General features: G+C 35.1%; 2 protein-coding genes across 4 annotated transcripts; both read right to left on the bottom strand.

The window, feature by feature from the left end:
- Positions 1-41,588: 41,588 nt before the first annotated feature.
- LOC143635383 (cyclin-J18-like) lies at positions 41,589-45,839 on the bottom strand. Of its 2 annotated transcripts, XM_077103233.1 has the most exons (9): positions 45,727-45,839; positions 45,603-45,667; positions 44,962-45,058; positions 44,559-44,657; positions 44,447-44,464; positions 44,289-44,359; positions 44,070-44,196; positions 43,918-43,978; positions 41,589-41,829 (listed from the first exon to the last, which is right to left on the bottom strand). In XM_077103233.1, the coding sequence occupies exons 1-6, from the start codon at positions 45,832-45,834 to the stop codon at positions 44,345-44,347; spliced, it is 402 nt and encodes a 133-aa protein (XP_076959348.1). In that variant the 5' UTR covers positions 45,835-45,839; the 3' UTR covers positions 41,589-41,829; positions 43,918-43,978; positions 44,070-44,196; positions 44,289-44,344. The 2 variants fall into 2 exon arrangements, with proteins under 2 accessions (XP_076959348.1, XP_076959347.1); XM_077103232.1 differs by having other exon boundaries at positions 44,447-44,657.
- Positions 45,840-56,337: 10,498 nt separating this feature from the next.
- LOC143635385 (uncharacterized) lies at positions 56,338-63,180 on the bottom strand. 2 transcript variants are annotated; one of them, XM_077103236.1, is made up of 22 exons: positions 62,963-63,180; positions 62,620-62,682; positions 61,247-61,431; positions 61,032-61,137; positions 60,875-60,949; positions 60,736-60,795; positions 60,541-60,645; positions 60,357-60,467; positions 60,062-60,103; positions 59,748-59,840; positions 59,502-59,650; positions 59,137-59,429; positions 58,923-59,044; positions 58,781-58,823; positions 58,614-58,705; positions 58,372-58,420; positions 58,156-58,226; positions 57,885-57,995; positions 57,142-57,242; positions 56,964-57,009; positions 56,814-56,890; positions 56,338-56,681 (listed from the first exon to the last, which is right to left on the bottom strand). In XM_077103236.1, exons 1-21 carry the CDS (start codon positions 63,104-63,106, stop codon positions 56,846-56,848), a joined length of 2,106 nt encoding a protein of 701 aa, XP_076959351.1. In that variant the 5' UTR covers positions 63,107-63,180; the 3' UTR covers positions 56,338-56,681; positions 56,814-56,845. The 2 variants fall into 2 exon arrangements, with proteins under 2 accessions (XP_076959351.1, XP_076959352.1); XM_077103237.1 differs by having other exon boundaries at positions 59,523-59,650.
- Between the last annotated feature and the right edge of the window lie 8,909 nt (positions 63,181-72,089).

Genomic DNA, 72,089 nt, shown 5'->3' with positions numbered 1-72,089 from the left:
CTCTATTCAAGCATGCTCGGACAATTGTTTATTTAGTAACTCTTGCTAGATTTTCCAAAATTCTTGGCTTTTTTAGCTTGGTTTAGCCAAGATCTTGCTAGGAAACAAACCTTGCTTGGCTTGAAGAACAACCTTGCTAGACAAAGTAAACCCTGCTCGGATTGAAACTTAAGAGAACTTCAAGAAGATAACCTTGCTAGGATAAGTAAAACCATGCTCGGAGGACTAAGTGTGCTCGGTATCCATACTTAGCCAATTTCAGAGAGGTTGAGAAGTTTCCAATCTTCACTTAGCACTTTTCTCATCCCAACAGTATGGGACAACCATCCTCGGTCTTATTCCGAGTCAAGGACCGAACCAAGACCAAACTAAACCGAGTTCACTCGTTTAAGACACACTAGTGTGTTTTGAGCCACCGAATCTCATGTTTTCTCTAAAACTATTTTCTAAACTAATTTTAAATTATTTTCTCAAAACACTTGGTATGTTGAATCTAACTTAATCTTATAACAAATTTGGACCGACAAAACCAAACACTCGTTTGACGGATGTCGAGGTTCTTTTTAATAGAACTACCCACTTGGTTAAGCTTCTTTCGATTTCATTGATTTATCACATAACATCTTGGAATCTCAGCTTCAAGCTTGATCAGTTATCAAGACTCGAACCGACAAAACCGAACACTCGTAAAATCTTGTTTTGGTATCTATTTAACTTTGCAATATTGCAATTATACCCAAATATTTACTTAACAAAGGTAAAGTAAAAACTAATAAATAGAATACCGACACCCAACTTCGAGTAAACTTACTTTTCAAAAGTCATTACTTTAATTCCTTATGTGTTTACATTTTTAGCCTTCAGACTTTAATTATTTATGTTACTTGTTAAGTTGTTTTATTTTAAAGCTTTTAATACCATCTACTAACTCAAGACCTTTCTAATCTAAGTCTTGCCCGTTGAACTTACCCATCCCCTATTTTATCGCAAACTATCCTTCAAGTTACTTATTTCACGTGAGTACATTTCATCCCCCGTTTTCACTTTTATACTTTGGGGGTAACATGCATACTTATCCAAAACAAGAACGATTTCTAATACTCTATATTCAAACCACAAACTTTAGGGTGTACTATACTTAGAATACTAGCGCTATTGTGTGTTATATGTTTCATATGCTTTACGTGCACGAGTGTTTATTTTATGTTGTTGTGGAACGCTATAAGTATGATCATACGCATCCCTAACTACTTAACTTTGTGCAAGTGGCATAGGGCATCATTATCCGAGTATGTCATTTGCTACCGATTAGAAAGGATCCTCATTTACATATGTTTTATATACCATGATTGATGCTTTTATTTATAGTCTCATATTCGTCTGTGGATTTTGCTTATATTATTTATACTCAAAACTATGAAATTTCTCACCAACATTCATGTTGACAAATATTATGTTATGCATTGTTACAGGAATGATTATTGGTAGATTTGGAGTTTGAAGACGCCATTCTATTTGATACCGCTAGGTTATTAGAAGAAAGAACAATATTTATTTCTTGTATTTGATGTTTATTTGTAAGAACGAGATGTGCTTCTTTTGTGATTGAATGAAATTAATAAGTTGTTTAAATATTTTCAGTTTAATAGTGTCTTGTGTTGATGGGCAATCCGTCGCACCCCGGCATGTTCCACCACCTTAGGTCGGGGTGTGACAATATTCAAAAATATCACCTAAGCACACAGATTCATAATTTCAAATCATAGGCAAACACACTTATCAAGATATTGTAATCATTTATTTAAATCAAACCTAAGTATCATAGATACTTAAGTCACACAGATTGTCATTCAAAGAACATAACAGTTAACATTCATATAATCAAGCACATAAACACAACTTTCACTCATAAGACTATAAGAATAATCAGTTAGCACAATGAGCATACATCATTAATCAGACTTAATCAGACTTGATCATCCCCAAAGCTTTCTATAGAAAGTGAAATCGAGTTTTATCTAGTGGCTTGGTGAACAAATCTGCCAAATTGTTACTAGTATCAACTCTTTTCATTTCAATAAGACCTTTCTCACTGCAATCTCTAATGAAATGATGTCTAATTTCAATGTGCTTGGTCTTAGAGTGTTGGATTGGGTTCTTAACTATGAACAAAGCAGCAGTATCGTCAATAAGAATAAGAGTGTTCAAGTAATTCAAACCATAGTCCAGAAGTTGATATTGAATCCAAAGGACTTGTGCACATCAGATGCAACAATATACTCAACTACAGCAGTAGAGATTGACACAGTAGTTTGCTTCTTGCATTGCCATGACACCAGCCTGTCTCCCAGAAATTGGCATCCACCAGATGTAGACTTCCTACTCATGTTGCAGCCATCATAGTCACTATCAGTGTATGCAAGTAGATCATAGGCATGGTTCTTGCACATACACAAACAACAAATCAGGCTTCCCTTTCAAATATCTAAAGATCCTCTTGACAGCAGTCATGTGAGACACTTTTGGACTTGATTGGAATTTTGCACACACACAAACAACAAACATAATGTCCGGCCTAGAAGTAGTCTGGTACATTAGTGATCCAATCTTTGCTATGTATTCATGTTCATCAACAGGCTCCCCTTTTTCATCAGCTATCATCTTCTCATTGGTGTCCATAGCAGTAGAAGCAGTCGTCAAATCTTGACATTTGAACTTGTTCAAGATGTCTTGCACATACTTTGATTGACAAATGAATATACCATCCTTATTTTGTTGAACTTGCAATCCCAGAAGGAAATTCATTTCTCCCATTGAGCTCATGTGGTACTTAGACTTCATTACTTTTTCAAACTCCGAACACATCTGTTCATTTGTAGAAACAAAGATGATATCAACAACATGCACTTGTATAAGGAGAAAATCTCTTTCTCTTTTCTTGTAGAAGAGGGTCTTATAAATGGCTCCTCTTTGAAAACCATTCACAAGCAAGTAGTTTGATAACTCATCATACCAAGCTCCTGGATCTTGATGTAATCCATATAGAGCTTTATTCAACTTATAGACTCTATTTGGAAACTCAGGATCCTCAAAACCTGGAGGTAGAGTCACATACACTTCCTCTTCAATTTTTTTCATTTAAGAAAGCAGATTTGACATCTAGTTTAAATACTCTGATGTTCTTGGAAGCAACATAAGCTAAGAAGATTCTGATTGCTTCTAGCCTTTCCACTGGTGCAAATACTTCCTCAAAATCAATTCCTTGTTCTTGTGAGCATCCTAGTGCAATTAGTCTTGAATTTTCTTCAATACAATCCCTCTTTCAACCCTTTTGTTTCTGAAAACCCATTTGGTTCTAATAGCATACTTAGCTCTTGGCTTCTCTACAAGTTCCCACACTTGCAAATTTCTGAATTGAGCCAACTCCTCTTGCATTGCTTCCGTCCAACTATTGTCTTTTAAAGCTTGAACTATGTTCTTGGGTTCAATTTGGGATAGGAAGCACGAGTACAAACAAATGTTTGCAAATTGTTACATTCGTGACAAAACAAGGTATACCTTATTCACTACGTAGCGAGTAAACGATAAATCAGTTAATTCGTAGCGATTAAACGACTAACCGACTGATACTGACTAAGACCCATATATATATACAGAGGGGTCGCTAACATATTGATATTTAGGCCCCAATACGTTTAAAACCATTTAAACGAAAAAGGTTTCGTTTATTGTTACGCTATAAATTTAAACGCAATCGTTAACATCAAAACGAGCATTGTAGCATCCGTTAAGCCGAAAAAGATTTATAAAACAATTATATGACATGTTCTAAGCAATTCGTGAAAATATTTTGGATTTCTACAACGAGTCAGTACGTTTTTCTTATTTTGTAAAAATAAGTCAAAAAACGACCGTTTTCGCGCTGTTTATCGCACCCAGACTATTTTTTTTAGCCAAAAACTGAAACCGTAATTAAAATGGATTTGAGACTAGAAAATTCACACATAAAATTAGAAAAGAAGAAAAAAAGGGGTCTATAACCCCATTTCAATTTCCGATCAGATGGAGGGTCCACCCCCCACCTCTTGTTTCACAAATAAAAACACTCCCAATTTCAAGTTTTTATCATTCCTATCCAGCCAAAACCTTATCAAACTCTTTCTCCATATTTTCCACTAAAAAAGCATCCAAAATCCAAAGTAAAATCTTGATCTTTAAGTGTTTTGAATCATGTTTTTAAGCAAAAATTAGAGTTTGATTAAGAAAAATTATGTTTAAGTATGAGAAACCCTTCAAACTATTAAAAACCATATTTTGATGCTAAACATGTTCACAAGTCAGAACCATATGGATTTTTGACCAAAAATACGGATTAGAACATGAATACAACGTTTTTACGGCTCAAAAGTTCGGTTTGAAACCAAAACCAAAACCCTAATTAACAAGGTTGTTCTATGGATGATTTAAGCTTGGTTTGATGTTATATGATATGTAGATACACTGAGTTTGTGACCCAAGACATGGAGAGTCGTTAAAACCATCAAAATCTACCGAAAACCGACAAGGTATTACCGGTTAACTCGTTTAGGGGCTGTTTGTGCTTTGATTGTGACATGCTTGATTTTAGGTTATGAAACCTTTCAGGGACATTAGGGATCAAATAAATGAGTTCCTTTTTAAATTTGGTAATTTTTCGATAAACGGAGAATATATGGCGAAATTATTAGCGTTTATTAATGTTTATTTGGGAAAAATAGTTAACCTTCATGAAATATTATGAAATTTGGTTTGGGACTCATAAATATTATTTCAAGATCACTGGAAGAATTTGGGGAAATTTGGAGATGTCTAAGTATTTTTTGTGCAATTGTTTTTTAATCAGCCGAAAAACACGCAAAAAGGAATTTTGGCCAAAGAGTTGGATTCTGAAGATTTTTTCAGGGGCTATTTCATGTTATTGTGACCACTTGGAAAAATTATTGGATTTTTCGGATGTCGTTTGGTATAAACAGGCTATTTATTACTTAATTATAACACATTAAATGAATTTTTATAAATAGGTAGTTAATCATAAAATTTCTGAAAATATTTATATAAAACTCTCCATATTTTAATTTATTTGTATCAAAATTTTAATAATTTATATATAAGTGCATAATTAGTTATGATTATTCAAAGATTTAAATTATATTTGTTTTAACGAAAACGACAGTTTTGTGTTGAACGAACTGACTGGTATGTCAAAATATCAAAAGTGGTCAAATATCATAGTTTTGTGTTTAACGAGATTTCCGGACAATTCAGGTGTATTGTACGCCTTTTGTACAATCAAACCCGTATGAAAACGGAAACGAACCCTACGATCAATCCAGATATCGAAACCTTAAAATTCTTTCATAAATCAAATCATTTATTCAATCAATATATTTACTTAAGTTTGTGTGAACTTACCTAATCCCGAAACGCATAAACGATCAACTTGGTCAGGATCGGAAAACGGTGAAACTGAGCCAAGGCTGATTTTGAACATTTCTTAGTATACAACGTCACAATCTAAGGCAATGGTCATGTTCTGGGCCTAACAGCTATAACCAGATTAGTTATACAGCCCAATTTGGTTTAAACACTGTACTAGTATTAACAGTACGATACCGGTTATAGGATTCAAGCTATAATCAAGGAACATTACTACTGACGTGTATTAACCGCTCAAACTACGATAAGGTGAGTTTCACGACCCCACTTTCTAAACTGTTTTACGAACTTTTGGGGTGGAAAGCATGTTTACATATACTCATATACTTGAAAACGTGTGATGATGTGAATTATCTAAGTACTAACACTTGAAAGTCCCCACAAACACAAGTGATTAACTTTGTGCCGGTGACGTGTGGATAGTACTATCGGTTTGACAAACCCAACTGACAGCGCCGGAGGGGTATGCTGGAACATGTTAACCCAGTTGCACATTGTCATTAAACTTGTTACATTCTGCTATGTGGTGTTAGACATAGTACATACTTTGGGGCAAAGTGACTGTTAAATGCCAACAGGAGTGCATGGGCAGGAGAGGCCATGTGTTATAGCTCGTTTCGGTTTCACTTGTGGCTTAGTATAAAAACATCATACACATACATATATACATACATACTGTGAACTTTACGAACTCGTATACTAATTTTGTTCGTACTCGTGAAACTTGAAACTCACTAACTAGACGTAGTTGACTCGTTTTAACAAGCTTTTCAGGTAAGCCGAAGTTGGAATGAATTGCTTGCGTGCTTGTGTTAGAAGCAAAGTTGAATAGCCGTGAATAGATGCAAATACATAGTAATGAATAAGAAGCCCGTGAACTGGTTATGTGATTTTCATCTAGTTTGTAAACTTAGTACCAACCCATGTAATATGATGTAAATTAGTTTGTTGAACTTCTTTATAAACAATGTGGTTGATACCAGTGTTATCTGTTACATTCCCGTATTACGCTTCCGCAACTACCTAGTCGGGGTGTGACACAAATTCAGATGAACTACTTGTAACTCTTTCATGAATGTCCCCAATGATGTTTTCAGGTGGATGATTTCTTTCAACAAAGGAAGTTTGTACAATTTGATCTGAAGACACTTTAGAATCAAGATTTGTGTCATTGAGATTAGGTTCCTTGATGACCAATTCTGAAGATGTATTGTTCATTTATGTCATCTCTTCTACATTATGTTGGGAAGTTGAAACAATGTCATTTCCAATGTTCAAACTTTGAAACAAGGTTTCAAAATTTGGTTGTCTTTCATCTTGTCTTGATCATTCTGGTCATCATGTTGCATTTCATTATTGACAAATTGCTCTTGATCATTTTGGTTGTCAGTTTGCACATCATTCATGACAGGACTTTCTTGAATATGTGGTTGCTCAAGATTATCATTTTGCTCATCTTCTAATTCAATGTCAGAAGCATTTTTATCAAAGGAGTATTTAGCATTTCTGTCAGCAACTTTTGACCACAATTTTTCAAATCAATCTTCTTTTCTGATTCTTCTTCATGGGCACTTGTTCTGTACAAAGGTTTTCATTAAATATCACATCAGAAGATTCAATCACACTCAAGTGACCTTTCAAATATACTATATAAGCTTTTGAGTGTGTGGAGAATCCAACAAAGAAACATTCTACAAATTTTGATTGAAACTTGTTCAGTCTTTGGTATTCAACAATGAGCACTTGCATCCAAAAGGCTTGAGAAACTTGATGTAGGGTTTTCTTTTGAACAAAATCTCAAATGGAGTTTTGTCTTTACTTTTGTTGAGAAGAACCTTGTTCTGAACATAACAAGCTATGTTGATAGGTCATGCCCAAAAAGTAACATGCGGATACGGATCTGCTAACATGGTTCTTGCAGCTTCAATGAGTGTTCTGTTTCTTTTTTCTGCTACCCCATTTTGTTCAGGAGTTCTAGGTGCACTGAATTGTTGAAGAATTCCTTTTGTTTGACAGAATTTAGCCATAATCCCATTCTTGAACTCAGTCACATTGTCACTTCTCATTAACTTCACCCTCACATCTAGTTGATTCTCAATCCTTGTCACACATCCTTTAATTAACTCAGCAGCCTCATCCTTGGAATTCAAAAAGTAAACCCAAGTATATCTTGAAAAATCATCAATGATCACTAAACAATATCTCTTTTTACCAATACTAGGAACACTCACAGGACCAAAGAGATCCATATGAAGCATTTCCAACACTTGCTCAATTGAATTAATGAGATTTGTTTTTGTATGATGATTTGTGCTGCTATCCTTTCTGAAATAAAATACACTTGTCATCCAAATTGAACTCTCTTGTGTGTAAACCATTGACATGTTCACCTTTGACAAAGTTTGTTCATATTCTTTAGATTAACATGACAAAGTTTTCTGTGCCACAATTTTGTTTCATTTTCAGTGGCCTTAGATACAAACAAGTACCACCTCCTGAAATGGCATCTTTCATTCTAAGTTCATTTAAGTTACCAAATGGGTTAATCTTCATAGTATCAGAAGGAATTTCAAATTCAGGTTTGAGTATGAAATAGTGAGAATCATCAAATCCAACCTTATAACCTTTTTCACACATTTGTGATATGCTCAAACGGTTATATTGTAATCCTTCCACATAAAACACATTGTCAAACACTTTTCCATTTGTGAAAATGCCTTTCCCTACAATTCCCCCTCCATTATCATCACTCCCAAATACAACTGGTCCTTCAAACTATTCTTCATAATTCATTAGTGACCTATTGTCACATGTCATGTTCCTGGAACATCCACTATCTATATAGGATACACAATTCATTGGTGTGGACTGTTCCTACACAAATCAAAGAAAAGGAAATACTTAAGTGATGAAATACAAGCTGAATCAGCTTGCACATCATCAGCAACATGACAAACTATTGCATCAAGTTTGGGATCCTCATAAACAATTTCACATGAATCATCAGATTCATAACCAAATTCAATCAAGTTTCCAACATAGGGAACTATGCTTGTGCATTCTTCAATGACAAACTCACTTTTCTCAACTATTACTTGTGCTTGAACCCTTGGTTTCCACAAAAAACCTTGTGGATAAAACCCATGTTTCAACATAAATTTTTCATCACCATTTCGTTCTTTTGACTTATTTTTCTTGAACACATTTTTCTTAATTTTCTCTTCACATTTTGGTGAATTTTCAGAATTTCCAGATTTCACAAACATGGAATTCACATCATGTTTGATCCTGATAGGTTGCCTATTCATTGAAGCTTTCTTCTTCTCAATCAAATCTTTCATCTTCTCTTTCTTGTCAACTTTTTCATTTCTATTCTTGCTTCCCTCTCTAACACTTTTCACTGGATCATCAATAGTCTTCTTTCCTTTTCCAAAATATTCATTGTACCTTTTCTTGTAAAACCGAAAGTCTTGTCCAAACTTTGATGTGTCAGGAACATCAATTGGTTTGATTGTAAGTGTGACATTCATGATAAAACGAGGTACACTATATTTATTACGTAACAAGTAAACGATAAATCGGTTAATTCGTAGTGCTTAAACGAGTAACCGACCGATACTAATTATGACCCGTATACATACTGAGGGGTCATATACGAGTTATATATATGTTATAGAGGCTAACATATTGATATTTAGGCCCCAGTACGTTTAAAACTCTTTAAACGAAAAAGGTTTCGTTTATCGATACGCTATAAGCTTAAACGCAATCGTTAATATCAAAACAAGCATTGTAGCATCCGTTAAGCCGAAAAAGATTTATAAAACACTTATATGACATGTTCTAAGCAATCCGTGAAAATATTTTGGAAGTTTACAACGAGTCAGTACGTTTTTCTTATTTTACAAAAATAAGCCGAAAAACACTCGTTTTTGCGCTATTTCTCATACCCGGATTAATTTTCTTGCGAAAAACCGAACCCGAACTAAACTTGAAGTGAGCTTTTCATGCTTGGGCTTGTGTGATTGGAGTAATGGGCCAAAACAACCCATTAAGGGGCTTCCAAGGATTTCCGATCGGAACATTTACCAAACATCACATTATTGTTATAAACATAACTTCATCCTTAAGTTTTTTTTTCATTCATTCTAATTGACAAAACATTTGAAGTCCAGCAGCTCCAACTCTGTTCTACCAACCTTCCTTCAAAAAAACTCAAGGTATTTTGATTAGTTCATCATTTTTAACTTGATTTCATTAACTATAATTAACATATAAACATGTTTTAGTTAGTTTTAAACATGTTTAACCATCCAAAAACCCTAAAAATCAAGTAAAATTATGTTTTGATGTTAAACATGTTTACAAACCAGGAACATATACTTTTTTGGTCAAAAACGCGGATTAGAACATGAATACAACGTTTTTACGGTTAGAAAGTTCGGTTTGAACCCAAAACCGAAACCCTAATTATCAAGGCTGTTACATGGATGATTTATGCTTGGTTTGATTTTATATGATATGTAGATATACTGAGTTTGCAACCCGAGACCCGGAAAGTCGTTTAAGCTAGCAAAATTCATCGAAAACCGACAAGGTAAACCCGTAACACTCGTTTAGGGGCTGTTAAGTATTAGGTTGTGACGTGCTTGTTGTTAGCTTGTGAAAATTTGCAGGGACATTAGGGATCATATAAATGAGTCCCTGCTCAAATTTGGTAATTTTTCGATAAACGGAGAATATTTTGTGAATTTATTCCCGTTTATGAGCGTTTATTTGGGAAAAATAGCTAAACATATTGAAAAATTATGAAACTTGGTTTTGGAGTTTAATATGTGATGGTAAGATCATTGGTAAAGTTTGGGAATCATTGGAAATGTCTATGTATGGTTTGTGCGATCATGGCTTAACCGAATTTTAACAGCCGAAAAACGCACAAAAAGGCATTTTGTCAAAAGAGTTAGGTTCTGGAAATTTTGCAGGGGCTATGTATTGACATTGAGGCCATTGGTAAAAATTATCGGATTTTTCGGAGGTCGTTTGATATAAACGGGCCATTTATTACATGATTATAACCTATTAAATGAATTTTTATAAATAAATAAATAATCATAAAATTTCTGAAAACCTTTTTATAAAATTCTCCATGTCTTAATGTATTTTTACAAAAATTTACATAATTTATATATAATTACATATTTAATTATGATTTATCAAAGATTTAAATTATAATTGTTTTAACGAAACCGGCAGTTTTGTGTTTAACGGACTGACTGGTATGTCAAAATCTCAAAAGTGGCCAAATATCATATTTTTGAATGATATTAATAAAAACGAACTTTTTACGAAAATTCCGGACAATTCGGGTGAATTGTGCGCGTTTTGTATAATCAAAACCGTGTAAAAACGAAAACGAACCCTGCAATCAAACCAGACACCGAAACTTTAAAATTATTTCATAAATCAAATCATTTTATCAATCAATATATTTACTTAAGTTTTATGTGATCTTACCTAATCCCGAAACGTATAAACGATCAACTGAGCTAGGCTCGGAAAACGGTGAAACTGAGCCAAATCCAGTTTTAAACATTTCATAGTATACAACGTCACAATCTAAGACTATGGTCATGTTCTGGGCCTAACAGCTATACCCAGAGTATCTATACAGCCCGACTTAGCTTGAACACTGTACTAGTATTAACGATACGATACCGTTTATAGGAATCAGGCTATAAACGAGACATCTGACTTATTGATACGTGATTTCTGTGCGAACTACGATAAGGTGAGTTTCACGACCCCCACTTTCTAAACTGTTTTACGAACTTTTGGGGTGAAAAGCATGTATACATAAACTGTTATACTTGAAAACGTGTGATGATGTGGATTATCTAAGTACTAACACTTGACAAGTCCCCACAAACACAAGTGATTAACTTCGTGCCGGTGGCGTGTGGATAGTACTATCGGTTTGACAAACCCAACTGTGACAGAGCCGGTGGGGTAAGCCGGAACATATGTAAAAACCAGTTGCACATTGTCATTATATATTTACATACTGCTATGTGGTGTTAGACATAGTACATACATGGGGCAAATTGGCTGTTAAATGCCAACAGGAGTGCATGGGCAGGAGAGGCCATGCAGTATAGCTCGTTTCGGTTTCACTTGTGGCTTAGTATAATGCATCATACACAGACATTTATACATACACACTGTAAACTTTACAAACTCGTGAACTGATTTCATTGATACTCGTGAAACTTGAAACTCACCAACTAGACGTAGTTGACCCGTTTTAACATGCTTTTCAGGTAAAGCAAAAATGGAATGATTTGCTTACATGCTTGGTGTTAGAAAGACAAGTTGAATAGCTGTGAATAGACACTGATATAATACTGTTTAAGAAGCTCGTAAACCGGTTATGTGTTTTTCACCTAGTTTATAAACATAGTACCTACCAATGTAATATGATGTAAATTAGCTGTTGAATTTTCTTTATAAACAATGTTGTTGATACCAGTGTTATCTGTTACATTCCCGTATTACGCTTCCACAACTACCTAGTCGGGGTGTGACAGAAGTTGGTATCAGAGCCATTGGTTATAAAGAATTAGGATGTCCCTTAGGATACCCTAAGATAACCGTAGGCTCGATTAACTCTGGGAATAAAATAATATTAATTAATATACACGAATGATTCTCGTGATGAACGCGAATGGACAAGTGGGTTATTATGGTCCGGAACGTAATAACGGACTTGTTTGTACGAGGAAATTCGAGAAGAAGTCGATAAACAATCGAATAGGTAAAAACAGCAACATACATGTATAAAATATAATAATAAATAAATATTTGTGTATATAAACGATTATTTGTGCTTATGTGTATAAATACCTGCACGTATCTTACTATGATTAATATAGAAGGATATTATTCTTATTACTAACCATTGTGCAGGAATATGTCAAGATCTACTGATCGTTTACCTACTACCTTACCAACAAGGCCTGAGGAGGAGGAGGAGGATCCGGAAGAAGAAACTGAGAAGGAACCAGAGGAAATAGGAGAAGGTGCAGATGCGGTAATTCCACGTGAGGTACCCGCAGATCAACCCGACTTATCGGGTTACCGTTGTGACACCTACCCCCCTAGGGAATCCCCTAGGAATGTTGCAGGACAGGGAGCTATTAGTGCTTATCATCCACCTGTTAGAGCACCCAGATCCCCTACTCCACCTGTACAGCATACACCAGTACCCCCACCCACTATTAGAAACCGTCAGACCGCTCGCATTTCAGTGCGTCCACCTGAGCACACTTCTCTCCCACCTCGATCTACGTACCATAGGGGAGAAACATCACGTGTCCAGGTCACTGAGATACCTATTTCTACTTGGGGTTTACCCGCCCCGGTACCCGAGCCACCTCGTTATTCTGATTCAGCATGGTTTGGTTTAGCGACTGATCAGCTTTTAGACCACTCACATTCTATAAATAACTTAAACCTGCATAGACATGATATGCAAGATCACATGCGGTACATGCAGCAAGAAATCAGAATTGTGCAAAGATCCAGTGCTCACAGCCACGGGCGTCAGGATCGAGCGATGATATTACTGGGGGTATGTTTGGCGGTTAATGCGGCCCTAGTGGCTGCTGTTGTTTGGTTGTGGCTCCATGTTGCAAAGAACGGATAGGACATAGTAGTTTAGCCGTATGTATATAGTCTTTTGATATCCCAGGCAACATTTTGTTACAGCGTGTTGGGCTGACTTGGGAGTTGTTTGTGGTTTAGTACTATTTCAAGCACTGGCCCTTATCGGGTTAAGTCTACATGTCACTTAGTGACAAATTTTGATACGCATATACAAGCGCTGGCCTATACCAGGTTAAGCCTATGCGCTAATTTTGGATGCATATGTACAGTAATGATTATAATTAATACAAACGTGTTTTCTTTGGCATAGTTATGTGTTGTGAAGGTGTAATATCGTAAAGTTGTGTTGATCATAGTGAAACGATATTGATTATTATATAATTGATTATTCTATAGAATGGCCCCGAGGAAAACAAACCCTTTGTCTGAGGCGGTAGTGGCCGCAATGATTGCTCGTCAACTACAAGCAGTGATACCAACAATTGTAACACAAGTCACTGCAGGCATACGTGCTAACAATACTGTTAATCAACCTACGAGCACCACCACGGCCACTGTTAATACACCTCCGCCGGACACTAATGTAGCCCCGGGTGTTACTACCCCGGTGAATACTGATAATGTCATAAATAATAATAACGCTCTCCCAACTATGAATGTCACTGGGAACCCAGAACCTGTTGTGCACCCTGATAATATCCCGAACCCTGTACCGGTTGCTAACACAACTAACAATGATAATACTCAGACCAATACCGATAATAACAATAATAATAACCGAGAACCCCCGCGTCAGGAGTACTCATACAAACAATTTACATCATGTAAACCGATTGAGTTTAAGGGTATTGAAGGACCTAGTGGACTGGTCAAATGGATAGAAAAGACCGAATCAGTAATTAATATCAGTGAGTGTCCACCGAACCGCGTGGTCAAATATGCTACCAGTATGTTTCTAGACCAAGCGCTGAGGTGGTGGAACACGGTAGTCCAAATAAGGGGACAAGATGCTATTAATCGTATGTCATGGACTGAATTAAAAACCCTCATGTTAGAGCATTTTTGTCCTAAAAGTGAGATTCAAAGGTTGGAACACGAGTTATGGAATCTGGAAATGAAAGGAGCGGATCACGTGGGATACACGAATCATTTTAACGAACTGTCCCGCTTAGTTCCGTGGTTGGTTACACCGGAAGCAAAGCGAATTGAACGTTATATCGGGGGACTGACCCCTGCTGTGAGAAGTATAGTGAATTCAGTTGCCCACCCGACATTAGAAAGTGCTGTATCTCAAACGGGTGTCGTTACTTTTGATCTGATGAGAAGTGGAGTAATAAGGATGCCAGGTGAAACAACAAGTATAAAACGAACTGATTATGGGACAAGAATGCAAGGAAACCTTCAAAACAAGCGGGCTCGTCCGAATACTCGAAGTTATGCCATGACCAGTTCTAATGTAAAACAAGAAACCTATAAAGGGACGTTACCGAAATGCAGAAGATGTAACTTTCATCATGTGGGTGATTGCAAACCGATAATCTGTCAAAAGTGTGGAAGAACGGGACACTATGCCCCCAACTGTAGAACCCCCACCAACACTGTTAACCGTCCACCGCAATCAACTCAACTCCCTCGACCTCAACCAAACCACCCACAACTCAACCAACAAACCCCACCTACCACGAACCTCCGTGCCTGCTATGAATGTGGCAGTACGGAACACTTTCGGAGATACTGCCCCAATTTGAACCCGGGTGCAGTGAGAAGGCAGAACCAAGCACAAGCATCAACCTCCAATGCAGCTAAGGGACGCGCGTTTGTATTAGGACCGGGTGAAGCGCGTCATGATCCGAATGTGGTGACAGGTACATTCTTAGTTTCGGGTCAGTATGCTTCAGTTTTGTTTGATACGGGCGCCGATAGAAGTTTCGTATCTGTTAATTTCTTACCTTTAGAAAATATGCCGGTTAGTGAACTAACAAAACCATATATTATAGAACTCGCTAACGGTAAGTCTATACTTGTTAACCGAATAGCCCGAAACTGTTCCCTTATCCTAAACGACCACCCATTCCTTATTGATTTACTTCCAGTGGAACTGGGAAGTTTCGATGTTATAGTCGGTATGGACTGCCTATCTAAGTATAAAGCTGAAATTGTCTGTAAGGATAAGACCGTTAGGATACCTCTTTCGAATGATGAAGTTATGATTGTTCAAGGTGAGAAATCTGGTACAGTACTGCCTCTCATATCTCAACTTAAGGCATTGAGATATTTACGCCAAGGTTGTACATTATACTTGGCGAGCGTAACGGTTAAGGAACCCGAGGAAAAACGAATGGAAGACATCCCAGTGGTACACGAGTATTTAGATGTATTCCCCGATGAGTTGCCTGGTTTACCACCGACCCGACAAGTAGAATTCCGTATTGACTTGATACCAGGAGCAGCACCCATTGCTAAGGCACCTTATAGACTTGCGCCTTCTGAAATGCAAGAACTGTCCAACCAGTTACAAGAATTACTGGACAGGGGTTTTATTCGCCCTAGTTACTCACCGTGGGGAGCACCAGTGTTGTTTGTAAAGAAGAAAGACGGGAGTTTTCGAATGTGTATTGATTATCGGGAATTGAATAAAGTGACTATAAAGAATAGATACCCCTTACCTCGAATTGATGACTTGTTTGATCAACTCCAAGGTGCGAAGTATTTTTCAAAAATTGATCTTAGATCTGGTTATCATCAAGTGAGAATTCAGGAAGAAGACGTACCAAAAACAGCTTTCCGAACTCGGTATGGTCACTATGAATTTTTGGTTATGCCGTTTGGGTTGACAAATGCACCCGCAGTGTTTATGGACCTCATGAACAGAGTTTGCAAACCTTACCTTGACAAGTTTGTGATAGTGTTTATCGATGACATTTTGATATATTCAAGAAGTAAGGAGGAACACGAACAACATTTGCGGGAAATCTTAAAATTATTGAGGCAAGAGAAGTTATACGCAAAGTTGTCCAAATGTGAGTTTTGGCTACAAGAAGTACAGTTTTTGGGACACATTGTGAACCATCAAGGAATCCAAGTAGACCCAAGTAAAATTGAGGCCATTAAGAATTGGCAAGTGCCTAAGTCACCAAGAGAAATTCGTCAATTCTTAGGGCTAGCCGGGTATTATAGAAGATTCATTGAAAACTTTTCAAGTATTGCACAACCTCTAACCCTCCTAACTCAAAAAGATCGAGCATATGAATGGGGAGAAGAACAAGAAATGGCCTTTCAAACGTTAAAACAGAAGTTATGTGAGGCTCCAATATTAAGCCTTCCAGATGGAACTGATGAATTGGTGGTATATTGTGACGCATCTCGTAAAGGTTTAGGATGCGTACTGATGCAAAGAAAGAAAGTAATAGCATATGCTTCCCGACAATTAAAAGTACATGAAAAGAATTATACGACCCATGATTTGGAATTGGGAGCAGTTATCTTTGCATTGAATATTTGGAGACATTACTTGTATGGCACTAAATGTACCATCTATACTGATCACAAAAGCTTACAACACATATTCGATCAGAATGAGCTAAACATGAGACAAAGAAGATGGGTAGAACTGTTAAATGATTATGATTGTGAGATTAAATACCATCCGGGTAAGGCTAACGTAGTAGCCGATGCTTTAAGCCGAAAAGACAGAATCAGACCATTAAGGGTACGAGCACTCGGAATGATTGTTCAAAGTAGCCTAACCGAACAAGTTCGCATTGCACAAGATGAGGCCTTGAAGACAGATCAGCTAGAAAGAGAAGAACTACATGGAAATGAAAAGAACTTTGAGAAGAAAATCGATGAAGTATATTATTACAAAAACCGGGTCTGGATTCCAACACTTCAAAAACTCCGAAAGCTGATACTTGATGAAGCACACAAATCCAAATATTCTATTCATCCAGGTGCTGAAAAGATGTATAAGGACGTCAAAGAATTTTACTGGTGGCCTGGTATGAAAAAGGATATAGCCGTGTATGTAAGTAAATGTGCAACATGTGCAAGGGTAAAGGCGGAATATCAAAAACCTTCGGGAATGTTACAACAACCCGAAATCCCACAATGGAAATGGGAACAAATTACCATGGACTTTGTGACACACCTCCCTAAAACTTCTCGAGGACACAACGCAATTTGGGTAATTGTGGACCGATTAACCAAATCCGCACACTTTATTCCCATCCGTAACAACTACACCACCGAAAAACTCGCTCAAATTTACATCGATAAAATAGTATCTCGACACGGAGTACCTCTTTCGATTATTTCCGATCGAGATAGTCATTTTACTTCACATTTCTGGCAAGCAGTACAAGAAGCCTTGGGAACCCGAATCGACCTAAGTACGGCTTACCATCCCCAAACTGATGGTCAATCCGAACGAACCATCCAAACCTTAGAAGATTTACTACGTGCTTGTGTACTGGACTTCAAAGGGAATTGGGATCAACACCTCTCGCTCATTGAATTCTCTTACAATAACAGTTATCACAGTAGTATACAAGCAGCACCTTATGAAGCTCTATACGGGCGAAAATGTAGATCACCACTATGTTGGACAGAAGTGGGTGATACTCAAATTTCAAGATCCGATTTAATTCAGGAAACCACTAATAAAATTCACCAGATTAAGCAAAAATTGAAAGTTGCCCGTGACCGACAAAAGAGTTATGCCGATGTTCGCAGAAAACCGTTATCTTTTGAAATAGGTGATAAGGTATTTTTAAAAGTATCGCCTTGGAAAGGTGTTATAAGATTTGGAAAGACTGGTAAACTAGCCCCGAGATACATCGGACCTTTTGAGATTGTCGCAAAAATTGGTCTCGTAGCTTACCGATTAAAACTACCCTTAGAACTGAGCACTATTCACGACGTGTTTCATGTATCGAATCTGAAAAAGTGTTTGACTGCTGAAACGACAATAGTACCACTGGAAGATGTTCAGATCAACGAAAAACTCAACTTCGTAGAGGAACCGGTAGAAATTGTAGACGGGAAAACCAAACAGTTACGACATAACAAAATTTCATTGGTAAATGTTCGGTGGAATTCAAAACAAGGACCCGAATATACTTGGGAACGAAAGGACGAATTCCGAAAGAAATACCCACACCTGTTCCCTAGAAAACCGATGACACATTAAATTTCGGGGACGAAATTTCTTAACGGGGGGAGAATGTGACATTCATGATAAAACGAGGTACACTATATTTATTACGTAACAAGTAAACGATAAATCGGTTAATTCGTAGTGCTTAAACGAGTAACCGACCGATACTAATTATGACCCGTATACATACTGAGGGGTCATATACGAGTTATATATATGTTATAGAGGCTAACATATTGATATTTAGGCCCCAGTACGTTTAAAACTCTTTAAACGAAAAAGGTTTCGTTTATCGATACGCTATAAGCTTAAACGCAATCGTTAATATCAAAACAAGCATTGTAGCATCCGTTAAGCCGAAAAAGATTTATAAAACACTTATATGACATGTTCTAAGCAATCCGTGAAAATATTTTGGAAGTTTACAACGAGTCAGTACGTTTTTCTTATTTTACAAAAATAAGCCGAAAAACACTCGTTTTTGCGCTATTTCTCATACCCGAATTAATTTTCTTGCGAAAAACCGAACCCGAACTAAACTTGAAGTGGGCTTTTCATGCTTGGGCTTGTGTGATTGGAGTAATGGGCCAAAACAGCCCATTAAGGGGCTTCCAAGGATTTCCAATCGGAACATTTACCAAACATCACATTATTGTTATAAACATAACTTCATCCTTAAGTTTTTTTTTCATTCATTCTAATTTACAAAACATTTGAAGTCCAGCAGCTCCAACTCTGTTCTACCAACCTTCCTTCAAAAAAACTCAAGGTATTTTGATTAGTTCATCATTTTTAACTTGATTTCATTAACTATAATTAACATATAAACATGTTTTAGTTAGTTTTAAACATGTTTAACCATCCAAAAACCCTAAAAATCAAGTAAAATTATGTTTTGATGTTAAACATGTTTACAAACCAGGAACATATACTTTTTTGGTCAAAAACGCGGATTAGAACATAAATACAACGTTTTTACGGTTAGAAAGTTCGGTTTGAACCCAAAACCGAAACCCTAATTATCAAGGCTGTTACATGGATGATTTATGCTTGGTTTGATTTTATATGATATGTAGATATACTGAGTTTGCAACCCGAGACCCGGAAAGTCGTTTAAGCTAGCAAAATTCATCGAAAACCGACAAGGTAAACCCGTAACACTCGTTTAGGGGCTGTTAAGTATTAGGTTGTGACGTGCTTGTTGTTAGCTTGTCAAAATTTTCAGGGACATTAGGGATCATATAAATGAGTCCCTGTTCAAATTTGGTAATTTTTCGATAAACGGAGAATATTTGGTGAATTTATTCCCGTTTATGAGCGTTTATTTGGGAAAAATAGCTAAACATATTGAAAAATTATGAAACTTGGTTTTGGAGTTTAATATGTGATGGTAAGATCACTGGTAAAGTTTTGGAATCATTGGAAATGTCTAAGTATGGTTTGTGCGATCATGGCTTAACCGAATTTTAACAGCCGAAAAAAGCACAAAAAAGAATTTTGTCAAAAGAGTTAGGTTCTGGAAATTTTGCAGGGGCTATGTAATGACATTGAGGCCATTGGTAAAAATTATCGGATTTTTCGGAGGTCGTTTGATATAAACGAGCCATTTATTACATGATTATAACCTATTAAATGAATTTTTATAAAAAAATAAATAATCATAAAATTTCTGAAAACATTTTTATAAAATTCTCCATGTCTTAATGTATTTTTACAAAAATTTATATAATTTATATATAATTACATATTTAATTATGATTTATCAAAGATTTAAATTATAATTGTTTTAACGAAACCGGCAGTTTTGTGTTTAACGGACTGACTGGTATGTCAAAATCTCAAAAGTGGCCAAATATCATATTTTTGAATGATATTAATAAAAACGAACTTTTTACGAAAATTCCGGACAATTCGGGTGAATTGTGCGCGTTTTGTATAATCAAAACCGTGTAAAAACGGAAACGAACCCTGCAATCAAACCAGACACCGAAACTTTAAAATTATTTCATAAATCAAATCATTTTATCAATCAATATATTTACTTAAGTTTTATGTGATCTTACCTAATCCCGAAACGTATAAACGATCAACTGAGCTAGGCTCGGAAAACGGTGAAACTGAGCCAAATCCAGTTTTAAACATTTCATAGTATACAACGTCACAATCTAAGACTATGGTCATGTTCTGGGCCTAACAGCTATACCCAGAGTATCTATACAGCCCGACTTAGCTTGAACATCGTACTAGTATTAACGATACGATACCGTTTATAGGAATCAGGCTATAAACGAGACATCTGACTTATTGATACGTGATTTCTGTGCGAACTACGATAAGGTGAGTTTCACGACCCCCACTTTCTAAACTGTTTTACGAACTTTTGGGGTGAAAAGCATGTATACATAAACTGTTATACTTGAAAACGTGTGATGATGTGGATTATCTAAGTACTAACACTTGACAAGTCCCCACAAACACAAGTGATTAACTTCGTGCCGGTGGCATGTGGATAGTACTATCGGTTTGACAAACCCAACTATGACAGAGCCGGTGGGGTAAGCCGGAACATATGTAAAAACCAGTTGCACATTGTCATTATATATTTACATACTGCTATGTGGTGTTAGACATAGTACATACATGGGGCAAATTGGCTGTTAAATGCCAACAGGAGTGCATGGGCAGGAGAGGCCATGCAGTATAGCTCGTTTCGGTTTCACTTGTGGCTTAGTATAATGCATCATACACAGACATTTATACATACACACTGTAAACTTTACAAACTCGTGAACTGATTTCATTGATACTCGTGAAACTTGAAACTCACCAACTAGACGTAGTTGACCCGTTTTAACATGCTTTTCAGGTAAAGCAAAAATGGAATGATTTGCTTACATGCTTGGTGTTAGAAAGACAAGTTGAATAGCTGTGAATAGACATTGATATAATACTGTTTAAGAAGCTCGTAAACCGGTTATGTGTTTTTCACCTAGTTTATAAACATAGTACCTACCAATGTAATATGATGTAAATTAGCTGTTGAATTTTCTTTATAAACAATGTTGTTGATACCAGTGTTATCTGTTACATTCCCGTATTACGCTTCCGCAACTACCTAGTCGGGGTGTGACAGTAAGTCTTTCATGACAAGAGTCAGTGTGATGTCCATACATATCACAATGCTTGCACCAAAATTTTCCCTTGACGCTCTCACTTGACTTTCCCTTTTTAAATCCTTCACTTGGTCTTGGAGGATCAACTCCAATATTCTTTTGAGTAAAGAGACCATCATAATTTATTGTGAAAGGTACAAATTCTTCAATTTTTATCCTTCTCTTTCAACTGAACTCTTGACAAAAGTGATCTTTTCCATCTTGAATGGTTCATCATCTTTGTTGCTTCTAAACCTTGACTGTTTTCTTTCATATTTTTCCTTGCTTTCCACCTCTCCAATATCAAATAGTTCTTGGTTAGAGAAGACAGGGTAGACTAGAATGAATAAATCATCATCCTTTTTAATTGTTTCAGTTCTCTTTTTTTCTTTGACAGATTCCCTTCTTTGTGGCACTTTGCTAGCAGATTTTTCATTGTTCTTCTTTACCTTTGAACCATCATAAATATCAAATGATTTGTGTTCTCTTCTCATTTGCTCATGTTGTTACTTCATCTTGGGAGTTATCTTTGGTAGCAAAGGAATCTTGCTCTTTTGTTTCTGTCTGCCACACTTTTCTTCCTTTAAACTTTCACCACCTGAACTTTTGTCTCTTAAATCACTCAAGTCATCCCTATCCAACATATCATCATCAAAGTCATCTTCTGATACTTGCACACCAACAGAGTTAGAAACGTTTGTTTCAACAACCTTCATTACAAACTCACCCTTGTCATCAACCTCAACCAAATTGTAATTCTCAACAAACTACTTTCTATCTCCAAACACTTCTATAAACTGATCAAGGTAAGCATTTATCTTTTGCTTATCCACTTTCAATGAGTAATTATCATTAAAAAGTGGAGGAACAACTTTATACTTATCCTCCTCCTTGATCTTCTTCAACTTACCATAAATGTTTCTAGTTGACACCAAATTTTTCAAGAAATCGTTCTCAACTTGTAGTTGAGTATTCTTCAACTTCTTATCAGGATACATTTTTTTAAGCTCTTCAATTTCAGTTGCATACCTAGAATGAATGGTGTAACTGTCCATACAATCCTATTCCAAACTCTTAATTTGGTTCTCGTAGGTCAATTCACTTGTCTCATAGATATTTATCATGCTTTGTTTCTTAAAACATTCACTTTGTAGTTTACCAACTGTCTTTCTCAAAGATTCATTCAATTCAAGTATTTCAAGGTTTGAAGGATATGGATGTACCTGAGTTGATGAGGACTCAGCTTCATTCTCTATCTTTGCCATAAATGCCACATTGGCCTTTTCAATGTCATCAGCATGATTGCTCCAATCATATACACTTTGCTGTTTTTGAGCTAATGCAACATTCCCTTGATTTATTGGTTGATTTGCATTGTGTGTTGTGATTAACAAGAGCTTGTGGAGGGACTTGTTGGTTTCTTTGATATGGTTGTTGATGATTTGTTGTTGAAAGTTGTTGTTGTTGTTAAACTGCCTTGGTTGCCCTTGATTCTGATTTTGGTATTGAAACTGATTTCTTTGTTGGTTGGTGTTCTGAAATTGCCTTGGCTGATTACATTCTCTAGCAAAGTGTCCTGGTTATTGATAGTTGTAGCAAATTGCATTGACTTGTCAAAACCTATTCTGTCATTTGGACTAGGCACAAAAGATCTTCCAGTTCTATTGTACAGCCTCTTACTTCTCAAGGATAACATTGCGGCTTGCACTTCATATCCATATCTTCCAAATCATCAACATCAATTTGTTCAAGATCCTCTTGAACCACACTAGTATGAATCAGATTCTTAGCCACAAAAGCATTGTATGATTCAGTAAACATTGAAAATAGAGCTTGATACTCATTTCCTTGATTAACATTTCCACCACCATAAGAAGCATGCCCACTGGCCATTGAGAATGTATCATTGTTATCAATCAAATGGACATTGAATCTTGATTTTCCACCTTGATTGCTTGAATAACCTACAACAAACACCTTTGGTGTCTCACCACCATATTCACTTGGCTCTTCTATTATGGGAATCAGTTGTTGATTCTTTGTAGACATATTCCCTATGGGTGCAATAAGAGCAGTAGACACTTGAAAACTTGGCATGTCCTCTTTGATCATATTATTCACCATCATCTCATGCTCTATTGCTTGCAAAAAGCAGATAACATCATCCAGCTTCAATGTAGAGAAATCAGGTTTTTTCTAGATAAACTTGCTAGCTGTGTACCATTCTCCCCATAGAGATGACAACAATTTCTTGTTCAGGTTGAAATCTGTGATTGCGAGGTCAGTTGTTCTGATCTCATTGGCAATAGCCACGAAACTCTGCAACACTGAATTCAATCTTTCACCTTCCTTAAACTTGAACTGTCCAGCTGTTGCTTCAGCCTATCCTTCTTGATATTCTTTAGCTCTAAGTTTTCATCAAGCATCTCTACTCTAGCATCAAACATTGCTTTCGCTGTAGTTTGATAAGGTACTCTTGTCAAGATTTCCCAAGATTAACCTAGCTTCAACGTAGATAAGGCTCTGTCATCTTTCTTTTTCATCGCTCCTTTCAACCGTTTGGTTATTTGCGGTGCCATCAGGAACATATAGGCCATTCTTGATCGAGTTTCACAATTCAACATCATTGTAACAAAAAGCAGCCTCAAACAACACCTTCCACTTGATGTAGTTTTCCTGTTCAAATAGCCTAGGAATCTTGTTAGTAGAAACCTCATGCTCATCCATTGATCCAGACATAATTTTTAAAATGAAAAAATTACTTAAAAACTTAACACAATAAAAAAAACTTAACAATCTTGAAAAATAATCTGATCTGTGGACAAAATCCTCAGATCTGATAGATCTAGATGGATAAGAGCAAGATCTGTAACAAAGAAAAGAACTTTAATATAGATCTATGTAAGAAACACTTATAAACCTCAACAATATTGTAGATCTGAGAAAAACGAAAAACAGGGTAGCTGACGTCACAAGCCAATGAAACAGTTGTCAGCTGACGTCATTCTTTATCTTCAAAATCAACAATATTTAGCAATAGTCTTTCACAAAAGCAGCATAACAAGCTCTGATACCAATTGTTGGTCCCGTATATCTCACTTAATCGCACACTTACTCACTATTGTAACCCACACACACACGTGTCGACATAAAGGTTACGACATACTGTTTTCTGAAAAACAAAGAATATTAAAGGCAGAATCAATAATACTCTTAGTATTGCTAAACGTACAGAAAAGTAACAAACACACAAAGTAACTCAAAAGATTTCCATTAATATTATGAATGATACAATGAAAATAAAGTAGGGTTTCTAGGTGGAATGTTTGGATTTATGGCAGCTTTTCCATACAAGATAAAGACAACCGTCAAATCAAATATTTTCTCAGTGTCCGTTGTTTCGTCTATCATAGGCGTGCCCTAAAGTTTCCTTTTATATTCATGCCTTGACACCTGACATTCCTTCTAGAAATCCTAATGATTGATACTAAACATATTACAAAAGTTACTAAGTGTAAAACAGGTCTTCGAGTAAGCTTTACAGCCTTTGTCTTTACCGAGAAGGCCTGGTAACCATTATGTTTTCTCGGGTATAGTTCTCCGAGTAAGCTTTACTTAGAATATTTTCCATAGAAAATATTCATCAAGCATACTTCAATCTTCCCGATGATATCAAACTTTCCTCGATATAAATCCTACGAGCAAACTTGTTCAACCTTTTGTTACTTAACTTATTTGTACAAATCCAAGTGTGCTGGTGACACTGTAGCTTGCTCGAGGTTGAACCTTGCTCGTTCGAAGTCCTTAAGTAATTTCTTCATCAACTTCCTTCAAGTTTGTTGGAACCATTGTTTATTATGAACAAACCTAGCTAGATCCACCAAAATACTTGGTTTTAGCTTGGTTTAGTCAAGAGTTTGCTCTGAAACAAACCTTGATTGACTTGAAGAACAACCTTGCTTGATGAAGTGTAGTTTGCTCGAACACACACTTAAGAAGAATTCCAGAAGATAACTTTGCTCGAAGATCAAAATACCTAGCTTGACTAAGTTTAGGCTTGCTCGGATGCCTAAGTGTACTCGGATTCCATACTTAGCCATTTTCCAAGGAGGTTGAGAAGATTCCAATCTTTCTTAAGCCTTTTCTCATCCCAACAATCTCCCCCTAGATTGGCATACTAAGCTGCACCAAGCCACCTACTGGCTACGTACACTTTTCAAAATACACATCAAATTTTCAGAAAGTAAAATTACATTACTTAAAGAAAAATTTACATATGAGAATTATGTCCCCGTGACATTACAAATCAAACTAAAACAAAAGAAGCGTCTTCAATATCTTGAACTTGTTGACCCTCTTCTTATATCATGCTTGACAGCAGCAGATTTCTCCTTAAATAAGAAGATCTCCCTGTGGTGTGGATGTTGAGAGTGCAAATTCCATATGATTATATCCTCCAAATCCTCTACATGAAGAAATTCCAGATCAGTGTCGTGATTAATGATGCCCAGGGCCTGTCCATCAGAATTTCTAAGAATAAAGATTGATCTCTTGGTTCAAATAAATCTTAGAAATCCTTTCGTTTTTCGGGACCTCATAATTTTCCCTGGTCATTTGCCGCCTCATACTTAAACACTCTTTCATGCTGGCTAGAGGATTAGAATATGCGCTGTTCTATTTGTAAGAAGCTTCAGTCAGCATTATGTCCATCATCCTCCTTTGCCTCTTGTTCCTTTCAAAGTTTGAGAGTTCCAACTTTCCCTTCTTATTTAACAAAGGAAATCCTTTCCTAGATTGATCTTTCAAGTATTTGGAAAACTAATTCCTTTGTTAACAGGCAAAGCTTTGTCTATCTTGATAGTCATACAAGTTCATACTTGCCATCTCTTCCAACTGTTCTCTCTTGAACTCTTGAAAATCATCTTTAAAAACAATATTCTTCAACTCACCACTAGTCATGATAACTTTCAGTGATTTTGTCCTGGCATCAATATACAGCTTTTTGAGTAGGTCCACATCAGTTTGTGGCCTTTGTTGTCTTTGAAGTGTGGCTCTAGTAGTTGGTATTGGGACACTTACAGTGGAAGACCTTGGATTGTATTTCCTTTTGGGAATTGGTCTTCTCACATGCCCACTTTGTTCAAAAAGATTTACAATTTGTTCTTTTGGCATCATCATTAATTTCAAATAATCACCTCCCTCTTTTGCCAAAATAGCGATCATTTCAACTGTTTCCCTATCATTTGGTTCAGTTTGCACAGGTTCACCCCTTAGACCACACTAGAAAGATGATAATTTTCTCTGTTCTTCCTCTAGTTTCTCCCATTGTTCTTTCTCAGTGTAAAATAATTCTTTTAATTGGCCCGTTCAAATATTGTCAAACACCACTTCAGCCATGCCCTTACTCATCATCAAACCCTTTAAGCTTTTGATTTTTTTCTCATCTTCCCAGGGCAACAGATTCTCTTTCACAATTGGCTCAACAGGCTCTTCCTTCACAAAACTAGGGGAGGAGTCTGAGTGGACTTTGACTTTCCCTTTGCTTCATTGAATATTGCCTTCTCAGACTCATAAAATGATAATTTTTCATCTATGCTCATGTTTTTGATTTTGCTCCCCTCTCCCCTAGCACACATCAATCTCTCCAACATTTTTAACTTTTCATTCTCCCATCTTTCTTTTCATTTTCAGCCAAAGTTTACAATTTTGGTTTCTTTTTGCTAATGGTTGTTTCAGACTGAATATTCTTTGAAATCCTTGTGAATTGTTCTTCAACTTGTTTCTTGTTCATTTTTTCCACATCTTTAATAGCAATTTCACAATCAATCAGATTCTTGCATTTACCACCAAATTTATTATAAAGTCTTTCAAGTTTATCCTTTTGGCTAGTGGCTTTCACTTTCAATCTCAGCTTATCATTCAATTGTTGAGTTGTAAACACTCTCATTTCTTCAAACCTCATATGACTCAACTGTTTTTCAAAGAACCCATGAAGTCTCAGATAGGCCAAGAACTTTTGAGTATCTCTGTTTTTCTTTTTCCTTTTTTTTTCTCAATTCCTTCACTTCCTCATTAAGTAATACCTGCAATTCTTCATCACTCATCACAGCCAGAGTCTCAAATTTATAGCCATGATGCATCAGGCTAATTATCTTGGGGTCTTTCTATTTGGCTTCATTTAGCATAGTCTGAATGTTCTCCCTATGAGTATCAGTCATATTGACATGTGGAGAATCATTCCCTTCATATTCTATATCAGATAAATCAATGAGTGTATCAATTTTGGATTCATTCACTTTGGGCTCATTTTCTGTGTCAGTTGGCTTGACTGCTTGAAGAGGTACAAAATTAATTGGGCTTTTCTTCCTTTTAGGCAAAGATTCCTCAGGAATCTTGGTTTATTCTTTCCTCTTCCTCTTCCTCTTCCTCTCATATTTCTTAGCATATTTGTTCAAATAATCAGCATCCCAGCTCTCTTCATTCTCCTTAATATTATCCAATATTTGTTGATCCCATATCTTAGCTAATGTCTGAGCCACAATTTTTTCATCATATTTTTCTGAAACCAACTGCATATCATCTTCTTCTTTTTCATGCTTATCAACATTGGCTATAGGAATGGTTGGTTCAGGCTCAGGTGATTAAGATTAAGTTTTATGAGTTTTGAGGGATTGCTGGAATTGGTATATGACAATAGCTAATGAGTTGTCAACTTCCTCCATCTGTTGTAACCTCAACAATCCCTCAATCACCTCTTGCTCTATCTCCCCTTTTCCTTCATCCAAGTTCTTCTTCAACTCCATCTCCTCTAATAATATCCTCTGATCTTCAAGTTCCTTGTCAAACAGGAATCTTGAAATCATCTCCCTTTGTATCCATGCACACACAGTTTCATCATGCCTCTTCACAGCTTTCTAAGCAGATTCATCAACCATCAATACTTCATAACTTAATTTAATCTTTTTGGGATGTAATGGTTGTAATTGATCTTCATTCTCAGCAACTGCTTTACCCTTCAATCTCCTTTTTCTCCTCATCCACAGCCAAAGGTTTTGTTGGACCTATTTCCCTCACCACAGTTGGTTCATCGGGAAAGTTATCAATCTCATCAAATAAATCATTGAGTTCATTATCCACCTCCTTCAGTTTTGAGGTCACGTCATCATCAGCAGCAGTCAACTTTACAGTTTTATCGATCATCACTACAGTTTCTCTTGAGATCACAACCTCTTCAGTTCCAATGGCATCCTCAATAATTACATCAGTGTGAGTGACGGGTGGTCCATGGGACAACCCTTAAGTGAGTTAATACTGTAATAATCATGTATTGAATTGGTTATTCTTGTGGAATTAGATGACTACGGTGTGTTCGGTAAATTGTAGGTACAAAGGAGGTTCCGGGGCTATTATGGTGTATAACGACGAAACCAAAGGAACCGACGAGTTAAGAAGATCAAATAAGTGAAGAAAATGATGTTTCGTGGCTAAAGTCCACCGTGGCTCACGGTCTACACCGTGAGCCACGGTCCAAATGAGCAAAAAGAACAGAGGCCATCGTACCGTGGCCTCTGAGGTGACCGTGAGGATCACCGTGACCCACGGTTGAACCGTGGGCCACGGTCCAGTTTTTCCAGAAACCACCGTGACCCACGGTGTGAACCGTGGGCCACGGTGCGGGTCGTAACCGCCCGATTTTCCACTTCTTTTTAGTTGTTTTTTGATGTCTTTTCATTATCTTCCATTCAAGAACAACCTAGAGACGACTTTTGGAGGGCAATAACAATATTTTGGTAATTTTTATCTTTAGTTTGGTTTTGTAATTCGTATGATTACCCAAATTGATGTGATGATGAATCAAACTTTGTGTGGCTAGTTCTCTTTGTGTTCTCTCCCGAATTGTAAGGGTTTCAATTGATTACTTGTTATTCGTTTATGAGATTTGTGGGATAGTCTTTTGATTCTATGATTAAATTGCTATGGTGATTATGATTTTGATTAGTAATTGTTAATATAGTGTAAATCCGTGTTTTTGATTATCTGTTCTTGGTGCCATAGGCAATAGAGATTTAGTAGAAGAGAATTAGGGTTAACTATATAAAACTGATTATTGAGTGACAACCTTGCGTTTTCATAATTCAAGTACTTAGTCCTCTTTTATCACTGTCAAACGCATTTTCACGAACTATGTTTATGTAGTTCATCCCACAAGTAAACGTTAACTGTATCAATATTGAAAACTTGAAATCGGGGGAGAGCATTGTTTATCTTATTGTTTAAAACTTGTTAATTTGCTTTAGTCCTTTATTGTTATTCAAATCAAACAACCAAATCATTGAATTTAATTTTTGCATTTAGTTTAATATAGATAAATTTCATAACTACTTAGTAACATATTTTCCACAAACTCCTTGTGTTCGATACCCGCTTATCGCTATCTAATAGTTGTAATCGGTTTTTTTTTAATGAGTCTTCGACCTCACGTCAATGAGCCACAGTTGTCACAGCCTCAGTCATCACATTATCAATATTCTTTTCAATCTTATCCACAATATTTTCTACTTCCTTCACAAATTCATCTTCCACATTTTCTCCACCACTAGATCACTTTCATTTACATTATAGTCTTGAACCACCTCCTCTGATACATCAGCTACATATCCTCCATCATCTCTCTCCTCCTCTTCATCCTCATCCTCCTCACTTCCATAAGCATCAACTAGTGATTTTAACACATCATCATTAGTACCAGAGTCAGGCAAATTCTCCGCCAGTTTGGTGCAGCTAAGGTCTTCTCAACCTCACTGGCCTGGGATTGAAATTTTAATAGAGCCTGGTCTAGTTGGGCTTGTAACTCAAAATTTCTCTTCTTCAACTCCTCATTCTCCCTCCTAACTGTACAGTTCTCTAGTAATACATCCATATGCCCGTCAAATAGTCTGAAATTGGCATAAGGGGAAGGGGAGCTGATTGGTGATATGGGAAATGGATCAGGATTTTAGGTTTGGATGGGTTCACGAGGTGGTCTTTCTATTATGTTTCTGCTGGTTGAGGGTAATAGGATTAAGGTTCTTATTGTAGGAGTGTGTGTGTGTGTGGATAATTTAGAAAGTTGGAATATTTGGTTGGTCAAAGGTTTGTGAATGGGTTGAGGATTGATATGGTGTGTTGGGTTTGTTTATTAGGTGGGCTGGTACATGTTCAGGGATGTATGGTTCATGTTTAGGGTGGGCTTGGATTAGGTTTTGGATTAGGGAGTGGGTTTGGTTGAATGGTTGGTCTAAGGTTTAAGTTTGGGAATGTGTTTGTAGTGAAGTTGGTGGGGAAGGAATACATGGATCATTTGTTTGGTATTGGGGTGGTGATTGGTCTTGGATTAATGGTTGGTTTTGGGGTGAGGTAGATAATGTAGGAATGGATTGGGTTGATGTCTCCCCCTGAGCCTCAGCATGCACTTCTTCAATGTTTTCCTCCTTCACAGCTACATGATCACCATGATCATCATTTCCTCCATCATCATTACCATCATAATCAGATTCATCATCATTATCACTCACCTCCTCCTCCTCATAAGTCACCCTAGGTGATTCTGGTACCTCCATAATTTCCATATTGTTATCAACCAACCATGGCAAAATGTCGAATTCAACATTTGGATCAAAGTTACTTGTGGCTGCCAACCTTGCTATCCTCCTGTATACATTTGGATCTTGTAAAGCATATGTTATTCCCAAGGTTGGTAAATCTGGGCTCAAAATGTTGAAAATAATTTGAAAGAATCTGGGATAGACTAAAAATGTGTCATCCCTATCTTTCCTCAAGTTTGTGACCAAACCGTCAAAAATTAGTCTTGAAAAGTTAAAAAGTTGGTTGTATAGCAACTGTGGCATTAGTAATGTCCCTGCTCATGAGGGTCCATGTTCCCCTCCTTGGTGTGAAGCCCTGTATCATATGATGTATCAAGAATCGGTATAGGTTGGGAAACATCCCCTTCTTAAACGGTCTCTTATGGACATCTTCCTGGTAACCCATTGTTTCTTGAATGATTCTCAACAAACGGTTGGTAGAAAAATGTATGGGAGCATCTATATTATCATGCCACTATAGGCTGGCCCTTATCAAATTTTCTGTTATTTCCACCTCATGCCCTGCCACTGTAGCCTCAATCTGTCTTCCAAGTTCATCATCTATCAATTCAACGGAGTTCTATAAATCCAATTGATGATTTCTATAAATGATTAGGCTTTCCGTCAATGAAAAACGAAGATTAGACCTCTTCATTCATCTAATCATCAGCTCAACAGGTCTATTATCATCATTGACCTAGGGAAGAGCACACATATTATGCTTTTTCTCGAACAGATACGGCATATCTGTACAGACACATAAAAGAACACATTCAAAGAAAATAATTAGTCATTAAAGTTCACAGCTTTAACATACATTAAGTTATAATTTGAAGAAGAAATGAAAGACAGTCTTTAAGAACCTTTTCTTCGACAAAATGATAGCCTATACATAAAACAGAGATATCAGTAAACATGAAATTAAAGCCCTAAACCCATACAATGAGTGTCCGAAATTAGTTAACTAAAGGTTACCGAGTTAGAATAAGTTGTCTGGCAATTATAGGTTAGGATTAATAAGCAAACGATTGGTATTCTGGGTAGCGAGCAAGTCGGAAATAATGCAAATAGGAAACAGAGAAAAAGGTGAAATCCAAATTTTTCTAAGTCCCCCTTTTATAGTGTACCTTTGCAAATTTGAAAGTGGTTTTTAAATGAATTTTGTCGGTTTGCGCATGAATTTTGTGGTTTTTAAATTTACTAGTATAAAGCTTGCTCGATAAAGTACATTTTCAAAAGCTTGCTCGTACCTAGTATTTGCTCAGGTATTTAAAGTAATTAAAAATAAACTAAGTAGATAAGATGAAGGAAGCTTACTCGAATATATAAACTACATTGGGGACAATGTATCCCAAGTGTGTTTCTTTTGTCCGAATAATGATCTGAAAGCGCTGTTCTTGGTTCTAAGTGGATAAGATGAAGGAAGCTTACTCGAATAATGATCTGAAAGTGGTTACAGAAGTTATATGTTCCGAACCAAAAATAAACTAACGCCCGTGTGCTGGTCTGAAACCGGAGACAATCAATTATCTGAACCCCAAATAGTCCAAGAAACCACCGACAAAGTTCTTCAAATCAGTGAACGACTTAAGACGGCACGTGACCGCCAAAAGAGTTACGCCGACACTCGTCGTAAGCCATTGGAATTTAATGTTGGATACAAAGTTCTTTTAAAAGTCTCGCCATGGAAAGGCGTAGTTCGCTTCGGCAAAGGAAAGTTAAGTCCTCGATTCGTTGGACCCTTCGTGGTACTTGAACGAATTGGTATTGTTGCATACCGATTGCGACTACCCGAGGAAATGCAAGGGATACACGATGTATTCCACGTTTCGAATCTGGGTAATTGTTTAATCAATGAATCTGCGTAAAAGAAAGAAATTATATATAAAGATATATATGTGTGTGTGTGTGTGTGTGTGTGTGTGCGCACGTGATTATATATACTTGATTCTTTGTTATAGAAATATTATTTAAGGGGTAAATAATTATTCTTAAATAATAAAGAAAAAGAAAATAATATGTTTCTTAGAGAAAAAGAAACGTAGGGTTTATAATATTACTTTTTATAAAATAAGATTAAAGGTCTAAAGGTGGATTGTATATCCGACTAACAAATGGTTACACTCGTCCTATAGGTGCGAGATAGCAACAGGAAAGACCCTCGGACAGTGTTTGAAGCCGATCCAAACTGAAAAGGTGAATACGCCCCAACTTTTACAAACTTGTTTTCAAACGAGTCAACGTGTTATATGAAAAACTTTACATGAGACTAAGTGTCTCTAAAACATTTATAAACAAGAGTATAAACACTGGCCTCAGGCTGTCGTGTACGTTTGTATGGATCCTTACATATGTGATGGGCACATCACACCTGGTCCCAATTACGCTCGCCTGTGGGGAGTATGACCTTGTGTATACGCATAGGCACTCAACTAGTCGAACGCTGCGGTGTTTGCTGGGGGAACCGAGTGTAGAGACTTGAGTTTATGAATTGTTTTGTTTTAACTTGGTTATTCCTAAGCTACGATGGGCCGAGACCTACGTAGTCTCGAGGGGTGATCAAGTAAAGAAAATATTTTTAGCGCCAGCATATTCACCAGCATTCGTTGCTGACGTATTTTCTTAACATTTTGCAGGTGATCAAGGTTAGGGCTTGAAGTAACGAAGTGCTCAAGATATCCGATGGCTCGGATCATTTTGTTTAAACTTGTTATAAAATGAATAGTGGTTTTGTAAACATAAAACAAGTAATCTCTTAATATTAAACGGGAAACTTTTAAATCCCGTCTTTTGAATGTAAATATCTACATTTTATTTTCACAAGTTTTCAAGTCTTCCGCTATTAACACGTAACTCTAATTTAATTACAATTGTGGTACCAACATATGTGTCACGCCTAGGCCGGGGTTTGGGGTGTGACAGGAATTATTAACTCGGATGAGGTCTGATTGATGATGTGTTCTTATGTGCTTCATGCTATCTTTGTCTATCTTGTGTACTTTGTGTGTCTACATGTTTATACTTGGGTTTGTCTAAAACCAGAAAATCACAAAAAGATTTTTCTTTTAAGTCTTTAAGAATATTCAAAAAGATTTTGCTTTTAAAAATTGACTCTCTTCATTTTAATGTTTAAAAGGAAAATCTAAAACAAATTTGAAAAGCGTCTAAGGTTTTGATTGTAAAGCATAGTCTCATGGTGAATGCAAATTAAAAAAATGATATGAAATATTCAGTTCAATGCTTTGTAGAAGCATTAAAAACCTTAAAGTGGAAATGTGATCCAATCAAATTGGGAAATAATAATATATTGACTATTTATACCTAACATATGAATTTAATAGGCTAAAAGGGCTATATGTGTAGTCATTGATATGTATTGTAGCTTTCCATGATGTGTAAGAACTGAAGTGATATAAACATAATGATTGTTAAGTTGTTGATTAATATTTTGAAGAAATATGCATGTTTCTACATACATCTCTCCACATGATAAGCAGAAAGGCAATTACCCAGTCACACACAAGCATATTGGTGTTTGGTCAACCCAAAATGAAATATTTTACTCATGACAATGAACAAAATTGCTTAAATGATTATATTTCAACCAAAAGTTGATACAATACAAAATTAAGGGGTTAAAGTTAGAACAACAATGGTGGGGGATCATTATAAGTCCTAAAAGGGATGTAAGTCCGAACTATGTGGCATGTAAGTCCAACGTTCAACCTTAATGTTTGAAATTACAAAATATTCTAAAGTTTAAAAAACATGTTCTGTCATTAAATGGTTTTGACCAAGCATTAGGAGGTTGAAGTCAATTTGGGGTTATCTGGAGAAAGCTAAATAAGCTTGATAAGAGGAATCATAAGTCCAAAAATGGGGTCCGTTGATCTCTTATGCATAAATTGAACCTTAATCGTATCACTAAATCAATGAAATTCATGCTAAGACAAGAAATACATGCTATTAACCTGCCTTATATGTCATAATAATGCTGAGAATGAAATAGTGTTAAGTGATTCTCATGTTGAGATCTTTCCAAAATATGTTTGGACTGATTAAACTAAGATTTGATCTCATTTCATCAAGATGAATAAGCTTTAAATCTCCAAAGTGTCAAAAGTTCATTTACATTATTATGTATGAGTCAAATTTTAATAAACTTCTTTGTCTTTATGTGTTTCTATGCTAATTGTTATCTTCTTGCATATTTTGCTAGTCGAGAATGATTTCTATGTTTCTAAGTGTATTCGAGCATACTTGTGTTCTTATTTGACAATCTTAAGTGTTTCGAGTATACTTTGTGTATTGCGAGGATACTTTGTTCTTTCGAGCATACTGATTATGTATTCGAGCAAAGTTTACTATTTATGTGTTTATTATATCTTATCTCTGTATTCGAGCTTAGTTAGATAGAATACGAGCAAACTTGATGTAACATCTCGGGTTTTTCGTATTTGAATTCGTTTATGTTTAACCCGACTTAGAATGTAATTCGGTTCTTTCAAATTATTTAAATTTTGTATTTATTAGTATTTAACTTGGTTAAATTTAATTTATATTTTTCTTAACTTTCAAACTCGTCAAACAATGCCTAGAAACACTTAAAATCGCTTAAAATGGCTAAAAAACGCATTAAAGAAACATCAGGGACTAGAAATAACATTTTTTTGAATCTGGTAAAAACACACCATTCGCGTAGCGTGAAGGAAGAGCTCTATTCTACTTCACGTAGCGCGAAGCAAGTGTTGTCCAGCCAATTTCTTTTTCGGTTATCGTTTAATGCTAAATCCTTCCCAAAACGACCATAATCACGAGAAATTAAGCCTGAAATCAGATATTAAAAACTTGTCCACATTCATTTCTTGTTATGCAAACAAATTTTAGAGGTTATTATACTTGATTTGGTCATTTATTGATTATTTAGTTTCCTAAACGAGTTATTTCCTAATAAACAAGCCTTAACCCTTGATATTTTAACAAACACATATTCCTAGACCCTAAAATAATCCGGAATCTCAGCCCCCACCTCTAAAAAAATCGTTAATAATGGTTCATGGTGTTTTCTTCAAGAACTTCCATCTTTCAGTTTGACTTTCAAGCTTCAATACCCTTTGACTCGTGTTTCCTCATTGTTCCATTCATCTTCCGGGTAAGTTGTCTTCATGAAAAACATTTATTTTTGTCTAACTAACAAAAGACCTCAATCAATTTTACTAATTTGTGGGTTTTTGTTGGTCAATTGCTCTCCGGCCCGTTTTAGGGCAAAATAGTCAAAATATTTGACTATCTAATTTCTCTATCTTTTGATCGGAATTAGCTTTCGGGCCAGAAGACTTTTTTGTTTGTTTTGAAATTTGAGTGTACTGGTCGGAACTTGAATGTCGACTCGAAGTTCAGATTCTGAACAGTACCAGCTCGCTTAAATCATTAAAATCTCATAACTTGAGTTTTATACATCCGTTTGATCTGATTTCAGCGGCTATGTTCTCGTTTTTAATTATAGTTTACCAACTCAAAGTTTCAGGTCTGTTCGTGTCAGATCAGTCAGCTTGCTTAAGGCTCGGGACTCATTTAATATCTTTATTTTATCGTATAACTCCCCTATTTTACAGATTTTAAACCTTTTGTAGACCTTATGCGTACCTTATAATACTTTTATATATCTTAATTACATCACTTGAAAATCTCATATATTGTATTGTTGATCAATTGAATGTTTATATGCTAGTTGCTTACTTGCTCATTTGTTTATTTATCGTATTCAGAGAGGTCCATCATAATCACATTAAAGTATGATCATACGCCGTCTCAGTAGCCAAAGCCCGATTAGCTAAGCAATGGTCAACAAACACCCTTACTTGTATTTAGTTAGTCCTAGTAGACAAAGCCTGATTCGCTAGGCTATGGTCAAACGACACCAATTATTTGCTCATTATTTGCTTAATATTTAATTGTTGATACTCATGATATTGATTTGCATAATTTTATATATAATATTTTATTACATCAAAATCTGGTGATTACTTACTCAACATGTGTTGTTGACAAACCTATTTTTACGCATATTTCAGGATGTATATCTTGAATGTTTGAAGTTATTGAAGAACTTAGTTTATTTGGCTTTATTATTAATAAAAAGACAAGATGGTACTATTATATTTGTTTTTTCTTTATTTGTAATCTCTTTTGAATAATGTGTACTTGATTTTAAAATAATAAAATAATTAGATTTTGTCACTAATATTGTATGTTAGTGCCTTATGAGATGTGAACCAACAGTTCGCTCCTCGGCATTTCCGTCGTAGGTTGGGGTGTGAAACTTGATGATATATGCATTCCTGGTATGTTATTTACTTTTAGGAACTTTCTAAGTCATTCTTATTGGGAACTTAATTGATCTCGAGTAAGGTAGTGTACTTTATGATTTATATTTACTTGATATACCTATGATTTTTTCTCGAGTAACCTTGTATTTTTTTAGTATGCTTGTTTCATTTTATACTTAGTTCATTATCTAAGACTTATGTTTGATTGAGTATGCTTGATCTGTATCTCCCAAGCATGCTTGTGACTTTGATTTCGAGCATACTTGAGCATAACTTTGCTTGGACGTTTGCTCGAGCATGGTTATTGTTTGTGTTTAAATAATTTTAAAAGGTTTTTGGCGTTTTGTTTGTGCAAAACAACAAAAACGTTTGAAATTCACTATCAGACAAATGCTAATATAAAAGGGGGACTTAAGCTTTTTACAAACACTTTTTCCCTCTCTTCTATTACACTTCGTATGCTCGTGCCCTAAACTAAATCTTGCTCTCTCAATCAAACTATTTATGCAACTTTTCAATTCCGCCAGGTTTAGGGTTTCATTTTTTCTATTTTCTTATCAGATAGTTTTGTGTGTAGGTTAACAAATTGTCGAAGAACAGGTTCTTAAAGACAATTTTCCTTCTTCATTCTTATTTCATTAAAGTTTAATTGTTTATTCTAATTCTAATTTGTGCTTTGAATGTGTTTTTATTTGTGCAGACCTGGTGGCTTACAAATTCGAGCCCAATCACAATGTGTGTGCTTTACTGGAAGTCATTGAAAATCAAGCATCGGCTTTGATGATTAACTGGTTAGAGCACTTTAATCTTCGTTTTGCTCTCACTGAAAGTCTAATCTTGTACATAAATTATTACACTTTTGGGAATCAGATGAATATGTTGATGACGTAAATGGTGCAATGATTGAAGCCACTATACAAGGGTGAGATATTGAGATTACAGAGCAACGGATAAGAGCAAGATTACACTTGAATGATAATTTTAATGAGAAATTATTGTGCTCTCAGGAGATTACTGATAATCTTCCATGAAACTATGGGCTGTCAAGGGAATATTCATGAAGACCAGTTTCAGAAAGGGATGTCCCCACTGCTGTACAGATTTTTGATACATCATGTAATCTAGAGCTTGTCTATGAGGAGAGGAACTTAGACTTTGCTAACTCTGCCTCAGCTACTATGGCTATCTTGTATTGACAACCATTCATTCAACTTCTCTAGAATGATTTTTCAAGGAATTGTAGTCAATGCTCAGAGAAATGAGAGGGATAAGTTTTTGATGTATCCCAGGTTCTTGCAAATTATAACGGAATCCAAATGTGTATAACAGAAGTAGCATGAAGGTGCCACTCTAGCCAATTTGATCTTGAAAGAACGGGTGCCCCTCTAGCCCTGCAAAATCCAAATGCGTATAGCAGAATCAGCCGGCAGGCACCAACCAACCAATTTGATCAAGAAGTTGAATTTGATATTCTACCATAGTTGTTAAATGATAATATAGAGATTATGGAGGTTCCTGCCTCTCCTGAACCTGAGATGGTGGAAGAAGAAGAAGAAGAAGATGAGTGTTGGTTCTAAATGATTGATAAGGAAAAATTGGAATCTTCTAAACCTCCCCAGAAAATGCTAAGTATGGAAATCGAGCGAACTCAAACACTCTGAGCAAGGTATTTACTATTTCGAGCAAGATATCTTATCCGAGTAAGGTTATCTTCTAGAATTCTTCTAAGTGTTTCGAACAAGTTGCACTTCGTCGAGCAAGGTTGTTCTTCAATCAAACAAGGTTTGTGTCCGAGCAAACCCTTAATATATCTACGCTTAAACCAAGTTCTCGAGTAACCCGGTGGATCGAGCAAGGATAAAGTAATATGGATCTCAAGTATGCTTGAGGGAGTTAATAGAAATTATTCTAAGTGTTACTCCGAGCATAGTTCAGTCTCGAGCAAGTTACAGTACCCGAATATACTTAGTTTGTTCAAATTAGACTAAGTCAAAGATTGAAGAGATTTGAGTAAGAACTAGTTTGCTCGTGAGATATGTTTGAGCAATGTCTGGATTAATCATGACATTTGAAGTCTGTTGGAAAATAATATTTTCGCTAGAAAATATTCTAAGTAAAGTCTACTCGAAGTAATGTTCTGAGCACGCTCAAGATTACAAGATCTGCTCGACAAGGAATATGTTTACTCGAAGACCTGACTTAAACTTAATTTATGTTTTCTTAACTATCAAACTCGTCAAACAACTCTTAAAAACCCTTAAAATCGTTTTAAACGGCTAAAAATCGCATTTATAAAAGTACAAGGACTATTTCTGACCCAAATCCCGAAACTTATGCCCCAAGATATAGTTAAATAATATTATAAGACGTCCATATTTTTACATCTAATATTAAAAACAACTTTTGACTATTAATTGGTTCAATTTTGTTATATTAAGTGTATTCGGTTTCCTTAAACAAACAATTACCTAGTCAATGATTTTGGGATGTTTTAATTAACCAAAACACATCATGAAACCCTAAAATATTATTAAAAACATCATACACCATCTCTTAATCTCGAAATCCCCATTTATTTTCAGATTTTGTCATTTATTGATTATATCGTTTCCTATTCGAGCCCATTTACGAAATAAATTAATTATTAGTCTCATTATTATACCAAACCTATCAAGAGACCTTAAATACCTCTGCAAACTTAGCCCCCATCTCTTAAAGAATCGTGCATATGTTTTCATGGTGTATTATCCAATAATCTTCATTGTACGGTTTAGCTTTCAAGCTTCAAGACCCTTTTAACCAGTGCATTTCATTATCCGTAATCTTTCCAGGTAAGTTGTCTTCATGAAAAAATTTTATTTTTGTCTAACTAACAAAAGTCCTCAATCAATTTTACTTATTGATGGGGTTTTGTTGGTCAATTGCTTTCCGGCCCGTTTTACGGCAAAATAGTCACAATATTTGACTATTTGATTTCTCTATCTTTGATCGGAATTAGCTTTCGGGCCAGAAGACTTTTATGTTTGTTTTGAAATTTTGAGTGTACTGGTCAGAACCCGACTCTAGACTCGAAGTTCGGATTCTGAACAATACCAGCTCGCTTAAATAGTTAAAATATCATAACTTGAGTTTTATACATCCATTTGATCTTATTCCGGCGGCTATGTTCTCGTTTTTAATTATAGTTTACTGTCTCAAAGTTCCAGGTCTGTTCATATTAGATCAGTCAGCTCGCTTAAGGCTCAGGACTCGTTTGATAGATAAAAGACAAGGGTACATGCACCAATCAGCCGGTGTCCCGATAATTGAGTGTTATGTGCCTTCTGTCCAAGGCTTGATACAAAACTATTATTGAGCCGTGGATCTCATCGGAAGCAGCCTCTCTATTTCCATGGTATAGAGGTAAGGCTGTCTACATCTTACCCTACTCAGACCCTACCATAACTTTGCTATTGGTGGGTTATACTGAGTTTGATGATGATGATGATAATGATAATGATAAATTCTCTCTGCTCTACTCAATACCACTTACCATTCTCTAAAATTTTTTAGAGAATTCTCTCACAAAACTTTTAGAGTAGTTGCTAAGAATGCTCTAAGTTGTATATATAACTACACTATTTGATTAGTATATTAATTTAATTTGTATTTGATCCAAACCCTTAACACAAAATTGATATTTTTGGTTGCGTTTAATTGATTTCACAAGATCGAATTAAATTTGAGCCTCTCAAGTCTCACCCCATATTTTGTATTCATCTTGAGGTCGATAATGTATTTATTTATTTATTATTTTTCTTATACCTTTATTCATCCTAAAACACATCTTTATTCATCCTGAGTTCGAGCCTCTCTCTCACCCAATATTTTTTTGCTCTCTCTCACCCTATATTTTTTGTTTTAACCTTTTTTAGGATTTATTTAAAACACTTTTGTAAATCATGTTATTCGAGACTCTCTCATTCCATTCTTTTTTTTTTTTACCGTTTTTAGAATTTATTTTTAAAACACTTTATAAATCATGTTATGTTTAGACTAATCTCGAACTGGGTTTGACGTACGTATTATCATAAACAAGCTGGAAAAAGCGTAGGAACTAAAATAGTAAAATCACTTGAATCTTGGAAGTTGAAAACTTGTATCAAAACTATGATTAATCAAACTCTATTGCCTATGATTTATTTATTAAGACTATTCTCAAAATAGGGGCTCCAATATATTATCATGAGTGTAGGACAATTCAAGTTTAGTGCTGTGAATTTGTTCGAAAATTTCGCCCCCAGTTTGTATTACATGGGACGCGAGTGCCATTTAAGTTTGCTGCGAAAGCACCCTAACGGCCTAACATGAAGATGATGGTTGTAACACATGTTTCAGTATGTAAGTGACAACTTGTATGATCTCTTCCTCTTTGCATGCCATTCCATATTTCACTACATATTTGTATTCAAAAATATATAAAAAAAATTAATTAAAAAAATGTTATATATAACACTTATGTTTAGGCTCTACTAGGTTAATCATTTTTAATTAAAATTAAAAAAAATAGAAAATATAGAATTTATATGTTCAACTTGTTAACCTGTTCATGAGACTATTAAAATTCATTTACAACAAGGGGTCTAAACGAGCCGATCCAAACCCAAGCTCGGTTTATTTCAAACTCTTTTTCTAAAGCTTGGGTTCGGCTAGTAAGTCACTATTTCAAGCTTGGGCTCACCTCGGGTTCAGTCCTTTTATTATTTAACAATTAATTTATATACATTTTTTTTATTTTATATATTAACGAGCCTAAGCTTGGCTCGTACTTGTGTGCGGTACCTTAAACGAGCCATAGCTCAGTTTGAGCTCAGTAGTGCGGTGTAAAATTAATACGTATAAGTAAAAAAATAGTTAAACCTATAAATACACTAGGCTCGTCAAGGCTTGACGGGCCTAAACAATCTTCACTTCCAAGGCTCTAGCTTGATAACTAAATGTGCTTACTTGAGACTCAGGCTCGATTCGAGCTTTTTATCGATCCGATCTCAAGTAACTCCCGAGTGGCTCGGCTCGTTTGCACCCCTATTTACAACCCATTTGACTAAAATAACGTGTATAGGTCACGAAGTCACGAACATTAACATAATTAGATTTTGACTTATAATGTTCAACCTTCTAATAATGATTTGAGCTTAGATCGAGTTGTTTAATTAAAACACGTTGTGTTTAGGTCAATTTGCTTAACGAGTATGATTAAACGGATCAACCCACGAAGTCGTTTAGCCCATTTTAACAACCCGTTATCCCAATTACACATTTATATAAATTAATTAAATCAGTCATGTGCGGGTTACACAATTTTTGAGTGTGTGTGGTTTAGAGTTAATATTTTTAACAAGAATAAAAAAAAGGCCGTGTTCATGTTGAAGAATTCAACCCGACATGATTAACACCCCAAACTTAAATGAACCCATGCACTGTTTAAACCCCCGTTGTATTTTGTTTTGTTCAATTTGAATAAATATTGTATGTTTGGGTTCGAATTTAAAACATGTGAGGTTTTATAATATATTTCTGAAATGTTTTTAGGAGATTGGTGCGTGCGATTTATTTATTTATTTATTTTTTGAACGACAAAAAGAACTTTATTAACCACCAAAACGGCATAGCAAGAAGCTAACCAAACCAAGAACAATACCTCCCAGGAGGAACAAACGAAAATGACAAAAAGCACAAGAAACTAAGTGTTATAATATGTGGGGTGGTGGCGCAGTTGGCTAGTGCGTAGGTCTCATTTTGAAAACAATTTATAAATCATGTTATGTTTAGACTACTAGGCTTAATTAACTATTAAGAATATAAATACTCATCTGAGTTTTAGTTTTGTGAACAAGCTAATAAATTTGACATACCGCTACCGGCACTCGTATTATTCAGGACGTCGGGTGCCAATTGTGTAGATAGCTGACATGACATAGCATGTGCGTCAGCCAAGGGACACTCGTGATTGATTATCAAATGGGATGTCATGTCAACTATTTTATACGATTGCGCTCAAGTCAACATATATATCTCATAAAATTAGAAGTGAGAGTTGTGTCAGATCGGTGGGCAGGAGCCGAGCGGTTTAATTGATTATGTCCAACCGACCTATACTTAAATATTCTTGTCAAAAATATCAACCCTAACTCAGACACAGTTAAAAATCATGTAACACAACATGACCATGTATTCTTTATTGAAACGAATCAAACGGGCCGAGAGTTGTAACCAAGTTATAAATAGGCCATACGCAAGTTGGTGGTTGTAACAAATGTGTTAAACAAGCTGACATTATATATTTTTATTTAATTTTAAACCGGTACGTGTTTGATCAAACGGGTTAAACAAGTCAACCTAAACACAACCCGTTTAACTTTGGCCTTATACGGGTTTTCATAGCTGAAAACACAGCTCTTTAGCTTATCTAAGGTTTGTTCTTATCAGCCTATATGAATATGTTATATGTATAATCATGGTCACATATAGAGAAAGCTTACCCCAAGGAATAAGAGGAAACTCCCATCCTTGTTTAGGAACCGAAATGGCATACGAGGCAACCTGCATGAACAAATAACGCTTACTAACCAAGTGACGATTAATAGTTAAACATAAACCATGCGTATTCGAAAAATAATTATTAGAAACATACCAGGATTGATGCAGCCAGAGATTGTGGAGAGTCATAAAGTGTTGTTGTTTCCTCTTTTTCATAAAGAAGATCCATAATGCCCATGCATACTTCAAGATCCAAATGATCCCCAATTGTTGCAACTTCTCTAAACTCACAGAATGAAAAATAATGTAATGCGATTAAGTTAAACAAAGAAAGTTAAACATGAAAGTACGAAAAAGATATATGGACATGCACTTCAACTGAATAAGTAGGTCTTCAAGGAACCTGAAGGTGATATCGGATGTGCCGATCTAAAAATTCAATACCTTCATGACAATAAATTATGATGTCATTAAAAGGTTATTGTATATTTTTATATGAGATTGTTATATAAATATGGTACAAAGATTTACCTGCATGAAGATCACTTCCTGCACAAGTTTGTTCATCCGTTTCTATGAGAATCATAAAATAAATCTGTTCTTTTAATAAAGCCAGTGTCATAAAGACAAAAAGTTTGCTTACTGCTTCTGCAAAATCTCTAGTTGTATAATGCTGCTCGTGTATCGTCTTGTCTGCCAGTCTTTTCAACTTCCTAACGGTTAAGGGAAGAGAATCGTGTATCTGGGAGTTGTTGAATTTTTTAAAAAGCTTTCATGTATAGTAAAAAAGGATAGTTTCATACATCCCCTTAATTTTAAACCTTGAATAATATCATATAATAATAATAATAATCATTTAACCATTTTCATATTTCTGGCATAAATACCCTTTCTTTATGTAAGAAGACAGAGAAGGATATAATGGTCATGGATATATCTTATATTGATTATTGTGGGTGTGTAAATATGATATCATGATGAGTTTTTATAAATAAATAAATATATATATATATATATATGTAGGTTGAATGAAATTGCATGCATACTTTGCTTGAAATCCATATTGCAATAAGAGCAAAGAGCTGAAGATTGCTTTCTCTTACTGGTTGTAAAAGCCAGTGTCCTGTAACACCCTGTAAGGATCTTTGAAAACCAAAGTAAAATAATTATACAACTTTTATGAACCTTTTCAGTAGTGAGTCACAGAAGCAAAAAAGAATAAAAAAGATATCTGACAAAACTGAGAGCCTACTGTCCTCTTGGGGGGGGTGTGGCAAAATTAGGAAGCTGATATACAAAAACAACCGAAGAAAAAGAATTTGGTTGTAACTAAAGCATATTTGGTTATACATATAAATAAGATGATTTAAGCCAAAATACTAATACTGATTAAGAGCCCCTAAATTGTGCTTCTAAATTCAGAACGTAGGTATGATACTGATATCGAGCCGGGGGTCTCACCGGATGCAGCCTCTCTATCCCTATGGGTAGAGGTAAGGCTGTCTACATCTTACCCTCACCCTACCATAGCTTTGCTAATGGTGGGATATATGATGATGATGAGGTATGATACTGATGACAGTTACATTCAAATTTGAATTTGAACGATGAGGTCAACTAGAGATGATGAATTAGTTGAGTTCCTAGGTTTTGATGAGGAACAAAGATAAAGATAAAGATAAATTACCTGCAGAATCGTTGAGCAAAGAAGGAGAATGCAGTGTACTTGACCATCGGAGGAACTTGGAGTTGCTGTTTGTTTGAAAATTGAAATAGAATCAGTGATCAGGTAATTACGAATGCTTACTTACTTGAGCGGATTGGATGAAGAAATCCAGCACTCGGATTCGCACATTCGAGCACAGCTCCTCCATCATAATCTGTGTTCCCGAGTTTAGTTCCTTTCCATTCTTATTCATTTTTCCGGATTTTAATGTAACAGAGCTTCAGTCAACCAGGCAAGTGATTCTAACAAACCAATACCGAAAGGAAAGCTCGAATTACAATAGCGATGAGTGAGGCTTTAAGTTTTTGAGTCTCGGGTCTTGAAGAGTGGATAAAAAACTGATGAGTTTTTTTATCAAAGTGGGGTGTAGGTGCAGGGAAAAAGTATTTATCAGAATAGAAATTTTGAAAACTATTTATTAAAATTATTATGAAAGTGTCGGCAAGATATCCATATGATGGATGGCAAATTTTTCAAATCAATTATAGAAACATGTCCCCTCAATAGTAATACTTTTGTGTATATATATCTACATATGTAACCTAAGAAGATACACCATCAAAAATTTACTGAATCCTATATTTGCTTATCCTCTTGTTTTGTTATCTTCAACTTCTCATATTACACTAATAATATTGTTATAGTTAGAGCTAATATTATAACACGTTATCAGCACGAGCCGCTTATATCCTAACCAAGAAAGGTAATAGACACAAAGGTATCTACATAAGCATCATAAACACTTCTTTAATTATGTACATTAGATATATATCTATGCATATACATATACTAACTAATATACTGAGTAATAGCAATAATGTGTATAAACATTGTTATTAAAATTTGATAACTATTCTAACTTTTATTTATATATGCATACTAATATCTCATTTAGAAGTTAGATTTATTTACACTAACAATTCTATTCTTATTATTATGCATACTAATTATATATATTTTATAAAATAAACTGTATTTAATATCTTATTTATTATCTTACTTTAAAATAATTAATATTATATATTATATATATACACACACACAAACGGTAATGTTACCGTTATAAACGGTAATATAACCGTTATAAAAGGGTTATAAATTTTCACTATAAATAACCAATCATTAACCCCATTTCATTTACAACAAACATTCTTCTTATTAAATTTATCCAAGATAAAATTCTCAAAATGATTCACCCGGTTTTGATGCTGGTCACTATAATGCTTATACTACTTCTCATTCTAATTTTTAATCTCCCATCTGAAGATTTCGGCATTTTCTTTTTCTTTTATATGTTTATAGCTCTACCAATGTATTGTATCTCATTGTTGATTGATATATATGGATTCTAATATTTATCTTATTATTTGCTCTATTATGTTTAGCAACAAAATGTCAAATATAGCAAAACTCGAATTCCCTGCACTCAACATTTCTGGAGAAAATTATATGTCTTGGACAGCAAATGTCAAAAGACATTTAAAATCTATGGATGTGTTAGACGCAATCCAAGAATACAATGATTGCTCTGACCAGGATAAAGCAAGAGCTGATGTTTTCATCCATAAACATATTGATGAGTTACTACAGCATGAGTATTTTAATTATGATAACCCATATATGATATAGGAAGATTTGAAAAGCAGATTCGGTCATCTAAAGGAAGTTTTATTTCCTACTTCTAGAGATGAATGAAACAGTCTTAGGTTCCAAGATTTTAAGAGGGTAAATGATTACACCTCTGCTTTATACCGAATTTGTTCAAAGCTAGAATTTTGTGAGTATCCCGTAACAGAGGAAGAAAAGTTAGAGAAAACTTTCTCCACGTTTCATGCATCAAATATAAACTTGCAAACACATTATCGTTTGCAGAATTTTAAGAGATACTCTGATCTAAATGCATTACTCCTTGTAGCAGAGAAAAATAATGAATTATTAATGAAAAATCATCAATCTCGTCCCACGGGTTCATTAGCCATATCAGAAGCACATGTTGCTCACAAAAGTTCTCATAAAAATTCTGATCATAAATGGGAACAAAGTCGAGGACGAGGCCGTGGACGTGGACGTGGTCATTTTGACAAAAGGCATTTTAATGATCGTAAGCATCCATTCAAATGGAACAATAACTCTTACGGTCGTGGTCGTGGCCGTGGTCGTAACCAGAGAGCCAATAATTATCATGTCCCACACAATACCATTTCCAACCACCAAAATAAATGGAATAAAGCTGGTAGGTCCGAAAACAATGGCACTTCATGTTTTAGATGTGGAAGTACAAACCACTGGGCAAAGGCTTGTCGCACAGCTCCACATCTGTGTGAACTGTACCAAGCCTCTCTAAAAGGAAAAGAGAAAGAAGTGAACCATATTGATAACTTTAATAATATCAATGCTGAGCTGAGCATTGAAGACTTTAGGGTAGAACTTTGAAACAAAGTTGCTTGACTACTATAATTAGATGCAGTTATTAAGTGTGTTCTCATTATCTTTAATTATGTAGTTCCTCTTTCATGTACTACTTGTGTTTCAATTAAATAAAGTTCTTATTAAAATATCATATGTCTTCGTTATACACTTATTTTTTCTTTCTTAATATTTTTCAAGATTTAAAATGAAAATCACCGGAGCACAAGATCAAACAAATGAAGAAGATATATGTATAGCGGATAGTGGAGCCACGCATACTATACTTAGATCTAAAAAATATTTTTATAAACTGAAACCAACAAAAGGGATCATCAATACAATATCAGGTCCTACAAACTTGATAGAGGGAGTGGGAAAAGCTAATTTAGCATTACCAAATGGTACAAAGCTCAAAATAGAAAATGCTTTATTTTCCCCAAAATCAACAAGAAATTTGTTGAGTTTCAGAAACATATATCATAATGGATATGATACTCAGTCAAGGACTGTTAGTAATGAAAAATATTTGCATATCATAAGCAAAGATCAAATATTGGAAAAATTGCCAATGCTCCATTCTGGTTTGCATTATACATATATAAATGTGCCTCAAGCACATATGGCAGTCAAAGAAAATTGTTGCGATTCTGGTATCATAAACTTATGGCATGACAGATTAGGCCATCCAGGATCCACAATGATGAAAAGGATCATTGAAAATACACATGGGCATCCACTGAAAGGTCAAAAGATCCATAAAATAGATAAAATGCCTTAATGTACATCTTGTTCTCTTGGAAAATTAATTACAAGGCCTTCGCCATTAAAAGTCGATAAAGAAACACCAATGTTTCTTGAAAGAATTCAAGGTGACATATGTGGACCAATTCATCCACCATGTGGACCATTTAGATACTTCATGGTCTTAATAGACGCATCCAGCAGATGGTCTAATATCTCTTTATTATCGACTCGTAATGTTGCTTTTGCAAAATTTCTTGCTCAAATTATCAAATTACGTGCACATTTTCCGGATTATACCATTAAAAGAGTAAGGCTTGATAATGCGGGAGAATTTACATCACATGCTTTTGATGATTATTGCATGTCTGTGGGGATTGTTGTAGAACACCCTGTTGCTCATGTACACACACAAAATGGCTTAGCCGAGTCGTTGATCAAACGCCTACAGCTAATAGCTAGACCATTAATAATGAGGACAAAACTTCCTGTTTCTATTTGGGGTCATGCAATTATGCATGCTGGATCATTAATCCGCGTAAGACCAAGTGCAAATCATAAATACTCTCTCACACAACTTGTTTCTGGAAATGAGCCAAATATCTCTCATCTTAGAATTTTTGGTTGTGCTGTGTATGTTCCTATTGCACCACCACAACGCACAAAAATGGGTCCCCAAAGAATGTTGGGAATATATGTTGGATATGAAACATCTTCCATCATAAGATACCTTGAACCTTTAACAGGTGATGTATTTACAACACGTTTTGCTGATTGTCATTTTAACGAGACAATGTTCCCGACATTAGGGGGAGAAATGAAAAAGCAAGAAAGAGATATATCATGGTGTGTGCCATCATTGTTACACCTAGACCCAAGATCAAAACAAAGTGAGACAGAGGTTCAAAAAATAATACATCTACAAGAAATTGCAAATCAGTTACCTGATGCATTTACTGATATAAACAGGGTCACTAAATCTCATATACCAGCTGCTAATGCTCCAGCTCGAGTTGAGATTCCAAGCAAGCAAAACCATAATAATGCACTTCATGAATCTCAAAAACGTTTAAAACGTGGAAGGCCAATCGGTTCAAAGGATAAAAATCCTCGAAAAAGAAAGGGTTCTGAGAAGGATACTGACCCTAAGGAAGGAATGATTGACAAAACCTTCCCTCAGGAAAGAATAAATGATATAACATTTCCTCAGGAAGAAATAAATGATTCCAATAAAGAATTGTCAATAAACTATGGTAAATCACATATAATGTGGGATCGAGATGAAATGGAAAATATTGATGATATATTTTCTTATTCTGTGGCAAGCGATATCATGGAAGAAAATGATGACCCTGAACCAAAATCTGTAGATGATTGTAAAAATCGACAAGATTGGAACAAATGGAAAGATGCTATGCAAGCTGAATTAAACTCACTAAACAATCGAAAGGTTTTTGGACCTATTGTCATTACACCAAAGTCAATGAAACCTGTAGGATATAAATGGGTTTTTGTGAGAAAACGAAATGAGAAAAATGAAGTTACAAGATATAAAGCAAGACTAGTAGCTCAAGGTTTTTCTCAGAGGCCAGGAATTGACTATGAAGAAACGTATTCTCCTGTCATGGATGCTATTACGTTTAGATATTTAATCAGCTTAGCAGTCTCTAAAAATTTAGAGATGCGCCTTATGGATGTTGTCATAGCTTACTTGTATGGATCACTAGATAGTGACATCTATATGAAAATTCCCGAAGGATTTAAACTCCCCGATGCAATAAGCTCAAAGCCTAAGGAAATGTATTCCATCAAATTACAAAGATCCTTGTATGGACTGAAACAATCTGGAAGGATGTGGTACAATCGTTTGAGTGATTATTTGATAAGCAAAGGATACACAAATAATCTTATTTGTCCATGTGTCTTCATCAAGAAGACAACATCAGGATATGTGATCATAGCTGTGTATGTTGACGATCTAAATTTAATTGGGACACAAAAAGAAATTAATGAAGCAATTGCTCTTTTAAAGAAACAATTCGAAATGAAAGATCTTGGAAAAACCAAATATTGTATTGGTTTACAAATTGAGCATATGCATAATGGGATACTTGTGCATCAGTCAACTTATACTGAGAAACTCTTCAAACGTTTCAATATGGACAAAGCAAATCCTTTAAGCACACCGATGGTTGTTAGATCACTCAATGTTGACAATGATCCATTTCGTCCTTGCGAAGATAATGAAGAGATTCTTGGTCCCGAAGTACCATACCTCAGTGCAATTGGAGCACTTATGTATCTTACTAACTGTACAAGACCTGAAATTTCTTTTGCAGTTAATTTATTGGCAAGATTCAGTTCATCCCCTACTAAAAGACATTGGAATGGCATTAAACATATTTTTCGGTATTTAAAAGGAACTGTTGATTTAGGTTTATTTTATCCTAACGATTCAAAAGAAGGGTTAGTTGGTTATGCAGATGCAGGTTATTTATCTGATCCCCATAAAGCAAAATCTCAAACTGGATATGTATTTAAGAATGAAGGAACTGCGATTTCATGGCGTTCTCAGAAACAAACACTCATTGCAACATCTTCAAATCATGCTGAAGTCATTGCATTGCATGAAGCTTCAAGAGAATGTGTATGGTTAAGATCTATGTCACGACACATATTGATTTCTTGTGAACTAGAGAAAGATCGAATTCCAACTCCTATCTATGAAGATAATGCAGCTTGTGTCTCGCAAATGAAGGAAGGATATATCAAAAGTGACAGAACAAAGCATATACCACCAAGATACTTTGAGTATACTCGAGACCTTATTAAAGACAATCAGGTTGAAATGAGATATGTCCAGTCCAGCAACAACTCAGCTGATCTTTTCACAAAAGCACTTCCCACAGCAAAATTCAGGAAACATGTTCATGATATTGGCATGCACCATGTACGGACAATGTAATGACCTGCAATTTGAGGGGGAGCTATATACTGCACTCTTTTTCCCTTAGCTAAAGCTTTTTCCCATTGGGTTTTTCTTTAGCAAGGTTTTTAATGAGGCAGTACTTCAAGACCCCGAAGTTTGAAAAATGTGTCATCCAAGGGGGAGTATTATGAAAGTGTCGGCAAGACATCCATGTGATGGATGGCAAATTTTTCAAACCAATTATAGGAACATGTCCCCTCAATAGTAATACTTTTGTGTATATATATCTACATATGTAACCTAAGAAGATACACCATCAAAAATTTACTGAATCCTATATTTGCTTATCCTCTTGTTTTGTTATCTTCAACTTCTCATATTACACTAATAATATTGTTATAGTTAGAGCTAATATTATAACAAAAATAAGTTTTTATAAACAATATTACTTTTTTCACTTATGTTTTTTTTTCTAGAATAAATCGTCAATGTTTGGTTCATCGGGAATAGGATCGTCCAATATGTAGGATTTCTTTTATTGTTTGAGAACAATTCTCAAATTTCGATACCAGTTAATAAAATTGTTGTAGTTAAGACGATCCTTGTCAAGTATAGCTCTTAGTGATAGGTTATGCACGGGTGGGATAATTGCGTTAGGTGGATTGTTGATTGCATACATCTACATAATTTAACAAAGCTCAATTTTAGTATTTTCGATATCAATTAACAAATTTTAATCTTTAATACCCTTTATGTCTTTAAGACAATTAATTATTAAAATCTAGAACCCAACGTTACATTCACATAGTAGTTAGGTGACATTTATCCTACTATTGAATTAACAAGGTAGTCAACGTTTGACGATTGCAACCCTTTACAACTTCTAGTTTTATGGGATCGTTTAAACATCATATGCTTAGTTGGCATGCTTAATCCCATCAACACCTTTGTATGCCATGCTTTGGTGACCCTATTCACATGGTTTCCAAATCAAGTCGTCCTACTTACACACACATGTGAATTTGACATATAAGTGGTTAGGTGACCTTTATCCCACAAATATGACAAACCCACCTCAAACTCACAAGGTTTCTCCAATGTAGTTAATTGACCTTTATCCCACATTAAGTTGCCAAGTGATTCGAGTGTTGTATAAAAGGATGGTGTTAAACTTGTTTTAAAAGGGATTTAAGTTTTCTAAATTCTAGATTGGAAAACTATTTATGTGCCTTGCATTTGCATGCATTCAAATGCATGGTACTTTGTTTGAAAACCAATTTTCAAAGTTCATTTTAATAAAATCCATTTTGTTGTGAAATCATTAACCTTTAATAAAACCAATTTTATTACATAATGATTTCTAAGTAACCAATTTTATGCAAGTTGTTGATGTTAAGTTGTTAATTATCCTTATCCAAATAAGATAAAACAAAATATATAAATCAACCATGCAAGCATAAATAAACAACCACAAGTTCATAACCATAGCCTCCTAATCTTGGCCACACTTGTTGACCGAAAAGTGTGCCAAAAAGCCTCTCTAGGGACCAAATGCACAAAGGCATGACCAAATGAACAAAGTCATGTCCAAGTGAACATAGTCTTGTCCAAGTGAACAAAGTCTTGTGTCGGTGAACTCCCACTTGAATCCACATCCAAATGCCTCAAGTGTCCACCTTTTGTGTTGCGACTTCCCCACTTTATTTGGGCTTCCTCTTGGGCTCCAACTTCAGCTCCTAGCTTCATGGGCCTCCTAGTTTAGGCTTTGGTTATTGGGCTACAATCCCATCTTGGACTATGAGGTCCATTAAAGACCCAAAACCAAAATCCCTTACTTTGTTGCTTCTTCTTTTACAAAAAAAAATATATCCTGATACATTTTCTTATAGTAAAAGAAATACAACTAATCTACTTATTATTACAAACCAATTTGAAATGAATAAATAGATTACAAACCCAAATAAAAGAATATTACAACCAAATTGAATATTGAATAAATCACAACACAAACACACATCCAAACACAAGGTCATGGCTAGGTTATGAGCATCCAAATGCACATCCAAATATGCTAGTATTACATCTCTAAACGGTTCCCCTTTTGAACCTCAAACTTTCGGCCAAGGATAAGAAAAACCGAAAGTTTCGGGTTTTGTCCAAACAAAACAACCAATCATCCAAATGACTTAATTCTTCAAGATTATCACATGCATGAGAGGTATAATCTTGAAGAACCAAGGGGTAACCAAAAGCCCCAAAAATTTCGGCCATATGGTGAATCACACCATAAAACCCGAAGATTTTTTAGATCTATTGATGCATGTATCCGTATAAGCGGCTCTTAATGCCATTGTTGGGTTTTAACAAGATTATCAAAGCCATATAAACCCATTTATATGAAAAACGCAGCGGATTAACTTGTTTTAAATCATGTTATATTGATTAATATAAAACCCGTTTTACATGTAAAACCCAAGCCCCAGATCCATATACGAATTTGCATGCATACAAAACCAACATCCATAAGGGGTTTATGTAATACAACCTTTCAAGATGCAAGAAAGTGGAGGAGATGACAGTATGAACAGCAAGTCTTCAATGGAGAAGAGCCTCAAGCTTGTATACCCTTCCAAGCCTTCAACAAACACCTAGTATGCTAGAATTTGTACTTAGATAAACTCCTTGTTGTTCTTGTTCTTCCTTTGGCCGAAAATGGTGAAAGAGAAAAGAGAGAGAGACTTTTACTTCTTGTGTGTGTGAGAGAGAAAGTGAGTTGAACAATAACTCATCCACCAACTAGATACATTGCATGTCTTGGGTAATATAAATAAGCTCCAGAACCATGTCAAAGATCAAGGATCCTCAGAGATTAGTATTATTAATTGTTTCACGTGTGTAGGTTATTGTTCAACAGAAGTAACGGCTTTGTGACTTGGTCTACCTTAAATTTCGCTACTGGAAGCTCCCAGCACGTGGTCAATGAACGTTGGAGGAGTAGTGGAATAGTGGCGGATAGTTAGGACCTTTTGTTATATGTATTTTCTTTATAAACATCGAGATATGATCGATTAGAAAACACTTGTACTCTCACACACACTAGAGCAGAATCAACTACTCTCTCTACTTACTACCTTACTTTGTAACATCGATCATAATCTCCAAACCATTGTAACCCTTTTTTGTGATTAATAAATTGGTGATCGACGAGTTGTCATCACCCGATGTTTTTTTCTTTTGATCTGAACAAGATCAAAGGGTTTTTCCTCGCAACAAATCACGATGTTCATTCCATTTTTGTTCATATAATCATTATAACTAGCATAACACTATACCTCACTTTTACGGATTTAGATACATTATCCGTAGCTGATTTTTATCCAAAACAATATCGTTGGCTTGGAAGAACTTTGTTACACTATTGATGGTAACTATTGGTGAAAATTTGTCATTATTATTAAAATGAGATAATTTACATCAAATTTATGCAGGCTAATTTATTATATATATATTTTTTTAAATTATTACATAAATATTGTTTTTGTAACTGAAATTTATATTTCTTAAATCAAGTATGTACATTTTTAATTTCAATTAGATAACATCTTTAAGTTGAATATCTATTATCATAGTTCCTTATTTTTAATAACACTTGATATTTGTTTCTTTTCAGGTAAGACATTTTCATAGTTATTTCAGGGCCCTGTACATTAATAATGACATTGAGATCACTTCATTCAGAAAAAAGGTTTGATATGTTTAATCTTACACAATTAATTTACTATATCTATTTTAAATATTATTACGCATAGGTTGTTTTTGTAACTTAAAATGTTACTTCTTGATTGAAGCAGAATTTGATACACGTGTATGATCGTGATGAATTTCCAAATAAATCCCCATGAACTGACTGAAGGTCTGAAAGTAGTGGCCAAAAAACTTTGGATTCCATAGCAGGAAAAATAATCATGTTTTTTCACATTACAAAAAATTATTGGTGCTCTTTCTTAAGTACTTTTTAGGATTTTTGCTATTGTCAACTTGGTATTCTAATATCTTTTGACAAATTAACTATTTGGATTTTCTTGGTTTGAATTTACAAGTTTTTCTTTGCAATTTATATTTTATGTGGAGTCGCTCATTTATGTTTACTTTTGAAACATCAAATTTGATGTTTTGTACAACACCCCCAATATTTGGTGCAACTCCATCGGATCCAAATCAACAGAAGCCCTAAACATAAATTTTTTATGACCATCATCTAAACATCAGACATTTTTACTAATTCAAAGATTTTAATACGACCAATTTTCTATAAATAGTTTCCAAGCATTTGTTACCTATTACAAAATACAAACATATAAACTTCCGATTTATAGTATTGGAATAAAATTACTTGAGTATATTTTTCACATAACTATTCACATGAAATTTACTATAATTTTGTATGTTGATAAATTTTCTTAATTTCAGATTTTTTATACCCAACCCGTGTATCACGCGGGGTTTATAACCTAGTTTGTAATACGTTAAGTAGACGAACGGAAAATATAATGGGGTAGCTAATGATTTTTAGAGTTTATCTCCTCTGTGATTTCTTCTACAATCTTTAGCTGTGAGTGAATAGTAGCTACCGTATCGTAACACAACACTATATATACCACGACTGAGTGAATAGCAGTTACCGTAAGTGTGATATTCATCAACTTGAGACCAAAAACGTAACATGGTCGTATCAACACAAACTATGCTAGAGAGCAAGAACTAATTATCTTTCATATGTAACGATTGTTTGCACTGTACAAATGGCTAATGCATGTAGCAATCATGATAACATAATCCACAAATCAGATACAAAACTGACTGGTTCTAGACCGGACTGAGCTGTAGCAAACCAATGCTTACCGGTCCAGTCTTCGGTCCGGCTTTTGGTCCGGTCCACGATATGCTGGTCCGGTCTTAGCCTGCAAGAAAAAAATAATTAACATAATTCCTCCAAAAAAACACATATATATTATACAATAAATTAAATTAAATGTAAACATGAAATTAAAATGGATGGCCCAACAAAGAAGACTTGTTTTCATAGAAGTCACCTTTTTCAGTTGAAATTTCAAGCATTTGCTCATCAAAAGAATAAGCCCTTCTTTTTAGCTTTCTTTTTCTCAATAGCCTGCAACGATTTTTCAATAAAATTATAAATAAAAAATTATCAACAGTCAACAACAGTTGTTGAAATCGCTTACCCGCTTGATAAAGTTTCTCAAGGTGAGAACAATGATATCCCTTGAACTGCAAAAGTTGTGGAAATAACAAATTTAGCTTCAAAACAACTCACTAATGATCAAAAAAAAAATTGGGACGAAGTTACATCCCGAAAAATCCATAGAAATTAGACACTTAAAACATATAAAATATCAGCACCCGATAGCAGCAGCTGATTCTTCCTCCACTCGTAAACGTCTCTCGACACTTCCCACACCAATAATAGAAAACTCTACTGGATTTCCATTTGGAATAAATACCTGAAAAAGGTCAAATCAATTTATAGAAATAAATTAAAAACATCAAATAACTTATAACTGAAATATCCGAATCCAAAACTATTTGAAATTCAAGGGGTGTAAACGATCCAAGCCGAGCCCAAGCTCGTTTAGGCTTGAGTTTGGCTCATTTTAGTTTAAGAAGGCTTGAGCTTGAGCTTGAGCTTGGCTCGTTAAGAGCTGTATTTCTAAAGCTTGAGCTTGGATCGTGAGTAATCTGTTAAGCTCGGCTCGACTCATTTATTATTTATCAATTATTTTATTTACATTTTTTATAATTGTTACATATATAGTCATAATTATAGTTTTATATATAATATAAAATATATTATTTATTTACTTTATCTCATATATGATAATAGTTGTTAAATAAATTATAAAAAAAAGATTATATAAATAAAAAGTTCAGTTAAGCTCGTGAGCCCGGCTAGAGCTTGATATGTGAAGCTCGCGCTCTGGCTTGTTTAATAAATGAGCCTTAATAAAAGCTCGAGCTCAGGCTCGGGCTAGTTTAACCTCAGCTCGATTCGAGTTTTTAAACAGCCGATCACGAGTATCTCAACCTTTTTTTTTGAGAAATAGAACGATTAAATATTCAAATAAAAAGGGTGGGGAAGCACATACGGTTGCCGTTGGACTGAATTTCTCATGGACCGGAGTGCCACCACCCTTTATGTTAATTCCATCCTTCTTGATCACTAATGTAACCGGCTCCCATATGTCAAGGTATCCCGTCTGAGAAAAAAACAAGATTATTTAAAGAAAAACTTAAAGTCGTACAAAGTGTACTTTTAATTCATAAAAAGTAAAAACTAACTATTATTAAAAAAATATATTATTGCCACCTCTAGCTAATAGTTACACAATATAATGATGCATAAAAAACAAGTCATACCCATAATGACAATCTATGTTCAGCATAACCAGTCTGAAGAGCTCTTCTGATATGGTCAAGCATATCAGGATCTGTAAGAACAAGGAAAAGACTGGTAGTTTGTTAAACTTCAACAGACAACAGAGCTTTTAAAAGCAAGTTTTTAATGCTCTCTCTCCACTAAACGCAAGTTAAAGTAGCATTTGGACACCAGAAGGAAGAAATAAGAAAACTTACCACATACAATTTTCCTGTTTTCATTAGCGAAAACCTTAACAAGTTCACCCTGAAAGTGTAATTCAAACATAGTTGTTATATCTCTCATATTGGATAATTACCCTTTGTCATATTTGTATCAAATGAAAGTTTAACTTATCCACATATAACACAAACAAATGTGGAAACAGATATGACAGTCATATCAGTATCAAAAATCAAATAAATGAAAAACAATAATCAATTCAGGTAAATTATAACACCTTTCGCTTTCTATTATCCATAGGCTGGACTTCAATTGCAACATATGTATCAACGTCATCAGCAGTAACAAGATAGGTTGGTTGTTTCGCACCTGTTTCACCAATTCTCCCATCAAAATAGATAAATTTATACAAGAATAAATATGTAAGACCATGAGGAGAAATACCATCTATATAGTTAACCGACCCATCTTCCATATGCCGTACCCACTGGAAAATATTTATAAAAAGAATAGAAGAATGCTAGAAATGTAACTTAACTTCAATTAAAGTTTGAAACTGAAAATTAGAAAAACTTAAGATAGCGACCTCAAAATTACAACTTGTAGTTCCATTGATCGAGTATCCACTCGCTTGAAGTTCTCGACCCGGAAAAGCATAGCCTGAAATTTGGAGCGACTCCACTGCAGGTAACGGATCATCATCTGCAGCTGAATATTGTAACAAAAAAGTCAAAGTGTGACCATCTTATGCTAAATAAACAATAAGCAAGTGTTGATTCAAGTATCAGTACTAGAGTTACCTTCAGAGAATGAAGAACCAGGTTCTTCAAGAACTGGAGATAAATAAGGAGAATATAAATTAGGATCTTCAAGTGTGTTTACAAAAGACGTTTTTTTAGAATTCCAATTAGCATACGGTTCCCCTTCGTTTCCTTCATCACGATTTCCCTCATCAAAATCATCAGCATCATTACTTGTAACGGGATCACTGAATGTAACTTGTTTGTTGGTAACTTCCTCATTTTTACTTGCAGGATACGAATTACCCTGCTGACTAGTATCATGTGCGCTTCGCCCAAGAGAATGATCGTTACTGCAAAAAGTAACATTAGATGGTTATAAAATGATATTTGATTAGATGAACGGTCAACATTTGATGACTCACCAATTCATGATAGGTGAATACCTTTCTGAATCAGGCTCCAAATTTTCTGCAGCATCCCAGCCTCTAGCAGTCAGATGATCTGATGAAATTGGTACTTCTTGTCCATCAGAGTATGGTTTTTGTGGGACCAATTCAAGCCCATTTTTGTTCTAGAAGATGGAAATTTGTTAGCATGTTACTAGATGCTGGCAAGTATTATATTGAAAATTAGAAAAATGGACAGTCTGATATTGTTTGTTATTGTACCCCAAATGAATGCAACGGTGATTGTGCGTAACTTGAGGGATTTGCATCTGAACGCCAAGCTGTTAGTCGATATTGAGATTCTTTTAGCTTTGTCTGCAAACCGAAAGTGTCCAATCATTCACACAGATATTAATAACAGGAGAAGTGAAATTGTGAAAAACAGCTTATGTCCATTTTTTTTGGTTTTATTTACAAAAAATTTGTCTGATATATGAGTAACACTTTCGACTCATTTGATTGTTTCCTTTTTAAGCTAAAAGCGACCTGTTTCATAACTAAATGGGTTGAAATTGCCACCTGGAAAAACAACATACCTCAATACCTATGAGCTTCTCTTGTAAATGTCTAAAAAGCACCTATCCACAGACAAAATTCCATTGATTAGACATCATGACGGAGAATATTTACAATTTACAACATTAATTACTATCCTTGAATGAAAGCACATAACTACATATGTTAATCTGTGATAGCAGAACAAATATATGTGTACACCAAGAAAAAAAATGATCCTTTTCTCTCTCTTTCTCTCTTTTCAGACAAGTGGCTGTTATATGGCTTATAAGTCAATGGAGTTCAAAAGCGCAGTTGAAAATCTATCATACTAACCTTGACATTACTAACGATGGACTGAGCATCAACAACTGGTGGTTGAAGAGAATATTCAGCAAGAAGGGGCAATAAAGATGATACATATGTTGATCTTTCTTCTTCTGCATCCTGAAAACACCATGAGAAAATCTTCAAGTACATTCTGTTTATAACTTCACAGAATTTAACAAAAAGAAAGTACCTGCAATGCATATGTTAGGCGTATATTTTCTTCAATAATCTCTTGTCTGTATGAAAGGGCTTTATATGCTGCATCAACAAGGTCCTTTTGCTGCTGATCAAAGGCCTATAGAAAACATCATAAGTTTTACTGTTTTAGTACAACTTCCAGGAGAAGAGAGAAGACATGAAAAGTCTAAACATATATCTTGCTGACCAAACGCATATAAGCAATTCGTTTCTCCAATGAAAGCTTCTCACTGTGTATTTGAGCTTCCTGTAAAACACAACAGTTGCAGTAAACATGAAATATTACAATTTGACATGTCAGTGTATAACACATCCATTGGCCCTGCCTTGATTGAATAGTCGGCAAGATGCTTTCTCAAAAACAAAATTTCTTGCTCCTGATCGCGAGTGTCAATAACAACCTATGCACACACATATAAACCTTTATGATTCAAAGAGTTGTGAAAAACAAAAATCATGTTAGTAAAATATAAACAACTATACCTGGTTTAAAGGGACGCCACCATTTTGTACCTCAGAAACTGTCACGAGCCTTTGTCCATGTGCAGACACATTGAATTGTGGATCATATTCTTGTTCTGGTTGATACCTAACAATGTGTTTGTGTATGTAAAGTTCTTTCTTGTGGACAAATGTAAATGAAAAAGTGAATAGCATGTTATACTCGATCCATGTTTTATATCCAAAGTTCTAAATACCTTGAAGGAGAAAGGGATGATGTAGAGGCTGAAGAGAATATGCCCCCATTATATGTTGTTGTGTGGTCACTAGGAACCATTTTAACCGCTTCGCTAATCTTTTGGGTCTCCATGAAATCCTTATTTTCATTATTTTCCAAATGACCAATTGGGTAGGTACTTTCAGTCTTTGTATTACTTGATTTCTGCAATAAAAATATAACTGATTCTTCTACAACAAAGTAAAAGACTTTGAAATCCTCAAAAGTATGCAGCATAACAAATGATAGTAGCATTACATTACAAGCAGGGTCATATGTGAAGTTTCTTAGCATAAAAAATGTTTATAAATGATACTGATACAGTCCTCATTTGCAAAATGAAGTGTGCTACTATTTATCACATATGCGGTATATTTTTAACTATGACAAAAATAGAGGAAACTAGAAGACTGTAATGAAAACTTTATAATGCTATTAATACTATGTAATGTATACTAATGAGAAAAACAGTAATTTGCAACAGAAGTTTTGTAATTGGTGTTATTGATTCTTGCTTACCATTTACTTCCCCTAAGTAAAAATACTTAAGAAACTGGTCTACTGTATGGTATTTTAAATTCATTATATAAGTACTATAGTTATTCTAATAAGTCATACAGATGAAAATAATTTGAGAATGACAAATGGCCCATCAACGCAAATTCTTCTCCATTTTCTATGCTCCAAGTGTTGAAATTAGACTTACTGCAAACATTAAGTCATTATCCTTGTTATCTAGATTATCGTTCGTATAAATTATAAGTCATCTTACCTATCTTTCCATTCACTAGCTGTGCTCTTTGTAGAATTGTAGATTTGATGTTGAAAAATACAATTTATCAAAATGATAACAATACTGGTAAAAGATAGGCTCATCTCCCCGTTAAAATGGGCATTAAAGCTAAGCTCACACAGAAGACAATCATAAGTTCACATTAATGACAGGGAATGGCATCAATATGCATAGAAAGAGTAAAACTTTTTGAAGCTAAAACATGAAAAGTGTAAATTATGTCCATACTAAGCAAAGTATACTACTAATAAAATAGTTAAAGAAAAACAAAATGTTTAGTTAATGATATTAATCTACTTAAAACATCAAAACTCAGAGGTCTGAATCCCCTAAACCTCCAAGTGAATGAGACATATTAATCTTAGAACAATTGTTTAGACCTCCAAATAGTATTTTCATACAATTGCCACTAATGTTTATGCTCTCCAAATTAGTAGTTTAAAACATAAATTAATTGTTACACTTTTAAAAGTAAGTAAGAATACAAAAAATTGAGTTGTGATTATTGTGGGTTGATCTAAAAGAACAAGGTTGCATGGTAAATAAAGAAGAAGACATACATAGTTTTCAAGTTCCTGAATCTTGTTTTGAAGCTCAGACCTCAATCTATGATTCTCTTCCACCTGAAAAAATAGAAAACCAACAAATGAAAAATACATTAAGAAGTGTATAGTGTTAATTAATAACAGGTTTGGCATTCTTGTTGTTCTGAATCATTAAGAAAGAAAAAGGTGTCTTTTTTTTAGTGAATGAAACACACTAATATCACTCCAATGACCTAGTTTAGCAGTAGCATGATAAGATCCAATAACAACAACAAAATCATCTCTATATATTATAAACCTAATGCTCCATTCCATCGAACGGAAACAATAATAATAATAATAATAATAATAATAATACCTGTTGTTTGATGGTGGCTTCAGCAGCTTCAACTGCTTTCATGACCTGAAACAACCCACCTCCATCATCACCCTTATCGGTATAACCACCATTAACAATACTCAAATTCGATAACCGCCGACTCAAATTGCTTCCATTCTCCATCTTCAATTTCAATCGTCAAAATGATTTAGATACCATTCATTTATAATTAATTAATTTTGATGAACTGGTAGTAGGTGTTGGAGGTGAGAATTTGGGGTTGCTTTTTGTTAGTAGTAACAAGAAGTTTTGGATGGTAAAGTAAATCCCTAAAAAAAAAGGTTTCCATATCCTAAATGCCTAAACATCATTTATTTACTATATATTTTTCTTTTTATGTTTCAATTATAAAATATTCACTCTCGACCCAACAGTTAATAATGACATATGGGCTCAACTGGGAATCAGGCCTAAAGTCAAAACAGAGAATTCCAGTAGAGAACTCAAGATAGAGAACTCTAAACCCAAGACTCCAGCAGAGAACTCAATATATGATGTTTTTCTCTTCTTTCATTCTGTTTTTCTTTCTTTTCTTTTTCTTTTTCTTTCCTTCCTTTTTCTTTCTTTATTTTTCTTTCTTCGTACGAATCTACTTATTAATATTATTATTATAATAATAATTATTATTTTGTTATTTTTATTATCCATATTACTCTCATTATTATTATATCATCAAGATCTAACTCGTTTTTGGTGTAAAGTTTGAACCTTTATCGATTTCAAAACCCGGTTTAACTAGATCTAGAATACTTAACGAGCCGAACTTAACTAATGAGTTGAATGAATCCGACCTATAATGTTCACATTTTAACTTCAAGTTTATATTTTTTATTAACCCTTAGACCCCGATCTAAGGTTCCACAAATTTTCATGGAAAACCAATATCAAATAAACGATCTTTAGGATAACACGTACCTTAAACGAACCGATTTTTAGGCTTAACGTTTGACCGAGTTAAGCTTTGATGATCTCTTGTTATTGTAGATAATAAACAAATTTGATCTTTCTTTATTATTGTCTGAAATCTCTAGGAGATTTGGAGTGTTTGTATGGAGGCTAGAAGATAAGAATAAGGGTTTTAGGGAGGTTTAAGGGATATATATACTATAAAACTCCGCAAATTTATCACTAATGTAATCATGCTTAGCATTATAATATCATTTGATGAATAAAATCTTCCTTTATTAACATTCAAAATCTTGCAAAGTCAACAAAAGTCCAAATTTTGACACGTAACGAGCATAACGTGAAATACATCGGGGAGATAATGTATAAACATAATTTTAGAAGGCTTGAATCGTAAAAACTGGAAAATAAGTAGACGAAAGCCACTAAAGGACCCGGAAAGGACCCGACACAAACTGTTTTCAGAAAAAAAGTTTTTATCGTCCATATTGTCAGGAAATTGATTTCATTCAAAATCTGACAAAAATTATTAAAATCGGGATCCGATTGACTATCTAAAAGTCGCAATACGTTAAACCGATTAACCAAACTATTTATATTATAACCCAACCCCTTCAAACCCCCCCCCCCTTTGGGCCGGCTAACCTTGCCACCTCACCACTCCCACCTCCTTTCCTCCAATAGCCATCCTCCACATCAAAAGTCCAATGATTACCACCCTAAACTAGCTTGATGTGTTGTAAGTAACATGGTTTATACACATAACCTCTATTAGCTTACTCACTTATCCTATCTCCCTCTTATTTCTCTCTATATTACGGCACACACACACACATTTCACACACACCCACATTCAAATTTCAAATCACAAACACACACTCACATTCAAGATTGATCAAGTACAACGAATGTTAGCAACTAGGAAGAAGATTAGGAGGAAGGATCATCACACCCACACCCATAACATTCTCATCTTCATCCTAAAATCTTCAAGAACACAAGGAAGTTATGTTGATGAGTTAATTTCTACGGTTAAATATGTTAGATTAGGTGTTTTTGAGTTGAGATTGAGCTTGAAGATTTGAAATAATGGACGTTGATGTATGTGTATGTGAGTCGTGTGTATGTATGTGTGATTAAGAGGAAGGATTGAACCCACTTACACATGCATACATTCATCTTGAAGCTCATACTTTGATTGTTAAGGTTGATTAGAAGCATTGTTGGAATACTTGATATTTAGGTGTAATCATGGATGAAACTGATGTTTGAGTTTGATGTTAGGATGAATTTTGGTTAGTTATTAATCAATATGATTGATGATATGAACATGGATCATTGAATTGCTAGTATTAAAATGAAATTCACAAGAACTTGTTCATAGTTGTAAATTGGGGATTTTTTGAATTACTTGGATTAAAGGATGAATTTGGTGAATTAATGAAACATTGAAAGTGATATGTATTAATGTTAAGTAAAATTGGATAGGATATATGCTAGTTGAATCATCAAAAGTATTAGTTTGAAAGATAATACTTGAAGATTGTTGGAAATTGTTAGATTTCCAAATAAGGAAACTTTGTTGAAAGAAAAGTTGAATATCCGATTATGATATGAATACTTAGCATATATGTATTTGATATATAATGAATTGCATACTTGAACTAAGATAGGTGCATTGCTAAAGTATAGATTAGATAAGTATATAGATCAATTGTCACTTACTAGAAATAGAAACTTTGTAACTTGATTAATTGAAATATCAAAACTTGAATATGAAAGTCCTTGTTCCGGATCATATACATCATCATATACGTGTAAAACGATACGATACGGATTGATACTATTGTGTTTACTATACTAAATAATATTGCGGAAACATATAATAAAGGAATTGCTAACACAATCACTCACAAACATCATATATTGATATAACATTCAAACTACACACTGATCTCTCTCTCTCTCTCTCTGACCAGTTTTTGAAAATCATTACAAAATATTGCAAGTTAAAGGCTATTTATACACATGCCTATAACCCGTATAAGCCTTCCTGGCATATAAGACTTTTACTCCACATATAAGTCATATACGTTGGTTTACACTTCTACGGATCTTAACAGATTCTAACATTGACACTTTCAGCCCTTTAACTATACAAAAATAACATATTAAGCTCTAAAGACCTAGCATTAGACACTAATGCACTAACAAACTCCCCCTTGGATAACGCTAGATCTTAATCACTACAAACAGAAATTCCAAAACATTAAAACCGATTTGTACAAATTGTAGATATAATAGACCTCGGTCGTATCAACTTGAAAATTTGGATCTATCAAATTACCCATGGCTGCTTGTCAGCACCCCAAGCATCCGAAGATTCACTCTGTTGACCTTGGTCGAATCTATAATAATGATGGTGAATAAAATTTTGAAGAAAAACACCATAAAAGATTCAAATCATTTATCCAATACTCGGATAAATGATATTATAGGAAATAATCAACCATCTTGCTGTTGGGTTTTCACAAGATTATCAAGAACATACAAATCCTTTTGTATGTAAAACGCAGCGGAAATATTAGTTTTAAATCTTGTTTACTGAATACACATAAAACCCGTTTTATGTTAAACCAAACCAGGATCCAAATACGATTAACATACTAACAAAACAACCATAGGGTGTTAGGTTACATACCTTCAAATTTCCAGAAATTTAGAATGAGATGAAGCTTTGAATGGCAAGTCTTCAAAGAAGAAAACCTCAAGCTTGTATACCCGTTCAAGCCTTCCAACAAACACCCACTATGCTAGGATTTACACTTGCTTGATCTCTTGCTCTTCCTCTTAATTTCGGCCGAAAGAAGAAAGAAGGAAGAGAGTTCTTGTGTGTGTGAGAGAAAGTGTGAGAGTTATTATGTTGCTCTAACCCATGTACCACTTAACCCATTTGCATGTTATTGAAAATACAAAAGAGGAGAGAGAGAGAGAGAGAGAGAGAGAGAGAGAGAGAGAGAAAGGAAGGGCCAACCCTTTTTGGCTTTTCCCACCTAAAACGCCTTTTGAAATCTTTTATTATTATCACATTATATTATGTCCATGTCACATAATATAATGTAACATGACATAAACAAGTAACATGCAACAGGTTATTCAACCATCTTAAATAATATCTCTCACAATATAAATTATCCATATAATTTTTACGCAAGTACAAATATTTACAAAACTATTTTCCAAATATTATAAGTGTTGATATTTATTAACTAGATCATATCTAATAATAAATATTGTGGTGTTTGTCTAGCTTGTTATTGGGTATGACCCGAATTGGATCATAACGTACTAGCCACATCAACTCAAATATATGTCTTGGGCAGATCGATTCCAACAATCTCCCACTTGAACAAGATACATAGAAGATTGATGCAAATAGCAAATATCGCCTAACAACGATTTACTACCCCTAATACGCATGATGAAGTGCCATTCAATAACATCACCCCTTTCAAGTTCCTCACTTGAAATGATTTAGGTGAAACTATCATTTATCCTTATACCACAAATGTCATGTTAAATCCAGAGACACAGAGTGATCATTCTCTGTTGATTTAACTTATCAGGCCTTAGACATTTAACTCTCAACAAATAAGAGGGAAAGATCCCCTATTGACTACATACGTCTCTCACTATCACCTCGTATTATACTTGAGCTTAGCCTTATGTACTGACATATTTCATAGCAGCGAAGAACTAAGTCAAAGTATAATATTTGGTGAATATCAAGACCCAATATGTATCTCAGGTTGGAGGATACTATGATGTTCACCTTTACTCAAATTTACTTATGACCACAAAACACAAGGATTCCATGCAGTAAAACTTGAGGGCGGGTCAGTCCAATATTTATCCCATAAATATCTACGAACCTTAGCAGCAAACCCTTGCTATATTCATACCTTATGAATATCTACCAATCCAAGTTCATAATAGTATTACCTTCACATTTGTTCCCACAAATATGATCGACTACGGGCATTTAGAATAATTAAATTATTCATGGATTTAAACATGAAAAAATGGAACATAACTCAAAAGCATAATCATAAACCATAGTCATATGATTGAGTCAAAATAATAGTTGTTTCGATATCCAAAAACAAAATTTGATCAAATCCAATCACTAGAATATCGAAGTCCTAAGGCACAAGTATGACCTTCATGCTTTGGCCTTTCTAGAAGCTTCGTGAGTGGATTCACAATGTTTTGATCAGTGTGAACTTTGCGAATACATATCTTTCCCTTTTCAACTTCTTCCCTTATGTAGTTGAATCTCCGCTTAATGTGCCTTGTCTTTTGATGTGCACGGGGTTCCTTCATTTGAGTAATCGCACCCTCGTTGTCACAAAAGATCTCTAGAGGGTCCTGAATGGTACGGACTACCCCTAGATCGGCCACGAACTTTCTAATCCATGCAGCTTCTTGAGCTGCCAATGAGGAGGCGATGTATTCAGATTCAGTGTGGACAACGCTACTACATCTTGTTTTGCGCTCTTCCAAGAGACAGCCCCACCATTTAAAACGAAAAGATATCCCGATTGTTATCGAGAATCATCTCGATCAGTTTGGAAACTCGCATCCGAGTAACCCTTTACAACGAGTTCCTCCTCACAAGAGCCATATATTAGAAACATATCCTTAGTTCTCCTAAGGTATTTCAATATGCTCTTAACCGCCATCCTATGGCTAGTTCCCAGATTTTGTTGGTATCTACTTGTCATGCTCAAGTTGCATGACACGTCCGGTCTTGTGCATATCATGGCATACATGATGGCACCTATAGCACATGCATATGGGATTCCATTCATTTTATCTTGCACATCCTTTGAGCTTGGACATTGAGATGCACTCAATATTGTTCCTCTTTGAATAGGTACCAAACCTTTCTTAGAGTTTTCCATCTTGAACCTTTTCAAGATTTTGTCAATGTATGCACTTTGATTTAAACCTATCAACCGCCTTGATCTATCCCTATAGATCCTTATTCCCATAATATAGGCGGCTTCACCAAGATCATTGATGGAAAAACAACTTCCAAGCCAGGCTTTTACACCTTCCAAGGTTGGAATGTCATTTCCAAATAGTAGTATGTCATCGACATATAATACCAAAAAGGTAATGATGCTCCCACTAGATTTCTTATACACACAAGCTTCATCAGCGATTTTGATGAATCCAAATTTCTTAACTTCGTCATCAAAACGGTGATTCCAACATCTAGATGCTTGTTTCAATCCATAGATTGACTTCTTTAAATTGCATAATTTATTAGGATGTTGTGGATCGACAAAACCATCAGGCTGAACCATATAGACATCTTCTTCAAGATGCCCATTTAGAAAAACGGTTTTGACATCCATTTGCCATATCTCATAGTCATAATATGCGGCTATGGCAAACAATAACCTAATAGACTTTAGCATCGCAACAGGCGAAAAAGTTTCATCATAGTCAGCCCCTTGAGTTTGAGTGAAACCTTTTGCTACAAGTCTAGCTTTATAAGTATTGAAGTTTCCATGCATATCAATTTTTTTTGGAAACCCACTTACTTCCAACCAGTTTGGAATTAAAAGGTGGAACGACCAAGTCCCATACTTGGTTGTCATGCATGGATTGCATCTCAACGTTCATCGCTTCCAGCCATTTATCACAATCAGATTGTGACATTTCATCGTGGTATGTGGTGGGTTAATCCGAATCTACTACATAGCATCCATCCATGAAAAATCCATATCTTTTAGGTGGAGTGCTAATTCTACCGTATTTGCGAACGTTTTGTGTGTTTTGATCAACCATTTGATCATTCTCAAAAACCTCTTGTTTATTGCTAGTGTCAACCAAACGTGTATCGGCTTGTGGTTCCTGATCCTCCTCGAGTTCCATAGTTCTACTAGTTCCTTCCGTAAGGAACTTTCTTTCCAAGAACTCAGCCTTTTGAGCAACAAACACCTTTTGCTCATTTTGATTGTAGAAATAATATCCCATAGAATCTTTGGGATATCTTACAAAGATACACTTATTGGATCGACTCTCAAGTTTATTTTGGGTGTTGTGCTTAACATAAGCCTCACAACCCCATACCTTTAAATATGATAATGATGGAACCTTTCCATGCCATATTTCAAAAGGTGTCCTATCCACTTTCTTGGTTGGTGCCATATTTAGAATACGGGTTGCGGAGATTAATGGGAAACCCCAAAATGATAGAAGTAATGTGCTTCTAGCCATCATAGATTGAGCCCTATCCAATAGAGTTTGATTCCTCCTTTTGGACACACCATTATGTTGCGGTGTTCCGAGTGGAGTAAGTTGTGAGACAATCCCACAACTCCTAAGATGATCTAGAAACGCATCATTGAGGTATTCACCTCCTCTATCAGAGTGTAGTACTTTGAGTTTATTTTGCACTTCATTTTGGAAGACTTTGAACATTTGAAAGGCTTCATCTTTATGTCTTAACAAGAACACATACCCATAGTGACTAAATTCGTCGGTAAAGGTAATTAAGTATCTTTCACCATTCCTTGTCATTGTCTTAAAAGGACCACATACATCTGAATGTATGATACCTAATAAGTCTTTCGCCCTTTCATAAGTTCCACTAAAGGGCTCCTTGGTCATCTTTCCCAATAAACAAGATTCACACTTATCTAATGAATCATCATTTGATTACAAAAGACCATTCTTTTGAAGTGTGTGAATGCGATCCTTGTTTATGTAACCAAGGTGACAATGCCAAAGAAAAGTCTTACTCAAATCCAATTTGAGTCTTTTGGTGCTAGATTGGTACAACGAGTTATCAATGGATGTATTATCATGAACTAATTCATAAATGCCATTAGATGGCATTTCTTTAAAATAAAAGACATCATTCATGAAAACATAAATACTAGCGTTTGCAAACTTTAAATCATAACCAAATTATCTTAACAAAGAAACGGAGATAATATTCCTAGTCAAACTAGGAGAATACAAAATGTTTTTCAAAATAACCTCCAAACCATTTGGAAGTTTCAAATCATAATCTCCTCGGCCTTGGACGTCAACCTTTGCTCCATTGCCCATGAAGAGACTTATACCTCTTTTCTTGTAATCACTTCTTCTTTTGAACTCCTGCAATGAATTGCATATATGAGTTCCACATCCGGTATCCAATACCCATGTGTTAGAAGAAATAATATTAAGATCAATATGGATCATGAAAGTTGTACCAGAGGTTTTCCCCGCATCCCTCTTAGCTTTCAACTCCTTGAGATAGGTTGGACAATTTCTCATCTAATGTCCTATCTCTCCGCAACCAAAGAACGGATCCTCAGAGCTAACCTTTAGCTTCTTTGGTTTTGGTTCCGCCTTTGCCTTTCACTTGAACCTTCCCTTGATTGCCCTTTACCACTAGCAACCTTTGCTTTGGGTTCCGGGTGATGCCTCTTCTTCAAGCCACCTTCATTGATCATAAGAATGGGTAAAACCTTTTTACCCATTCCGGATTCGGCTGTTTTGAGCATTGCGTGAAGCTCACCAATACTCTTGTCCCGTCCATTCATGCTATCATTCATAACAAATGTCTCAAACCTTTTAGTTAAGCCATTAAGGATCATATCCATGGCTAACTCTTTTGAGACAGGACAGTTACGCCGTTCAATCCGATCAATGTGGCTTTTCATCTTAAGCACATAAGATGAGATAGATCGGGTTTCTTCCATATGACATGCATGAAACGCTCGAATCGTTTCGAAGCGTTCCACCCTAGCTTGAGTAGAGAACATTTCCTTAAGCTGGGTGATCACGTCATATGCCCCATGATTCTCGAAATCCTTTTGGATCTTGGGAATCATTGTTCCCAACATGAGGTAAGAAACTTGCACCGAATCCTCGGTGTATTTTAACCAATCATTGTAGGCATCCAAGTCATTAACATCAGGTTCATCAGGAATAAGATCGTCCAAAATATAGGATTTTTTTCTTGCTTGAGAACAATTCTCAAGTTTCGATACCAATCCATAAAATTGTTGCAATTCAGACGATCCTTATCCAGAATGGATCTCAGTGATAGACTATGAACAGGTGGGATAATTCCGTTAGGTTGGTTGTTGTTTGCGGCCATCTATAAATTTAACAAAGCTTAATTTTAGTATTT

The sequence above is a fragment of the Bidens hawaiensis genome, unplaced genomic scaffold (assembly GCF_021521415.1).
Source record: "Bidens hawaiensis isolate Kalapana, Puna unplaced genomic scaffold, B.hawaiensis_p1.1 tig00007457_1, whole genome shotgun sequence".
Taxonomy (NCBI): domain Eukaryota; kingdom Viridiplantae; phylum Streptophyta; class Magnoliopsida; order Asterales; family Asteraceae; genus Bidens; species Bidens hawaiensis.
The sequence above is the reverse complement of the archived record's forward strand: the minus strand, read 5'-3'. Positions and strand labels throughout refer to the sequence as shown.

Excerpts from the sequence above, each read along its gene's own strand:
- LOC143635383 (XM_077103232.1), bottom strand. The coding sequence starts at position 45,834 with ATGAATAAGAATGGAAAGGAACTAAACTCGGGAACACAGATTATGATG. Across the intron at positions 45,668-45,726 it reads TCTTCATCCAATCCGCTCAA|CAACTCCAAGTTCCTCCGAT; the intron begins GTAAGTAAGCAT and ends TCAAACAAACAG. Across the intron at positions 44,360-44,446 it reads AGGAAGTGATCTTCATGCAG|GTATTGAATTTTTAGATCGG; the intron begins GTAAATCTTTGT and ends ATTGTCATGAAG.
- LOC143635385 (XM_077103236.1), bottom strand. The coding sequence starts at position 63,106 with ATGGAGAATGGAAGCAATTTGAGTCGGCGGTTATCGAATTTGAGTATT. Across the intron at positions 58,227-58,371 it reads AAACAGGAAAATTGTATGTG|ATCCTGATATGCTTGACCAT; the intron begins GTAAGTTTTCTT and ends TTGTTCTTACAG. Across the intron at positions 57,996-58,155 it reads AACATAGATTGTCATTATGG|ACGGGATACCTTGACATATG; the intron begins GTATGACTTGTT and ends TTTTTTTCTCAG.